Source organism: Drosophila persimilis, unplaced genomic scaffold (genome assembly GCF_003286085.1).
Source record: "Drosophila persimilis strain 14011-0111.01,24,50 unplaced genomic scaffold, DperRS2 tig00003933-arrow-pilon, whole genome shotgun sequence".
NCBI classification, from domain to species: Eukaryota; Metazoa; Arthropoda; class Insecta; order Diptera; family Drosophilidae; genus Drosophila; species Drosophila persimilis.
In genome coordinates, this window is record NW_020825706.1 from 4,106,040 (window position 1) to 4,178,128 (window position 72,089).

General features: G+C 47.3%; 1 pseudogene; it reads left to right on the forward strand.

Moving 5' to 3' along the window:
* Positions 1 to 15,298: 15,298 nt before the first annotated feature.
* Positions 15,299 to 45,889, forward strand: LOC6603617 (annotated as a pseudogene).
* The last annotated feature ends 26,200 nt before the right edge of the window (positions 45,890 to 72,089 follow it).

Below are 72,089 nucleotides of genomic sequence, written 5' to 3' on the forward strand. Positions count from 1 at the left end.
CTCTTCTGTGGAACATAGCAGTCAACAAGATTCTATGGGACCTGGAGGGGGGGGGGGGGGGGGGGGGGGGGGGGGGGGGGGGGGGGGGGGGACTGCAAAGTCGTGGCCTATGCGGATGACGTTGCGATTATATTCTCGGGGAAATACCCCCAAACACTGTGCGACTTAATGTCCACAAAGCTAGCGCAACTGTCGGATTGGACGGAATCGCGCGGTCTGGGAGTAAATCCCTCAAAAACGGAACTCGTATTATTCACAAATAAATACAAGGTCCCGCCCCTCAACCCTCCAATACTACAAGGATGCAGGCTCTCCTTTAGCGACAGTGCCAGTTACTTAGGGTTGGTAATTGACAAGAAGCTTAGCTGGAACCTGAATGTCAAAGACAGAGTGAAGAAGGCAATGACTGCACTCTATACATGCAAAAAAGCCATTAGGCTAAGATGAGGTATGATCCCAAGCATAGTCCAATGGATATATCAAGCTATAGTTAGACCAATACTACTCTACGGAGTTACGGTGTGGTGGCCGGCCCTATCAAAAAGGGCGATCACCAAGCAACTGGGCAAAGTCCAGCGGACTGCCGCCCTATGCATCTGCGGAGCTCTCCGCACCACCCCAAATGATGCGCTAAATGCCATCCTATGCCTACAGAGCCTTGAACTCACAGGAAAGGTGTTATGATCCGCCTCTTTGCCACCCTGGCCTATCGTTCCCAGCTAGCTCACGGGGAAGTCAGGGGGGTTTCCGACCCGATAAGTCAGGGGACGGATTGAACAAAACAAAAACAAAAAAACATACAAAAAAAACAAATCTAATTTATAGGACAGACTTGTCTTCGTTGGCACTTTCGTCAGCGGGGATAGTTGGTTTCGTTATCCCTAGCAGGGTCCCACCCCTCCATGAGCGCCACCTTCCATGAGCGCTCCCTTTTCATATTCAGGGTCCCACTCTTCTTCTCGCTCTCGTCCCACCCAACTACCGTTTTCTATTCACTCATGACTCTTTTCAAATTTTCATTTTTATATCCATTATATTTTCTTACTTATCTTCTTGAACATTAATTCATAATCTAGGTTTATATAAAGGAAACAAATACTAGCACTAAAAAAATACTAACAAAAAAAAATAAACCCTATTTCGGCCGAATTGGCAGCCCCCTTTGCTAGAAGTTGTTGCTTCCTGATGCTTGCTGATGTTTACGTTTAATCGTGGTGTTCTTTTTATATGATCGTGATATATTGTTTAATTGTGGGTCGGACGGGTGTAGATGTGTGAAATGTGGTGATGTTATGTGATGTGTTATGAATGAGGGTATACATGCGTGGGTTGGGTGTGATGTGTGTGGATGAAGGTGTGTGACATTGATTCGTGTGGGTTTATTTCTGCTTTGAAGTCTGGATTCTTTCCCCGGGGGGGTTGGTGTGTGGGGACAGAAGCGTGTCTCCAGTCGATGCTCCGCTGACGGTTCCTTGGTGCCGGTGCTCCGCTGACGGTTCCTTGGTGTCGGTGCTCCGCTGCCGGTTCTCGCACCAGTTTTCCGGCCTGGCCAGTACCGGGCTGCTGCTGCCGCGGTCCGCCGCTTCTGCTGATGTTGATGCCTGCCGCTGATGTCTTGGTGGGATCGTCGTCTCCACGATCATCAATTTTGTTTCCTTTTTTTTTTTTCAGGGCACGTGCGGCCTCCACTATTCTCCACCGGAAAACTCCCTTTTTTCTTTCTCTTCCTCCTCGCACCGTTTCCTTTTCTCCCACGCAACTCTGCCACTGCTTCCCAGGTTCCACTATAGATGCCGCTGTCTCTTTCATCTCCAGCCCTGATACTTATCGGCTCTCTCCAAAACCGCCCATAACACCACACTACCGTTTCCAGGATTACTCCGCCGAAACGGGAGTGCCAAACAGGCGGGCTTTTTCAATTAAGGGGCCCCAAACGTAGGCCATCGCCCACACCCTGAGATTGAGAGTCTCTGGCTCCATCGACTGAGATGCCCGGGCTACTGCTTCAGATCTTTTGCGTGAAACACCCCAATACGTGAGCCTTGCAACGTCTCCAGCTCATACAGACTGTTGCCCATACTTCGGATCACTCGGCACTTGACATATTTTGGGCTGAGCATTGCGTTGATGTTGTCTTTAAATTTGCTCAACACGAAATTCCGCTTATATACCTCCTGCCCCGGTGAGTACCTAATTTCTCGAGCTTTTCGATTGTACCTGTTCTTCGCTCTGTTGTAGGCTTCATGGGAGTTTCCTCGGACCTCATCTCGGACTATTTCCATCTTGTCACTCCTCGCCAAGGGTGACATTTGTGCATCATTTAGGGCGCCCAGTCTGCGTGCCAATTTATAATCTCGGCCGCTGGTAAACATGTGCTGCCCAAACAACACAAAGTATGGCGACGTCCCGATGCCCGTGTGTATAGCGCTCCTAGCCACGCACTGGATCTCCGTCAGCTTCTCGTCCCAGCGCGTGTGATCCTCACTAGCGTATGTCCTTATCGCCGCCAGTATTGTCTGGTTCACTCGTTCGGCCGCGTTCGCCTGTGGTGCATAGTTCCCCGACTTCAGGTGCGTTATGCTTCTCCTGTCCAGGAATTGCGAGAATTCAGCTGACACAAACTGCTTTCCATTATCGGTGTGTACTATTTCAGGCACGCCAAACTGCGCGAAGACCTCTGCGTGCAAGAATCGGATCACGGCCGACGACGTCGCCTTAGGCAAAGCCTTCAACCAGACATATCTGGACATGTGATCGAGGACTATTAGTATGACTACATTGCCACTTCGAGTCCTCGGATATGGACCCAGGAAATCCAGGTACAGTTTTTGAATCGGCCTCTCGGTTCTGGTTTCGGCCCCCATGAGTGGACGGTGAACCTGTGTTGAATGTTTTGTTTCTTTGCAGGTGTCACAATCAGCCACATATGCCTTCACCTGCACGGTCATCCGGGGCCAATAACAGAACTGTCGCAGCCGTCCTAGTGTCCTCGCGATTCCTCCATGCATTGCCGCATCGCTGTCGTGAGCCTGCTGGATCAGTGTGCTCGTCAGGGCTTCCGGGATCCATAGCTTCCACGAAAACTCCTCTAATTCCGGCCGGCCAAATTGTGTGCGCTTAAACAGCAGTCCTTCCTCCACCTTCAGGTCTGGGAACTCATCCTCATCGCTCTGGACCGACTCGATTTTCCTTCGGTATTCTTCATCCTCGAAGGCTGTGGTGTCGAACTCCAGGAAGTCGATAGCGTCAACGTCAAAGGGACGTTACAGCATATCGGCGACGATATTTTCCTTTCCTTTGCGGTGCTCAATTTCAAAGTCATAAGCCTGGAGAGCCAACGACCACCTGGCTAGCCTCCCATCCAGTGCTTTGAAGCGCATGAGCCACTGCAAACTCGCGTGATCTGTTATCACCGTGAATGGCATCAGTTCCACGTATGCACGGAATTTCTCAATGGCTCTTACCGCCGCCAGACACTCCTTCTCCGGTACGCTATAATTGAGCTGTGCCCCTCTTAGCTTCGCCGAAAAGAATGCGATCGGGTGCTCTGCTCCTTCATCATCCCTCTGGAAGAGAACTGCTCCAATCCCCACGTGACTCGCATCACACTAGATAAAGAAGTGCTTCTTAAAGTCTGGGTGATGTAGCACGGGGGCGCTGGTAAGTGCTTTTTTGAGCTCCTCGAACGATTTTCCTGCCTCCTCCGTCAGCTTAAATTGCCCTTTTCCTTTCAGACAGTCCGTCAGAGGAGCCGAGAGTGCTGAGAAATTTCGAATAAACCGCCGATACCAGCCAGCTGTCCCCAAAAATCTCCGGATTTGTCTCACGTACCTTGGCATTGGTATTTGTGTGATCGCCTGTACTTTCTCCGGATCTGTCCTCAGTGCGCCGTCGCCTACGATGTACCCTAAATACTTTAGATATTTATAGCCGAATTTCGATTTTTTTCTTCCAATTGTCAGGTTTGCCTCCTTGAGACACTTGGCCACTTCCTCTAACAGGTGTATATGCTCCTCAAACGTCCGGGAAATAACTAGTAGATCGTCTAAGTATACAAAGACATGGCTTCGGAGTCGTTGTGGAATTACTCGATCCATCAACCGACACAGCCGTTGGGCTGCATTGCACAACCCGAAGGGCATCGATTTAAATTGATAGAGTGGTCTGCCTGGCACCGTGAATGCTGTGTACGTCCGACTTTCAGGCTCCAGCTCTATCTGCCAAAATGCGTGCTTTAAATCGATGCTGCTGATGTACACCGTATCCTCTACGCGGCTCAGAATTGACTCGATGCTCTGCAGCGGGTAAGCATCCTTCACGGTTAATTTGTTTAGTTTCCGCGCATCCAGACACAATCGGTTCTTTCCCTGCTTCCGTACCAACGTCACGCGGTTGCTCCACGGGCTCTCGCTGGTTTCGATGACTCCGAGACGCAACATTTCGTCCACCTCAGCAAACAACAGCTCTTGCACCGCGGGAGATACCGGGTAGAATCGCTCCTTTACGGGTACGGCTCCCTCGATTAATTGAATTTCGTGCCTTTCGAGCGTCGTTCTTCCCAAACCATGCGTGTCGAATGCCCTGAAGTTGCTCTTCACCTGGTCCAGACGCGTCTGCTGCGTGTGTGTCAACTCGTGCTGTTCCGTTGGTCTACTCCTAGTCAGCCCCTCAGCATCAATTTCGGCTAATTCCTTGTGTCGTTCTAGACCTACTATATGCGGAGCCAGACCAAACTTCCGCCAGAAATCGACCCCTAGGTACAGCGGTTGCTTCAGCGAGGGACACAGGAACAACTCCATGGTCTGCTTCTGGCCTCCATACGTCATTACCGTCGACACATGTCCCAGTATTTTATGAGGAGTGCCGCCTGCTGTTTGTACTGAGAATTTCTTTATGTCTTGAAGTTTCAGCTCCAATTCTCCTATGAGTTCCAGGCCACCTTTACCCAGGAGGCTCACCGATGCCCCTGTATCCAGTAGTCCCATCAACGTCTTCGGGCCCATCTTTACTCGTGCGAATGGCCTGTCATCCTGACGAATTGCCGAGTGGACTGCTGCACACACCTGGAGCCGCCTCCTCTTGCGCCTCTGAAACCTGTCCCGAGCCCGCTGTGCTCTGACTGCTCTCGTTCGGATACTCTCCGCGACCTAATCCCCCATTATCCGATTCCTAGCCTGCTCGTACTGACGCTGCCTATCCTTTATCGGCTTGCGCTCGGACCATCTAGCTTCGGGTAATACAGCTTGGTTAACCTTATATATGGTAGTGTAAATATTCTTATTGCTACTTCTTTCCTTAGGGGTATCTAATTTAACGTTGGAGGACCTATCTACTGGCTGCTTCGCGGCGACGTGGAACTCGACTCCTCCAATTGCGTCGTGCTCCTTTTCGCGTTTCCCGGTCGACATTTAGGGCATTTAGGGAGGATGACCCCGGCCAGCCCGCACTTGTAGCAGAACAGGTTACGCACGGCCGACTCTCACTCAAAATATGTGTGACCCGGCTGAGCGCAATTCCAGCACCTCAGCTGGGTCCGATCGCCTCCGGGTTCCCTCGTCCTATGTACAGCATCCAATGCCTCGGTCTGTTCCTCCGGGTCGTGGGTGTTCGCATCCAATTCATGCACTTTGTGATCTTCCCTGCGCCTACTACCCCCAAGGTCTGGACCGCTCCTTGTCCATCGCGTCGTCAGCAGTTTCTCGGCGTCCGCACACTCTTCTCGCAGCTTCTGTAAGTTTGGTATCTGCATTGGATAAATCACCCTCGAAATGGCATCGCGAATATTGATCTTTATGATCTTTATTAGATCATAATCCGAGAACGTATTCAGCAACCTCGACCTCAACACCAACATCTCCTGGATGTACTGGTCTGCCGACTCCCCGTGGCGTTGTCGGCGTTCCCTGAGCTCTTGCTCTCGCTCGAACTCTGTCCGACGAACTTGAAATTGTTGCTGGAGACCATATCTCAAGTTCGGCCAGTCCGGCATTCCTACCGTCCGAACATGCATCCAATACCAATCCCTTGCGTGGCCACTGACTAATGTGTGAAAGGCTTTCAACACCTCCGCCCACGCTACCTGATACGACGTCTGTAGGTGCTCCACCCGGAATATGAATTCCGCCACGGGCATCCCCTTTGATCGCCGTCGAAGCTAAGTCCCCATCTTCGTATTTGCACTTGCTCCTGCCTAGCCTCTCCGGAACTCGGTCGATTCTGGTTAGGGTTTGCTCCTGCGCCCATCCCGTTGAACAGCCACTCCTCCACGGGTCTCTGATCGGCTTGGGTGCTCTGATCGGCCTCCAATGTTCGGTTGTCCACGAACAAGTGCGTTGGATGTGCTCGCTGGTTCGCGGGTGCTTCCTGTTGACCTCCTCCCAGACTGGTTGCATTCGATCCCCGTTTCCTTCCATTCGCATCACTCGCCGTTCGCTCCGCTTTTAACGAACCCACCACAGCGTTGATCTCTCGCATGAACTCTAGCATGTCCGCTTGCATTGACGATCTCAGCGCTTCCATTTGCTGCCCGAGCGACGCTCGGTAGGTCTCCTGTGCTTGGGCTAACGCTGCGTTCACGGCTGAGCTTAACTCGGACGGTAACACCAGGTCCTTACGGGTTCGCTGTTGACCTCCTACCGCTCCGGCCTCTGGGTTCTCCTGGTACGAACCCGCATGTACGTTTTCCGCCACTTGCGACGGCCCTTCCGGCCTACTGCCGGCTTTACCGTCCTGGGACCGAGTCGTCGGCATGTTGTACGGCTGGTACCTGCGCTGTGCCTCTGGGCTACGCCTTGTCTTTCCCGACCCTTTAAAAATCTCCGGGTCACTCATCAACCAATTTTCGTAACGTACTCCTTTCCTTTGTCTATTCTCTATTTACTTAACTATCTTGGTGATAAATAAATTGGATTGTTTATTATCCGACTACCCTACTCCTCTAAACACCTAGTTCCTGGCTAAATAATCCTTAATACCTTCAATCGTAACGAGAAAACAAATAAATAAATAGTGCAATAAATAAATAAGCGAATAATTAATTCAATGTTTAGATAACCAAATAAATAAATTCAAATACATAAATCGGTTAATTTAAATCAATAAATTGATAAATCTAAATATCTAAATTGATTTAATCAAATAAATAAACACCTACATCTACCATTAATCGCCTAATTAAATACAACACTAAATAACTAAATACTTCCTCTCCCAAACAAAAACTCTTTTTCCGATGACTTGCCTAATGCCTACTTCTAAAATTGCTTCCAAACAATGCTAGCGAGGATTGTTAGTCCTCAAAAAAAAGATGATTTCCCTTTGGGTTTTCTTGCTTCGGCTTTCCAATAGTCTGCTAAATCACTAACAAAAAAAAACATATAATTCCCAAACTGCTTCAGACAAAAATTCACCTTTAATTTGTTTGGTGGGACGAGAGACAACTGCATTTATTGTTTTGCAGGTGAGCGGACCCCCTTCTTTTCCCCTTGCTATATACCTTCGCTTCCTTTTTCTAAGTGCCAACTCCCTTTGCTGTTTCCTCACTCAGATCACCGTGGATCCCCCAGAATCGGACAACGACGTTAATGCCTCTGGACATAACCCGGACCACGACTCGACAGATCCCCCGGCACCTCTTCCTCTTTTCAGATCCGGACAGCGGGCTCCACGAGTCGGACAACGAGGCTACTACCACCTGGTAATACCTGGACCACAACTCGGGACCCACACTTCCTTCCCTTCTACCTCCGATACATAACTACCATGTCCATTTTCCTCACTTCTACTCCTCTCAGCGGCTACGACGGCTAGGATTTATTCCCGGCTCGCGGACCGGCTGAGTTTCGTTATACCAGGGTTCTATTTTACACCGGGTCTTTAAGACTCGTGTTTAAAATCGATCCCTTCTATTTTCATTTGGGCGCCATTTGTTATGATCCGCCTCTTTGCCACCCTGGCCTATCGTTCCCAGCTAGCTCACGGGGAAGTCAGGGGTGTTTCCGACCCGATAAGTCAGGGGACGGATTGAACAAAACAAAAACAAAAAAACATACAAAAAAAACATATCTAATTTATAGGACAGACTTGTCTTCGTTGGCACTTTCGTCAGCGGGGATAGTTGGTTTCGTTATCCCTAGCAGGGTCCCACCCCTCCATGAGCGCCACCTTCCATGAGCGCTCCCTTTTCATATTCAGGGTCCCACTCTTCTTCTCGCTCTCGTCCCACCCAACTACCGTTTTCTATTCACTCATGACTCTTTTCAAATTTTCATTTTTATATCCATTATATTTTCTTACTTATCTTCTTGAACATTAATTCATAATCTAGGTTTATATAAAGGAAACAAATACTAACACTAAAAAAATACTAACAAAAAAAAATAAACCCTATTTCGGCCGAATTGGCAGCCCCCTTTGCTAGAAGTTGTTGCTTCCTGATGCTTGCTGATGTTTACGTTTAATCGTGGTGTTCTTTTTATATGATCGTGATATATTGTTTAATTGTGGGTCGGACGGGTGTAGATGTGTGAAATGTGGTGATGTTATGTGATGTGTTATGAATGAGGGTATACATGTGTGGGTTGGGTGTGATGTGTGTGGATGAAGGTGTGTGACATTGATTCGTGTGGGTTTATTTCTGCTTTGAAGTCTGGATTCTTTCCCCGGGGGGGTTGGTGTGTGGGGACAGAAGCGTGTCTCCAGTCGATGCTCCGCTGACGGTTCCTTGGTGCCGGTGCTCCGCTGACGGTTCCTTGGTGTCGGTGCTCCGCTGCCGGTTCTCGCACCAGTTTTCCGGCCTGGCCAGTACCGGGCTGCTGCTGCCGCGGTCCGCCGCTTCTGCTGATGTTGATGCCTGCCGCTGATGTCTTGGTGGGATCGTCGTCTCCACGATCATCAATTTTGTTTCCTTTTTTTTTTTTCAGGGCACGTGCGGCCTCCACTATTCTCCACCGGAAAACTCCCTTTTTTCTTTCTCTTCCTCCTCGCACCGTTTCCTTTTCTCCCACGCAACTCTGCCACTGCTTCCCAGGATCCACTATAGATGCCGCTGTCTCTTTCATCTCCAGCCCTGATACTTATCGGCTCTCTCCAAAACCGCCCATAACAAAGGAACGGGCAGAAGCAGCAGCAATACGTCTAAGAGACTCAGATCAATGGGTGACACAGTGCATAGGTCACTCAGCCATATTAAATAGCAGTACCGTCCCCTCAAAAACAGACTACCAAGTTCCAAGAGAGTATACAGACACTCCTTTCGACACAATCATCCCTCATAGAGACGAATGGCTCGAGGGACTCCCAGGCCCTGATGGGGCCATAAACATCTTCACAGATGGATCAAAGCTGGACGACAGAGTCGGAGGGGGAATCTACTCTGAACAGCTAAACATAAGGCATTCCTTCAGACTCCCAGATCACTGCAGTGTCTTTCAAGCGGAAGTCATAGCAATCAGGGAGGCAATTGTGTCGTTCTAGACCTACTATATGCGGAGCCAGACCAAACTTCCGCCAGAAATCGACCCCTAGGTACAGCGGTTGCTTCAGCGAGGGACACAGGAACAACTCCATGGTCTGCTTCTGGCCTCCATACGTCATTACCGTCGACACATGTCCCAGTATTTTATGAGGAGTGCCGCCTGCTGTTTGTACTGAGAATTTCTTTATGTCTTGAAGTTTCAGCTCCAATTCTCCTATGAGTTCCAGGCCACCTTTACCCAGGAGGCTCACCGATGCCCCTGTATCCAGTAGTCCCATCAACGTCTTCGGGCCCATCTTTACTCGTGCGAATGGCCTGTCATCCTGACGAATTGCCGAGTGGACTGCTGCACACACCTGGAGCCGCCTCCTCTTGCGCCTCTGAAACCTGTCCCGAGCCCGCTGTGCTCTGACTGCTCTCGTTCGGATACTCTCCGCGACCTAATCCCCCATTATCCGATTCCTAGCCTGCTCGTACTGACGCTGCCTATCCTTTATCGGCTTGCGCTCGGACCATCTAGCTTCGGGTAATACAGCTTGGTTAACCTTATATATGGTAGTGTAAATATTCTTATTGCTACTTCTTTCCTTAGGGGTATCTAATTTAACGTTGGAGGACCTATCTACTGGCTGCTTCGCGGCGACGTGGAACTCGACTCCTCCAATTGCGTCGTGCTCCTTTTCGCGTTTCCCGGTCGACATTTAGGGCATTTAGGGAGGATGACCCCGGCCAGCCCGCACTTGTAGCAGAACAGGTTACGCACGGCCGACTCTCACTCAAAATATGTGTGACCCGGCTGAGCGCAATTCCAGCACCTCAGCTGGGTCCGATCGCCTCCGGGTTCCCTCGTCCTATGTACAGCATCCAATGCCTCGGTCTGTTCCTCCGGGTCGTGGGTGTTCGCATCCAATTCATGCACTTTGTGATCTTCCCTGCGCCTACTACCCCCAAGGTCTGGACCGCTCCTTGTCCATCGCGTCGTCAGCAGTTTCTCGGCGTCCGCACACTCTTCTCGCAGCTTCTGTAAGTTTGGTATCTGCATTGGATAAATCACCCTCGAAATGGCATCGCGAATATTGATCTTTATGATCTTTATTAGATCATAATCCGAGAACGTATTCAGCAACCTCGACCTCAACACCAACATCTCCTGGATGTACTGGTCTGCCGACTCCCCGTGGCGTTGTCGGCGTTCCCTGAGCTCTTGCTCTCGCTCGAACTCTGTCCGACGAACTTGAAATTGTTGCTGGAGACCATATCTCAAGTTCGGCCAGTCCGGCATTCCTACCGTCCGAACATGCATCCAATACCAATCCCTTGCGTGGCCACTGACTAATGTGTGAAAGGCTTTCAACACCTCCGCCCACGCTACCTGATACGACGTCTGTAGGTGCTCCACCCGGAATATGAATTCCGCCACGGGCATCCCCTTTGATCGCCGTCGAAGCTAAGTCCCCATCTTCGTATTTGCACTTGCTCCTGCCTAGCCTCTCCGGAACTCGGTCGATTCTGGTTAGGGTTTGCTCCTGCGCCCATCCCGTTGAACAGCCACTCCTCCACGGGTCTCTGATCGGCTTGGGTGCTCTGATCGGCCTCCAATGTTCGGTTGTCCACGAACAAGTGCGTTGGATGTGCTCGCTGGTTCGCGGGTGCTTCCTGTTGACCTCCTCCCAGACTGGTTGCATTCGATCCCCGTTTCCTTCCATTCGCATCACTCGCCGTTCGCTCCGCTTTTAACGAACCCACCACAGCGTTGATCTCTCGCATGAACTCTAGCATGTCCGCTTGCATTGACGATCTCAGCGCTTCCATTTGCTGCCCGAGCGACGCTCGGTAGGTCTCCTGTGCTTGGGCTAACGCTGCGTTCACGGCTGAGCTTAACTCGGACGGTAACACCAGGTCCTTACGGGTTCGCTGTTGACCTCCTACCGCTCCGGCCTCTGGGTTCTCCTGGTACGAACCCGCATGTACGTTTTCCGCCACTTGCGACGGCCCTTCCGGCCTACTGCCGGCTTTACCGTCCTGGGACCGAGTCGTCGGCATGTTGTACGGCTGGTACCTGCGCTGTGCCTCTGGGCTACGCCTTGTCTTTCCCGACCCTTTAAAAATCTCCGGGTCACTCATCAACCAATTTTCGTAACGTACTCCTTTCCTTTGTCTATTCTCTATTTACTTAACTATCTTGGTGATAAATAAATTGGATTGTTTATTATCCGACTACCCTACTCCTCTAAACACCTAGTTCCTGGCTAAATAATCCTTAATACCTTCAATCGTAACGAGAAAACAAATAAATAAATAGTGCAATAAATAAATAAGCGAATAATTAATTCAATGTTTAGATAACCAAATAAATAAATTCAAATACATAAATCGGTTAATTTAAATCAATAAATTGATAAATCTAAATATCTAAATTGATTTAATCAAATAAATAAACACCTACATCTACCATTAATCGCCTAATTAAATACAACACTAAATAACTAAATACTTCCTCTCCCAAACAAAAACTCTTTTTCCGATGACTTGCCTAATGCCTACTTCTAAAATTGCTTCCAAACAATGCTAGCGAGGATTGTTAGTCCTCAAAAAAAAAGATGATTTCCCTTTGGGTTTTCTTGCTTCGGCTTTCCAATAGTCTGCTAAATCACTAACAAAAAAAAACATATAATTCCCAAACTGCTTCAGACAAAAATTCACCTTTAATTTGTTTGGTGGGACGAGAGACAACTGCATTTATTGTTTTGCAGGTGAGCGGACCCCCTTCTTTTCCCCTTGCTATATACCTTCGCTTCCTTTTTCTAAGTGCCAACTCCCTTTGCTGTTTCCTCACTCAGATCACCGTGGATCCCCCAGAATCGGACAACGACGTTAATGCCTCTGGACATAACCCGGACCACGACTCGACAGATCCCCCGGCACCTCTTCCTCTTTTCAGATCCGGACAGCGGGCTCCACGAGTCGGACAACGAGGCTACTACCACCTGGTAATACCTGGACCACAACTCGGGACCCACACTTCCTTCCCTTCTACCTCCGATACATAACTACCATGTCCATTTTCCTCACTTCTACTCCTCTCAGCGGCTACGACGGCTAGGATTTATTCCCGGCTCGCGGACCGGCTGAGTTTCGTTATACCAGGGTTCTATTTTACACCGGGTCTTTAAGACTCGTGTTTAAAATCGACCAAATTTCATTTGGGCGCCATTTGTTATGATCCGCCTCTTTGCCACCCTGGCCTATCGTTCCCAGCTAGCTCACGGGGAAGTCAGGGGTGTTTCCGACCCGATAAGTCAGGGGACGGATTGAACAAAACAAAAACAAAAAAACATACAAAAAAAACATATCTAATTTATAGGACAGACTTGTCTTCGTTGGCACTTTCGTCAGCGGGGATAGTTGGTTTCGTTATCCCTAGCAGGGTCCCACCCCTCCATGAGCGCCACCTTCCATGAGCGCTCCCTTTTCATATTCAGGGTCCCACTCTTCTTCTCGCTCTCGTCCCACCCAACTACCGTTTTCTATTCACTCATGACTCTTTTCAAATTTTCATTTTTATATCCATTATATTTTCTTACTTATCTTCTTGAACATTAATTCATAATCTAGGTTTATATAAAGGAAACAAATACTAACACTAAAAAAATACTAACAAAAAAAAATAAACCCTATTTCGGCCGAATTGGCAGCCCCCTTTGCTAGAAGTTGTTGCTTCCTGATGCTTGCTGATGTTTACGTTTAATCGTGGTGTTCTTTTTATATGATCGTGGGTCGGACGGGTGTAGATGTGTGAAATGTGGTGATGTTATGTGATGTGTTATGAATGAGGGTATACATGTGTGGGTTGGGTGTGATGTGTGTGGATGAAGGTGTGTGACATTGATTCGTGTGGGTTTATTTCTGCTTTGAAGTCTGGATTCTTTCCCCGGGGGGGTTGGTGTGTGGGGACAGAAGCGTGTCTCCAGTCGATGCTCCGCTGACGGTTCCTTGGTGCCGGTGCTCCGCTGACGGTTCCTTGGTGTCGGTGCTCCGCTGCCGGTTCTCGCACCAGTTTTCCGGCCTGGCCAGTACCGGGCTGCTGCTGCCGCGGTCCGCCGCTTCTGCTGATGTTGATGCCTGCCGCTGATGTCTTGGTGGGATCGTCGTCTCCACGATCATCAATTTTGTTTCCTTTTTTTTTTTCAGGGCACGTGCGGCCTCCACTATTCTCCACCGGAAAACTCCCTTTTTTCTTTCTCTTCCTCCTCGCACCGTTTCCTTTTCTCCCACGCAACTCTGCCACTGCTTCCCAGGATCCACTATAGATGCCGCTGTCTCTTTCATCTCCAGCCCTGATACTTATCGGCTCTCTCCAAAACCGCCCATAACAAAGGAACGGGCAGAAGCAGCAGCAATACGTCTAAGAGACTCAGATCAATGGGTGACACAGTGCATAGGTCACTCAGCCATATTAAATAGCAGTACCGTCCCCTCAAAAACAGACTACCAAGTTCCAAGAGAGTATACAGACACTCCTTTCGACACAATCATCCCTCATAGAGACGAATGGCTCGAGGGACTCCCAGGCCCTGATGGGGCCATAAACATCTTCACAGATGGATCAAAGCTGGACGACAGAGTCGGAGGGGGAATCTACTCTGAACAGCTAAACATAAGGCATTCCTTCAGACTCCCAGATCACTGCAGTGTCTTTCAAGCGGAAGTCATAGCAATCAGGGAGGCACTAGATTGCCTACAAGCGGCTGCCGTCACGGCAACCAAGCTAAACATTTATAGCGACAGCCAGGCTGCGATCAAATCGCTAAGCGCGATTTCCTTGAACTCGGCCACCGTGGCAGACTGCCGCAAATCTCTGCACGAGATGGCTCAGCAATTTGCTATTAGCCTAATTTGGGTCCCGGGCCACCGGGACATCGAGGGCAACTGTATAGCGGACGAGCTGGCCAGATCTGGCACTACAATCCCCCTTCTCCAAGACAAGGAGGATATCTGTATGCCAATGGCCACCTGTAAGCTCATTATAAGGGAGCAATACAAACGACTAAAAAACGATATGTGGCAAACAGTGCCACGATGTCGCACAACTCGGCAAACATGGCCGACCATGGACATGAAGCGCACCTCCGAGCTCCTCAAGTTAAGCAGGAAAAGGTGCAGCGCAGTCACACGTTCCCTCACGGGACACTGGCTAATAGGCACCCACGCTAACAGGCTGGGGGCCCCACATAACGATTTTTTTCGCAGCTGTAGAGACGAGGAAGAGGAGGAGACAGTGGAACATCTGTTCTGCTCCTGCCCGGCTCTCAGCAGAAGAAGGCTACAGCACCTGGGCTCAGCCTTTCTACACGACATTTCAGAGATGTCCAAACTATGTCCCAGGAGGATAGCGAACTTTGTGAGAGCATCTGGATGGGATAATTGCTGACAGGAAGTCTCACAACGCAGGAAGGAAATGATCCTATGCGGTATCACAACGGGCCGAAACCGGCCTAAGTGTGACGGGCTCCGAGCGAGCCCGGCAGCCGCCTCAACCTAACCTAACCTAACAAATATACAAATACCCAAAAGACCACACATAAACATATAAACACACCAGCGCATATGTCATACGATCCACCACTTATATAAGTTAACACCCTAAGAGTTCAATACTCTTATTTGCAATTAAAACAGAAAAAAAGTATAAAAATTCTTGCCTAATAGTTGTTACCCAACTGTAATAACAATGTGTAAGAATTCTGTCACAATTTACACAAAAAGTAAAAACCATTTCATGCCTAAAACAAGAACCGAAACATTGTATTTCTGGAAGTGCTTATGCGTTCCACTTCAAGTCAGCACTTCACGAGAAAACCATCGGCCCCACCCCGTCTTCGACGTCGCGACTGCGATAATGCCGACAATGCAATTCTGATGATTCCGCTGTTCTTCATCGACCCAACATCGACCAGCAACATTGATTTCCTATTGCCGGTCAATAACTGCAACTCCGCCGCCGCCTACAACAATTCTGATGACCCCAACAATTCGGCCGCTGCCGAAGTTCCTCTGCCGCGATCATCGATAGGTTTCTTTAAGAATTATAAATCTAGATTTAAGCAGTCGCATTCTGATATTCAATAAAAGCACTTCGCTAAAAAGTGAACAGAATAAAAAATAATCTTTTATTTTGTCCTTCCAACGAGGATAAAATTAACTGGCGCCCGAGCAGGGACCTGACTAGTGAACAACACAACAAAAAGTTTAGTACGTTCGCGAAAACTGCAAAAACTTGCAGCCGTCGGTCTCAAACATAACTACCGGTTCGACTCACAATATTTCGTAATATTGTCCGGTGACTCCAATTCCTGAAAGTTCCTTACTCAGGAAACCCAACCAAAAGGGGCGAGTTCTAGGAACCTCAGTAAGGTGATACCATCATAAAAGGGACCAATTCCGGATCGCCCGTTGGAGGAGCCACATCCAACATGTTAAGAGAAGTAAAACAAAAAAAACAAAACAACGGAAAACATAAAAACAAAAAGAAAAAAAAAAAACATTAAGAAAAATTCACATAAGTGAAACACTTAAAAAAATAAAATTTCCGCGCGATAAAAAAAATATAAGACGGGAAACAAAAACCCCAAAGGGAAAAAGAAAATAAAAACCCAAACCTACGAAAGCTAAACCAAACAAAATACCTATTCACATATTTCAACGAGGGGGAACGTTGTGAGTTGCTGCGGACACCGCAACTCTACAGTTATACCCGATACTAAGTAAGTATGGCTCTCCTTCGGCAGACGCCGCTAATATTAAACGACAGGACAAAGAGTGCGTGCGAGAGAGACAGAAAATCAGTCTGAGCGTGACGTCGGGCGCTGCATAGCCACTGCAAATTGATTTTTTGCTTTTGGCTACAAAAATTATCTGCTCTGATCCAGATTCAGCAATCTGATAGATATGGTCATCTATGATTCAGCGTTTTTAGTTTTCTCGAATGTGCAATATTGTGGATGCAACAGATTTTCGTCCTTTGCGTGGGCGGAAGGGGGTAAGGCGAAATTTTGAGATGTACGTTTTATAGTGAGATCTAACAGAAGTGCGGATACCAAATTTGGTTACTCTAGCCTTAATAGTCTCTGAGATTTGGGGATGCTCCAGATTTTCGTCCTTTGCGGGGGCGGAAGGGGGTGTGGCGAAATTTGGACACGAAACGGTCAAGGTCCGATATCACAGGAGTGTGGATACCAAATTTGCTCTGGCTCTTATAGGTTCTGAGATCCTTGAACTCATATTTTTCAATTGGCAAAACCGACCATGAAACCTGTGTGTTAGAGAGAGACAGAGCGAGAAAGAATGAAATTGTTTTCTTGATTCTGGCTATAATAATTATACGATCTGGTTCAGATTTTGCACTCTAGAAGATATAGTCATCTTCTACGATTCTGCGTTTTTAGTTTTCTCGTATCTTCGAATTTGTGGATGCCACAGACTTTCGCCCTTTGTGGGGGCGGAAATGGGCGGGGTGAAGTTTTGAAATATTTTTGTAGCAGTGACATATCACAGAAGTCTGCACCAAAACATCGTTGCTCTAGCTCTTATAGCACTTTTACCACAAATCTAATATACCCCAATACCCATTTTGAGTATCGGATATAAAAACTCCTCACTACCCTACATAGAGTCTAGATTGTGGAGTGGACAGACCTTAAAAATCTTAGTAGATACCGGCTATAATAAAAGTTATATTCAACCCCTACATGTTAATAATCCAATTTTAAACCAAAAACCTTTTAACGCTATCACCGTTAGTGGCAGCATAAAAATAACACACCATAAAATTGCAAACATTTCAATATCCCTTATATTAATGTAACATTTTTTCTGTTACCCACATTAAAATCATATGACGCCATACTAGGAAATGACTATCTCAAAGAATTAGGGGCAGTCATCGACATAAAAAAAACGAACACTAACAATAAACAATGGTCAAGTTATTCCGATAAAGGAACAATTCCTGGAAGCAGTGAATGTCATATTTAATAGGACAGAACACCTAACAGAAACACAAAAACTAACCCTCGAAAATCTCTTTAAAACGCACTCTAATTTGTTCGCAGATCCAAACAGAAAACTTACTTACACCACAAACATTAAAGCAGATATCCGCACCACCTCGGATACTCCAGTTTATTCACGATGTTACCCCTTACCAGTGGGATCCAAAACAGAAGAAGAGAAACAAATAAAAGAACCACTAGATAACGGGATAATTAGACTATCTCGGTCCCCTTACGTATTCCCCCGTATGGCTGGTTCCGAAAAAATGGATGCCTCTCAAAAGAAAAAGTTCAGAGTAGTTATCGATTACAGGAAACTAAATCTAGTTATTGCTGCTGATAAATATTCCATTCAAAATATAAATGAAGTTTTAGCACAACTAGGAAACAACAAGTCCTTTTCAGTACTAGATCTTAAAAGTGGTTTCCATCAAATTCTGTAAAAAAAATCAGATATCGAAAAAACTGCATTCTCCATCAACAACGGTAAATACGAATTCATACGTCTCCCCTTTGGATTAAAAAATGCACCACCAATATTCCAGCGCACCCTTGATGATATCCTTCGACCACATATTGGTGAAATCTGCTATATTTATATTGACGACATAATTATTTTTGGGAACGATGAAGAAACACATGCTAACAATCTCGCGACCATATTCGATACCCTTGAACAAGTCAATATTAAATGCGGACTCGACAAATGCGAGTAAGATTTTTAGGATATATTATTTCCGATAGAGGCATAGAAACAAATCCTGCAAAGGTAGAAGCTATTGGCGCAGAAAGTCCACGGATGTTTCGTACTTTTTATGATTTTATTTTACTTAATTCTTTTCCAACCACTCCGTCTTGTCGATACAGCAAAAGTGCTCATTGAACCCAGCGCCGATCTCTAATTCTCTTCCGATCTAGTTCTCGCATAGTTCTAGTTCGCAGAACTAGAACTATCGGATGATAATTCATATCGATACTTATTCAGATACTTACGATACATTTGTAGATTAACACTAATAATTATAAGCTAGCAGCAAGGTAAATATAAATGTAGGGTTATAATACTAAAACAACCTAACAAAGCCATTTCCAAGTATCCTTGTCCGAAAACATTAAAGGATCTCAGATCCTTCCTAGGATTATCCGGTTACTATAGAAGATGGAAGGACTATGCAATGCTAGCTAAACCACTTACCTCATTATTAAGAGGGGAAGATGGTCGCATATTTAAAAACGAGGGGGAACGTTGTGAGTTGCTGCGGACACCGCAACTCTACAGTTATACCCGATACTAAGTCAGTATGGCTCTCCTCCGGCAGACGCCGCTTATATTAAACGACACGACAAAGAATGCGTGCGAGAGAGACAGAAAATCAGTCTGAGCGTGACGTCGGGCGCTGCATAGCCAATGCAAATTGATTTGTTCCTTTTGGCTACAAAAATCTATCTGATCTGATCTAAATTCAGCAACCGGATAGATATAGTCATTCTCTATGATTCTATTTAGTTTTCTCGAATCTGCAATATTGTGGATGCAACAGATTTTCGTCCTTTGTGGGGGCGGATGGGGGTGGGGCGAAATTCTGAGATATACGTTTGATAGTGACATCTTAAAGGAGTGTGTGTACCAAATTTGGTTACTCTAGCCTTAATAGTCTCTGAGATTTGTGGTTGCCTCAGATTTTCGTCCTTTGCGGGGGCGGAAGGGGGTGTGGCGAAATTTTGACACAAAACGGTCAAGGTCCGATATCACAGGAGTGTGGATACCAAATTTGGTTGCTCTAGCTCTTATGGGTTCTGAGATCCTTGAACTCATATTTTGCAATTGGCAAAACCGACCATGAAACCTGTGTGTTAGAGTGAGACAGAGCGAGAAAGAGTGAAATTGTTTTCGTGATTCTGGCTGTAATAATTATACGATTTGGTTGAGATTTTACATTCTAGAACATATAACCATCTTCTACGATTCTGCGTTTTTGGTTTTATCGTATCTTTAAAAATGTGGATGCCACAGATTTTCGTTCTTTGTGGGGCAGAAGTGGACGGGGCGAAGTTTTGAAATATTTTTGGAGCAGTGACATATCACAGAAGTCTGGATCCAAAACATCGTTGCTCTAGCTCTTATAGTCTTTGAGCATTAGGCGCTGAAGGGGACGGACAGACGGACAGACGGACAGACGGACGGACGGACAGACAGACATGGCTCAATCGACTCGGCTATTGATGCTGATCAAGAATATATATACTTTATGGGGTCGGAAACGATTCCGTCTGGACGTTACACACATACACTTTTACCACAAATCTAATATACCCCAATACTCATTTTGAGTATCGGGTATAACAACTCGAGCAAAAAAATCATTCACCTTAACCCAGAGGCAATGGCAGCTTTCAAAAAACTCAAGAACACACTCTGTTTGGAGGGGGGCGGATCGAGGTTCAATTTCCAGCGGCGAGGTGTAGGTTCCAGTTTATTCTCTGGGTATTAGCGCAGTATGTACCGGTTGCAGCGGGGGTGAAAACGTAACTACTACTTTTGGTGCTTTTTCTGCCGTGAGCGCCGTTTGGATCGTGGATTGTGGATCCGAGCGCCCCTCCGAGCGCGCGAGAGCGAGCCGGGCCCGAGCGCGCGGAGCCGGCATAGTGCGCGAAAACTGTATGCTGCTGGCCTGAACATCCTCCCCCCCCCCCTTGCAGAATTGCAAAGTATCATGGGGTGGCCTATGGCTGGGTGCACGCCCCCGACACGATCCATCCAAAAACGGTGCTCTGGGCCACCGGCAGGCCGTCCTCACGCGCAAGGAACCCGGGCTGGATCACCTTCGGGTATACATCTGCTCCCAAGATGATCGATAAACTGTTCATCGGCAAGCCTCAGGTCACCGAAACGCGCCCGGACGGAATCGCTCAGCTGTCGGGTAGGCGTGCGGATGCGCAAACGGGGCTGGACCTTGAGCATCGTCTCCAACTGGAAGTCGCCCATTTTGGCGCGGATCACCGCCGTACACACTTTCTAGTCCCCCACACAAGTGGTTGGCAACTTGAAGGCGCTGGCCAAGGATTCGTCAATACAGCTCACCGGCGTGCATGGGTCGATGAGCGCCGCCGTCTCGAAGTTTTTGGAACCCGTATCCAAGACCACCAGCGCCGTCGGGAGGATGATGAGGCTTCGATGTTGTAGAAGTGAGTCGACGGATGGTGCCGGGGTCCCTGCCACGGGGCGGCTCACGGGGAGACGAGGGCGGCGGTCGGCGTGGGCCGACGTGGATGGCGACGATGCAGCCGAGGCTGTGCGGGCTGGACGCCGAGGTCGGCGTTCGACGTGGGGCGCTGTAGATGGCGTCGATGTTCCTGAGGCCGAGCGGGCTGGACGCCGAGGACGGCGTCTGACGTGGGGCGCTGTAGGTGGCGACGATGCTCCTGAGGCCGAGCGGACTGGACGACGAGACGAGGGTATGTGGAGTAGAGTGTGGTGGTTTTTGTCACACACCCGGCACAGCCCGCCACTGCGGCAATCCTGGCCGGAGTGTTGGTGGGCCAGGCAGTTCCCGCAATATTTGTTAACGAGGACAGCTCGGAGTCTCTTCTCAGGGCTCAGGCGAAGGAAATGGTGACAGGTCCGCAGCGGATGAACTCCTCGGCAGACCCGGCAACTCGTGATCACTCGATCACGACGGCTCTCCGTGGTGCGGTTGGCGCGGATCCGTGGGGCCATGTCTGGATGAGGATGGAACTAGGATGGAATAGAGAAGTCGAAGAAGTATTAGTGCGGAGCTGTGAATGGGACAAGTGCACATTCACGTTATTGTTGGATGGAACTACGGGGTTCTACTGGCAGGAGAACGACCTTTACAACCGGTCTCTTGAGGGTACCGCGGGCAGTAAGGATATCCACCACACGGACCCTGTCGTCGGCACCGGGATACACGGAAGTTATCCTTCCGAGCGGCCATTCGTTGGACGGCAGGTTATCCTCTTTGATGACCACCATATCGCCAATCTGCAGATTTGGCGTCGGCGTCTGCCACTTAGTCCGCTTGTGGAGCTCCTTGAGGTATTCCTCCTTCCACCTTTGACAGAACTGTTGGTTGAGGGCCTTCAAATGCTGCCACCGATTGATGATCGAATTAAGGTTCCCCTTTATTTCGGGCTCGGCCGTATTCATTAAGGGTCCCCCAATAAGGAAGTGCCCGGGAGTGAGGGCTAGCAGCTCCGTCGGATTATCGGACATCGGTGAGAGCGGCCTGGAATTGAGGAACGCTTCAATCTTCGCGAGCAGCGTAGTAAGCTCCTCAAACGTATACCTCCGAGTGGACGTGGCCTTGTAGAAGAGAGTTTTGAAACTCTTCACTCCGGCTTCCCATAGACCTCCCATATGTGGAGCTCCTGGTGGGATGAAGCGCCACGACACCCGCTGATGGCTATACGCATCAGTCACCGAGTCCTTAAACGCGTCAAGGAAGTCACTGGAAAGCAGGGTTGCTGCACCAACGAAAGTTTTTCCATTATCTGAATGGATACGCTGTGGACATCCGCGCCTTGCGACGAACCGAGCGAAAGCGGCGAGAAATTTTTCGGTGGTGAGGTCGGACGTGGGTTCTAAATGTATCGCCTTTGTGGAAAAGCACACGAATACGCACACATACCCCTTCGTGATCAGACATGCTCTCCCTGTATAGTTCCGTATTTCGAAAGGACCCGCGTAATCAATCCCTGTATGCGTAAACGGTCTGGAAAAGGACGACCGCTCGGTTGGAAGATCCCCATTTGGGTTTGCAACCTCCTTTTGTGAATCACGCAGACCTTGCAGGAATTCACAACCCCCTTCATAAGCCTTTGAACCTTTGGAATCCAATACTTTGATCGAATGAGGCGCACCATTGGTTGCCGCCATGAAGAGTTATCCGGTGTGTAAATTGCGCGAGAAGGCGAGACAATCGACAATTGTATGGGAGAATGATTGGATGTCGTTCGTCGTATCTGCGATACGGCCGCATGCTCTGATCAACCCATGGCGGTCTAGGAAAGGGTTCATGTTCAGGATAGAACTTGACCGTGGCGTTGGCCGCTTACCGCTTAGGCAGCGGTACTCCTCGGGGTATTCTCTACGCTGCGTCTCTAGGATAAGAGTTTTTTCAGCTTCGGTAATCTCGCCGCTCGTAAGATGGCCCTTTTGCGCGGTGGCTAACTTCTGGCAGCGCTTGGTAAAGCGCAGGATATATGCTCGGACTCGTAGAGCTCTCTCCAGACTGGAGAATCGTTCGAGGAAGTCTTCGGCTGGGTCGAGTGCGAAATGGGCCTTTACAGTTCACTGCTCTAAGGTCATAACGGGGGAGTTACTAACTGGTGCCGGCCATTGATCTCGGCCGCTCTGCAGCCAAGTTGGTCCGTGCCACCAGAGTTGGATATCTACCAACTCCTGTAATGGCACGCCTCTGCTGGCTAAATCCGCGGGGTTCTGTTCGGATGGAACGCGGCACCACTTCTCAATATCGGTCGCTTGAGATATCCTAGTCACTCGGTTGGCCACGAACGTGCTCCAGTGACACGCGGGCTTTGCCAGCCAGGCGGGGACTATGGTGGAATCGGATCGTAGCTGCTGTTGGCATATTCGGCAGGATAGCCGCCGCCATTTCGGACAAAAGCACTGCCCCGCAAAGCTCTAACCGGGGGAGCGACACGGTTTTCACGGGTGCGACTCGCGTTTTCGCTATGAGAAGCTGCACCTCGACCAAACGGTCAACCTCAATGCGCACGTAGATGGCGGCACCGTAAGCCTTCTCGGATGCATCGCAGAACCCATGATGTTCGACTTTTATCGCTGGCCGGGAGCCGACCCATCTTGGAATATGGATTTGGTCGAGAGCGGAGCAGCTCCGCAGGAAACTTTGCCAGCGCTGGCGCATCTCGCTTGGAAGCTCATCGTCCCATCCCAGGTCCTGCCACCAGATTTCTTGCATGAAGATCTTGGACCGGACAATGAATGGGGCCAACCACCCCGCGGGGTCGAACAGCCTTGCGATCTGGGACAGAACTGCTCGCTTGGTGTATGACGACTCAGGCGCTAACTCGGGAGGGACAAAAAAAACCTCGTCTGATGTCGCTTTCCAGCGAATCCCGAGAGTCATAGCCGTGCTCTCTCCCTCCATCTCCAGAAAATCGGTGTGGAGAAGATGAGCACTCGGAATTCCTGCCAGAATATCTTTGTGGTTTGAAGTCCACTTCCGCAGCGGAAACCCTGCAGAGCTAAGTGCGGCCTGCAACTCGCGGATCGTTAGTCGAGCCTCCTCGGTAGAATCCGCTCCGTCTAGGACATCGTCGACATACATGAATGACCGAATGCGACTTGCTTTCGGAAATCTGGACTGGACGTCGCTTGCTAGCTGTTGCAACACTCGGATGGCAAGAAAAGGAGCGCAATTGACTCCGAAGGTTACGGTCTTAAGTTCATAGTCGCGGATATGTCCCTCCTTGTTTCGAAATAATATTCGCTGGAAAGAGGTGTGTTTCGGGTCAACCCAAATTTGGCGATACATTTTGGTGATGTCCGCGTTGAAAACGTACCGGAAATAACGCCACTTTAGGATCTGGAGGGTCAAGTCCGATTGGAGGACCGGGCCGGCGTGCAGAAGATCATTCAAACTCACACCGTTGGTCGACGGGCTGGATGCGTTAAATACCACGCGGACCTTCGTGGTAGTGCTCTCAGGCTTGAAGACAGCGTGGTGCGGAAGGTAGTAGGTTGACGACCCATGAGTCGGAGGAACTTGTGTCATGTGTTGAAGCTCTAGGTATTCTTGGATCACGGTGTCGTACTGCTCTTGTAGGGGACTGTTTCTTTTCAAGCGATTTTTGTTTCTTAGGAACTGGGCCAGCGCGGTTGCCCTTGAATACCCCAGATCTGATCCGAGATGATCTGGGTCGCGAAACGGTAACGTGACGACGTATTTCCCGCTTGGCGTTCTTGACGTAGTTCGGAGGAAATTTCTTTCGCAGTACGAATCCGACTCGCTTTCTATTTTAGTAGGAATGTCCTCCACCTCCCAAAACTTTGTGAGGAGTTTGTCTAACGGAGTCTCTAGCTCGGTGGAAATTTGCGTGGAGAAGGATGCGACCCTGCCTTGTACCGTGTTTGGCACTGGGCCTGTAAGAACCCATCCGAAAATGGTTTCCTGTCCGAGGAGAGATCCACAGATGTTCGTCTGTGAGCCGCTCAATAGGATGGATGAAAGGATGTCGGCACCAATCAGGACATCTATTTGTGAGCTTTCGTAAAATGTCGGGTCTGCCCATGGCAGGAATGGAAGGGAAGGAAGGCTGCCTGATAGTTCCGGCAGGACATAGGCTGTGGCGTCCAAGTGTAAGCCCGGCTTAGTCGGGGAGCGGATGGAAATATGGCAGAGCTTCTTGGACTGAGCGGAAATTGTCTGATTGAGGCCCGAGACCTGTGCCTGGGCGAGTCGGAATGGCAACTTAATGATCTGGAAGAGACGTTCCGTAATGAACGTCGCCTCGAAACCCGGGTCGATTAGAGCGCGGGCGCGAAAATTTGTCCCCAAGTGGCAAATATTAATAATAGCTGTGCCCAGGAGTACCGCCCTTTTGCCGGAGGCGAAATAGTTCTGAACGCTAGGCTGATCTTCGGCAGGAGTCGGAAGTGGTACGGAATTGGGCACGGATTGGCTGGAAACTGGAGTGCCACGGTGCAGCAGCGTATGATGCCGGTCTCCACACGTGTTGCAGTTGTGGGCGCTTTGGCATTCACGAATCTGGTGACCTCTTGCGAAACAGTTTAAGTAAAGCATTTTTTGCTTAATATAGCTGGAGCGAGCATCAGGTCTCATCTGAAGGAATTGAGGGCATACCCGGATCGGATGGTTCTTCTTGGAGCAAAGATCACACGTTCTCCGCTTCGGATCCACAGTTGTTCCGAACGAGTGAACCCGCCTTGCAACAGGGCTCCCTTGGGAACGGAATGGGTTGGGATTGCCCTTTGAACTCTCTGACATGGGTAGACTCGCCCTGAAGTGGGCCTGAGTCTCCATGCCTGGATGGCCGTCCTCGGTCACCTCGAGAGAAAGGTACCGCTCCGCCAGGAACTTGTCCATAGCGTGCCAGGTGGGAATTTCGGACTTGTGTGTCACGGACTGCTCCCAAAGCTCCAAAGTCGCTTTCGGCAACTTTGCGTAGACCGCGTAGCAGTCATCCCCTGGACGTCACACAGGCCTCGAACTCCGCGTCCACCTTCGCCCACAGGCTTCGGAGTTGATCTCGATGGACTTGGGAGAGCGAGCGGGTTGGTGTGCTAGCATCAGGAGCGCTGAGCTTCTGGTCGAAGCGTGTCAGTTTGCTTGCAGCCAAGGAAAACTTAGACCGTGCGGAACTGGCGGCCGATTGGGCCATAGTGCTCGGAACCGTGCGAGGGTCGACCGAGGGGAGTAACAAGGCCTCAAAGGCATGTGGTGTGTGAGCCCTGGACGTGGTCGGACCTCGCTCAGCTGGGGCCAAACGGGAAGGTGTGGGCGTAGTGATTGAGCCGTTGGAGCTGGGTGGATGGGTCAAACTCAGCGAACTCACCTGCTTAAACTTCTCACCAGTGGGCATGGTTGGCTGATGGATTTGCGATAACGCGTATCAGAGTCGCAAAGCAGGTGAGCGGAAATGGAGTTTTGAACGACGAACCGTGGATATGTGGCCTTGGCGGAGTTTATCGCGAGTATTTATATAGTAGCAGTCGGGCACCGTTGCCGGAATATATAAATATAAAATACTACGATCAAATAAAAAAAAATGGCCAACCAAGAGCGACTAATGAGCAATGATATTGATGCACCAGGTACCCCTATATAGAGTCGGTTACAAAACGAATGTTGAGAACAATATACCCAGAAGTGCAGGGTAGCGCGTCACTTGGCGTTCCGTTACGGTCAAGCGCGGCACCGAAAAATATTCTCCCACCAACAACAACGCAAGAAAACGGTGGAGAAGCGAAAGCGAAATGGAAAACGAAACGAATGCACCGCTGCTGCTGCTTGTATGTGTGTGCGTATGGATGTAAGTGCTATGTACCGTGGCTTGGGTTGACGACCCACCCTTTTGACGAGATGTAAAACAACGGTTTAAACGGTGGATAACCGTTTTATATACAATATGTATAATTTAAAATGTAAGATAAATATGTATGTTGTGCCGAATGTATGGATCGTGTCTTATTTTTGTTGGCAATATCATTAGTTAAATACGGAGACGCAGTGATTTATTTTATTTATTCATAAAACCGAAAAACTATGGAACGTTGAGCAAGAAAAAAAAAGACAACAAAGTAATTGCAAGAATATGAATTTATGATTGTTGTCAGCCGCTTGGATTGGGTTGCGATGTTTGTGTGCTTGTATGCATGTGCATATGTCAGCAACCAAAGCTCAGCGGGTAGCTGGGAGAGGTAGGAATATATATACTGGATCGGAGGTTGACCGCAGGAGCTTGCTCGGATCAAATTAAACCTTTGGAGAAGTAGGTGGCCACAACCGTCGGCAGAACCGTGGCAGAACGAAGTATGGTTTAATTTGGAACTAGAGCGAGAAATGAATACATATGTATGTACATATGCCACGGGAACTCGGACTGGGATGGAAAACTCGCACAAAATCACTGCACTGGTGTTGGGCTTACTTATCTTGAATTTGGAGCGATCCGCCGATGCTGGCTGGGGTAGGCTTCTACTTATGGGGAAAGCGAAGATCCGGCTCGAAGGACCAATGTTTGGAGGGGGGCGGATCGAGGTTCAATTTCAAACGGCGAGGTTTAGGTTCCAGCACTAACCATACAGTATATAGATGTGCCAGTTCATACAACGAAAGTGTCACACACCGGCTTGCGCTATCCGTACCCCAGAGTGACGTCATCATGAGAGAGAGAGCGCAGAGAGAACATCTTTGCATGTGTTAGTACACACGCAATATGTTTCGACAAAAATATGTGATTGTATGTTTTTTCAGATTTTTTGAACTCTCTCAGGTCTGATCTGTTTTGCCACCAGCATGTTTTAGTGTATGGGTGCACATGCATTCTCACGTACTTTGCGTGTGTGTGTTTACTATTGCTGGCCGCTAGAACTGAAATTTGAGTTTGGTTCTTGTTTCGGGTCTTTTGATGGACTGACCTACCGCCACAAAATAAATGAAGAATGGGCAGGGGGTGGGGGTATGGTACACTAGGGCGCGGGAAACAAAATAAAAGCTGTTATTTGTTTGATTTATACCACAAAATATAAAATATTACAATAATATAATTACACATTTATTTCCTTATTTTAAACAGGTTGATTATAAATTATAAAAATTAAGCAAACGCCGTCGGTTCTCGACTATATATAATAATATAATTGCACATTTATTTCCTTATCTTAAGCAGGTTGATTATAAATTATACAAATTATGCAAACGCCGTCGGTTCTCGACGTTTTTGTTTATTATAACTAAAACAATGATGTATCTAAATATACAATATAAGAAAATATATATATATACTTAAATAAATATGCATAAATATAAATGGAATTGGTTTTACATATATTTCAAATCAATTGTCAATCGCGCGCTTTCCGACGGGAATCTGCAAAGTACAAATTTAGATGTATATACTGTATGGTTAGTGGTTCCAGTTTATTCTCTGGGTATTCGCGCGGTATGTACCGGTTGCAGCGGGGGTGAAAACGTAACTACTACCTATGGTGCTTTTTCTGCCGTGAGCGCCGTGTGGATCGTGGATTGTGGATCCGAGCGCCCCTCCGAGCGCGCGAGAGCGAGCCGGGCCCGAGGCGCGCGGAGCCGGCACAGTGCGCGGAAACTGTATGCTGCTGGCCTGAACACCCTCATTTTGACAGAAGTCATTTTACAATACCCAGATTTCAATAAAGAGTTTCAACTCACAACAGATGCCTCAAATTTCGCATTAGGAGCAGTTCTTGCTCAAAATGACAAACCAATATCCTTCATTTCCCAAACCCTTTCGAAAGCAGAAGAAAATTATGCAGCAAACGAAAAGGAAATGCTAGCAATAATATGGTCATTGAAGTCTTTGAGAAATTATCTCTATGGGGGAGCAAAGGTTAAAATTTAAACCGACCATCAACCCTTAACCCATTCTATGAGCGATTGGAATGGCAACGCGAGAATAAAACGATGGAGAACATTTTTGGAACAGTACGACTATCAGCTAATCTACAAACCAGGAAAAGCCAATGTAGTAGCTGCCTCTTTGTCCAGAATCAAGGAGATAAACTCCATCTCGACACAACATAGTAGCCAAAGTTCCTCCGAAAGGTTAATTCATAGTATGGAAATACCAATAAATGCTTTTAAAAACCAAATCTTTATTATTCCAGGAAACGAAAATAATTACAAATTTAGTATCCCATTTCCAAGATTTCCTCGACACGAAAGTACACAAAACACATGCACCGAAGCTGATTTATTACAAATATTAAAAAAATACCTTAACCCCTAAGTTATCAATGGAATTCAAACAACCGAACACATTATGGGACAAATCCAAGATATATACCCATTAAATTTCTTCCAATACAAAGTTAGATTCACACAAAGTAGATTAGAAGACTTAAGTAAGGAAGGCCAACAAGAAGAAAAGATCTTAAAAGTTCACAATAGAGCCCACAGGAGTGCCGTAGAAAATCAAAAACAACTCATCAAAAAATTTTATTTTCCAAAAATGAAACAGAAAATTTCCACTATAGTAAAGCAGTGCCAGATTTGAGAGGAAGTAAAATACGACAGACACCCCACTAATCCCGAAATCGTGGAAACACCAATATTACAATATCCAGGTCACACTATTCACGTTGATATTTATTCCACAGAAAGAAATTTAGTTTTGACAGCAATAAACAAATTTTCCATATTATCCCAAGGAAGAATCATCAAATCCAAATCCATCGAAGATATAAAACCATGCCTGCATGATATTCTGTTTTATTTCGGCGTACCAAAAAATGTAGTAATTGATAACGAAAAATCCTTAAGTTCAGCTTCCATAACGTTTATGATGAAAGACCAATTGGGAATTCAGATATTTACAGCCCCACCCTACAAAAGCTCAGTAAACGGACAAGTAGAAAGATTCCATTCAACCCTCTCAGAAATAATGCGGTGTTTAAAAAGTAAAGGAATCTATAGCACATTTCAAGAATTACTAAATCGAGCTATTTACGAATACAATTTCTCGGTACACTCAGTAACAAACAGAAACCCGTTAGAAGTGTTCTTTGGTAGGAACGCCAAAACAAATCCTGATCAATACGAAATAAGTCGACAAAATAATATTGACAAACTTAAAAATAAAGAGGACTTCGATTTAAAAAATCACAACAAGAAAAAAAAACCGATAATACAATACTCGCCAGGTCAAGAAATATTCGTATGTCAACCCAAACGTCGGTGGAAAGCGTGACTGCTACCACCGGCGGGCACGGGGAGGAGCAATCCTCTCTGCGTGTCGCCAGCGGTCACACCTCGGGCATGGCGGGAGCAGGTCATGTCAGTTGTAATACTACTGCCACCAAAACGACGCGTTGCAGGGTGAGCCGCGCATCGACAACGGCCGATGCAGACTCGGACCTGGAGACCTAGCAAGACCGAAGAGGAAAGCCTTCTCCGCTCGCCGGAACCAGGTACCAGCTCCCTGCGTAGGGAAGGGCCGAAGCGTTCCAGGGAGGGGATGAAGGCAAAAGCTCAGTATAAGGCGGCCCTCAAGTTACTGAGCCGGCTCCGGGGCAAGGCGGATATCTCCCAAGAGGAGAAGTCCAAGCTAGCCTGGGCTGAGTAACGGGTACAGGAGGGCCGCGAACACTACGCGCAGTTGCCCCAGATGAAGGCAACAAACGGTGGATTCGCCAACAAGGTGGGGGAGATGTTGGCCACCAAGAGGCAAAGCTCGATCGTAGCGATTAGAACGGGAAGATGACGGCGGCGCAGTGGAAGTTAGTCCACGCGCAGCTCGTCGAGACACTGTTCTCGCGAATGGAGGAGGACCCTAGCGCTCCCATGCCCACGTTCGATGGAGCGGGATGGCTGAACGGGGTCAAAATCCTCAAGTTCAACGACGACCCAACGCGGCAGTGGCTGGTGCAGAAGGTGCCCCTACTGGAAGCTCTGTGGGAGGGGACCAAGCTGGAGGTGGTAGACAGGGAGCTGATTCCGTCCATACCAAAGGCGAAGGTGCTCTTCCCCATTGCTGTCCAGGGAGAGCGAGCACTGAAGCTGCTGCAGAGGCAAAATCCGGACGTGCCAACGGGTGACTGGAAGGTTCTGCATGCCGGTAGCCCACTACCCAACGAGGGGGGCCAGCACGTGGTCCTCCAGATCAGCAAGGAGGCGGAGGACATCCTGTATCCCAAGTTCGGGAAGATGGCGTGGGGCGTAGGTAGCGTATACCTACGGCTGAAAAAGCGCCACCCCGAGGATAAAGATGCGCACACCCTCCAGGCAGGCGAGGTCGAGAAGGACCTAGGTTTGGAGTCCATAGTGGAGGCCGCCCAGGGTCTGGGCGCTGGACGACTCGGAGGAGGAGGAGGACGGTGACGGTGACCTGACAATCATAGTCAACCCGTCGTGCGAGGTTGAGTTAGCCACCCATGACACTAAGGGTGCTGCAACTCAAGCTCCATAAAAGCAAGGTAGCGTCGGCGGAGCTCCGCAGACGCCAACGCCCATCACAATGTGTGGGGAAGCCCTGACACCAACGATAGAGGTGAGTCACTCCTAGACTTTATCTTATTCACTAACTTAGATGTAGCAAACGTGGGGCAGGAACACACTTTCGTGGGTCCCACCTCGTCAAACGTGCTAGACCTAACTCTTGTCACGGGAAAGAGTACCTTGGTATCTGACTGGAGAGTCCTCGAAAGACCATCCTTCTCAGACCATAAGTACGTTCAGTTCAAGTGCGAATTCAAACACTCTTCGAAGATAACAGTCTATAAAAACCCCCGAAACACAAACTGGGTAAAGTTTAAAAAGACTGTTACTTCGAAGCTCGCGAATCCGGGCTCAGTGAAATCCGCGGAGGATATATAGAAGTCCCTAAAGACCCTATCCAACGAGTTACTGAACGCCTACCATGCATCGTACAAACCCTCGAGAACGAAGTGGAGGTCCAAGCCACTCTGGTGGAACCGAGATCTCTCTCTCCAAAGGAACAACCTCAAGGAATTCTTCAAGATCGCCAAACAAGCGAACGAAGAGATTGTCAATGAGGAATATAAAATCCTACTTAGGAGCTACAAGAAGGAAATACGTAAGGCACAAAGGAACTCGTGGAGAAACTTCTGCTCCAACATTGAGAAAGTGCCCGAAACCGCTAGGATCCGGAAGCTGCACTCAAAGCAGCCCACAGTACAGAGCCAACTAAAACTAGACAACGGACAGTGGACAGAGGGCAGTAAAGAAGCCCTAACAGCACTAATGGAGGCGCACTTCCCTGGATGCACCGAGGTCACTGACGCCAAGGAGCATCAGGACCTAGCAACTGAGGAACAGCACCCCCCAATAGGTCTGTTAACCACTAAGAGAATCCACTGGGCCATAGACTCCTTCGCGGCCATAAAAGCACCAGGACTGGACGGGATATTCCCAGCCATGATGCAGTTGACCAAAGAGGTTATTACCCCATGGCTCTTCGCAATATACTCAGCATGCCTAAGTACGGGCTATATCCCCATCCAATGGAGAACCTCGAGAGTTGTCTTCCCCCCTAAGGCAGGAAAGTGCAGCCACGTGAGTCCCAAGGATTACAGACTGATAAGCCTTACCTCCTTTCTACTAAAAACACTAGAAAAGCTGTTGGATTTACACATCAGGAACTATAATGTTACGGCTACGGGCTGGTTAAATCTTGTTGGCAATGCAGCCTCAGCAGGAAAGGGAATCGGGGTTAGTGCACTATACTGCGCTCTGGGCTCAGCTCGCCGGATGGGGTCGGGGTCTTTCCTATCCCTATACTTCCTTGTTCTCGCCATATTATAAAAATTTAAGTGCACTTACACAGAATCTACTTTGATCAAAACACAAATGTAATCAATCCCCGGTCGGCATAGATGGCAAGAAGGAATCCGGTAGTCGCGTATTTAATTTAGTGATCCTAGGTGTAGGAGATCACTAGTTCCTCTATACCCTCCCTACCTTCGGCAATGCGTGGAACGATGTTGGCATGGCCCCTAACGTAACTACCGCTGCATTATTACACTCGATGTATCATTGGCATTATGTACTCAGACAGAATGGTTGTTATTTATTCCAAATTCATGTTAATTCAAAATAGTTATATTTATCAAGATTCAAAAGATTCATATATAACAAAAGGTTCATTAACTTAAGAATATAAAATACAATTCATAGCAAAACTGAGCCTTTTTACTCACGAAGGTCAACATTTCCATTCAATACAAAACTAATGATCATTACCAAATTCAAACACTTTCCTTGACGAGCTCGTTGCTGTGGAACAACATTAATTATATAAAAATAGTAAAGAATTAAAGAATGATATTTTGGCCGACATTGCCAGAGTTAATCAAGGCTTAACATTGAGTTAATTAGGAAAGGAACTTAAGACATAAGATAAAGAAATTAATTCTATAGGAAAGATATTCCTTAATATAAATGTATATGTTTATATGATTTTACATTTAAAGTCAAATTTAATTGAAGTGCAAACACAAGAATGCAAGCAAAAGAAAAAAACAAGACAAAGCAAAGAGAATGTCGATGATCAAATTAATGCACGTTTATATGTGTGTGCATACGCACGCATATGTCCGAATTCTCTTCGAACGAAAGCTCGCTCTTGGCGTGTGAGTTATCACGCTCTCCCTTTCATTACGCTGCACCGCTGCTATACCCTGATATTTCGCGGGTATGTTCGTACTCACGAATCGATGATCACATGTTGTCCACGACACAGGTCACCCTAGATTCCGATTCCTGATCTTGTATTCACATCTTTTGCACAATTTTAGCTGACATAAATTTCCACTTTTATTCCTAGGCGTTGTCGATTCCGCATCAAGGATGTTGAGTTGCATCTCGCAAGATACGATTAGAGGGCATTCAAAAGTCGATGCAGATCGTCCGTACAACGGAAACGCTGGTAATTCGAAGCGGCCAAAAATAAGACACTGGAGGTTGCGTGGGGGGTTTAGGCGTGAGAGTGCCAAAGCACGGCAGACCTCCAGTGACCAAGAGATTCTGTAATAGATTCGGAATTCAGTGAATGTACCAAACCTGCTTTCCTCTATAATCACCTTCTTTTTCTCTACGTAGCACTTTGCACTTTCACCACACAATATAGCTTGATCTTGCTTTTTAGTCGATTCTCCGCCGACTTGCAGTTATGTAATTTGGTATGTATTATGTAATACAGGGACACGTGGACTTCCACTAGAGTTTGGCACTATTGGCACAGGCACAACCGAAGTGTTTTGGGAGAAAAATGGAATTGATCCGCGTGTTCACCGTCGCTGTCGGCTTAAGCGGCATAGACGAGCTTTAACGGGACCCTTCCATAGAATTCGGTCTCGAGAGACGAAAAAGAACATTCGAGCAATTAAAGCTCCAACTTCGAAGTAGCTGTTTTTAAAGCCTTGGTGTTCGAACTAATCAAGTTGGCGCGTGATTTGAATCTGCTTTATATCTGGGAAATTATTAGGGAATTTAATCTGGGTTTGCTTCACTGGCCACTACAGAACGAGGTAGGGGGACTGATGTCAAAAAACCAACACGCCTACACCAAGGGGAAATCAGTGGAGACGGCACTACACTCGCTAGTAGCCACCATCGAGAGCGCCCTTCACAACAAAAAGTATGCTTTGGGAGCATTTGTGGACATCTCAGGAGCATTCAACAACGTGGCAACAACCGCAATAACAAGTCGCCTAGAAGCGAATAACATACACCCTGCAATCAACGTCTGGATCGAAAACCTCGTCAGTTGTAGACGGGTGCAATCGGAGTGGGGCACCGCTTCCATGGTAAAGGGGGCACACAGAGGCACACCTCAAGGTGGAGTCCTGTCGCCACTACTGTGGAATCTGGTGGTCGACGACCTCATTAAGAGATTTGACAGAAAGGCCCCAAAAATAACAGCTTATGCATGTATGTCCATCGCCCCTCAGTTCCATAATGGAACGTACACTCAGGGAGATACGTGAGTGGGCGGAAGAGGTAGGACTCAGTATCAACGCGGACAAGGTCCGTCTTGTCATCCTCTCTACCAAGAGGTACAAGGACCCCCCCGAAAATTGACCAAACTAGGCTGACTCCAAAATCACAGGTGAAATACCTAGGCACAGTACTGGACAGCAAGCTGGCATGGAGGCCCAATGTAGTGGAAAGGGTGAAGAAGGCTACCATTGCGCTTTATGCATCCAAGAAGATGCTCAGCAGCACATGGGGGCTGTCACCTGCTCTAATGCACTGGATCGGTGGTGCGACCAGCTCTGCTGTATGGAGCCTTAGTGTGGTGGCAGGCTATTGAAAAGAAGACATACCATAGGTTAGGTTAGGTTCAGGCGGTAGCCTGGGAGAGTGATGAAACCCTCCCAAGCTCACTTGGACCTGTAGAAGGTCCGTTGTGGTGCCGCATGGGCGTGTGCCCCTTCCCAGTGCCTAGAAACCGTGGAGAAACAGGCTGTTGCAAATTAAGGGCAGTCCCATCCGGAGGCTTGGATGAATCTGGACAAGGTCCCCGGTTTGATTTCGGACAGGTCCGAAATGTCTGTGAGGAAAGCAGCCCCGAGAAAACGAAGACGACGATTTCCAAGGGCTGGGCAGTGGCAGAAGAAGTGGGGGACCGATTCCTCTTCTTCCTCGTCGCGACAACTCCTGCAGAAGTCGTTATGAGGGATTGACAGTCTAGAGGCATGAGTGCCAATCTGCCAGTGTCCCGTAATGGCTCGAGTAACTGCAGAGCACTCTGCTGAGCCTATACAGCTCGGCTGAGCGCTTCTTCGATCGATATGGCCATATCAATCTTGAGATTTTACAGGAAGCTGTTTGCTGCCATCTCCTATTGGCATTTTTCTCAAACAATTCGTGCGTGAGGAGCCTGCACGTAGCCAGAGGCATCGCTACCTGCTCCCTCTCCATAAGGAGAGGAATTGTAGTACCCTGAAGACATACCATAAGCTTATGAAAAAGACTCAGCGACAGGCTCTGCTCTGTATTACAGGGGCGCTGAGGTCAACCCCAACAAAAGCACTCGAAACTATACTCGGAATCGACCCCCTGGACATTCACGCTCGCCTGATTGCGGGAAAGGCAGCACAACGCCTTATAGCATCAGGAAACCTATCCATACAAGGATACGGGCACAGTTCAATTGGCAGGGACATGACCAGATCAACTGATTATATGACCCCCCAAACTTGCCTTGACGTCAAAACAACCACATCTTTGGGACCTGAAGACTGGAAGGGACCAAACTGAGCACCTCAATATATACACAGACGGCCCCAAGATGGAGGGAGGAGTAGGAGCGGGCCTATACTGTACAGACCCTGAGATAAGGCTGTCGTATAAGCTACCGGACCAATGCAGCATATTCCAGTCAGAAGTTTTTGCCATCGGGAAGGCAGCGGAGGTCGCTCTCCTAACAGAACGAGCATGCAGTCGTCCGCGGTCAGCTCCAGAGTGTCTTGGCGAGCAGGGAGGCATTAGACATCCTAAGCACGACAAAGACAGTGCGGATCTATTGGGTTCCTAGCCACCAGGGCATCGAAGGAAACGAAGCGGCGGACTTACTAGCTAAGGAAGGCGTCGGGCTGGAAAATAGGAGAACCGAGAACGTGCCTGTCTCACTTAGAACGCTGCAATGCGATCTAGAGAAGCAGGCTAGAACACAGACTGATAACAGGTGGAACAGTACCACCACCTGCAAAACCTCGAAGATAATGTGCAAGGAACGCAACGAGAAACTTAGCCACTACCTACTGCACCCACCACGAAAAGACTGTAGATTGCTAGTGGGAATACTTACAGGTCACTGTCTGGCTGCTGCACATGCAGCTAAGCTAGGCATCACCAACAGAGACAGTTGTAGGAAATGTGATGAACCTGGTGCTATCGAAACCTTGGAACATCTCATCTGCTACTGTCCGGCTCTCTCAAGGGCAAGGAGGAGATACCTGGGCGCCCCAGTGCTGGCATCACTGGAAGATGCCTCCAAAAGGACGCCACAGGAACTGCTGGCCTACGCTAAAAACAACTCGATTCTCGGGGACTTTAAAACCACCTAAACACTTCCGCGACGGTTCAAAATATGATCCAAAATAATCTTAATGATATCATTTGAAATTATAGTAAGCAAATAGTAATAAATACACAATTTGAGAAACGAATAAACATACTTACAGAAATAAATAATAGACTCTTGACAACAATAAAGAAAGACAATGCGAAATAGCCATCAGTTTAGAAATTCAGGCCCGACTTATAAAAGAAGAGCTAATTAATGTAAAATATGCAATTCAATGGGCAAAAATAAATATAGTAAACACATTCTTTCTTAACGAAAATGAATTAGAGACAATTAAAGAAAACTTTAAAGAATTACTAACCCCACTCAATTCAGTAGAAGAAATGCTTGAATTTGCAGACGTCTCAATTTTATATAATAAAAACACACTACTCTATATTATTAAGATCCCTAACTTAGAAAAAGAAACCTATAAAGATATCATCATTCGACCTGTCGTCCGAAGAAACCTCATTGTTAATTTACCTTTCCAAGAAATATTTATTAACGAATTGAACACTTATGGAATTAATAAACCATGTAAAGACTACAATAACGTAAAAATTTGCACAACAAATAATGTAATCATCTTAAACCACGATAACTGTATTAGCAGATTAATGATAGGGAAAGATTCCTCGTGTAACTACAGCAATGCAGAACACATCGAACCTATAGAAGAAATAGATTTCGACTCACTCCTCCTAAATAACTTCAACGGAACAATAACATGGCAAGACGGCTATGAAAAACTAAAGGGCACGTACTTACTAAAGTCCTGGAACGATACGATAAGCATTAACGAAAAGAAATTTACAAACATTCACAAAACTATAACCAAACCAAAAACTCGAATGGTAAAAGTAGGCCCATTGCAATGGTGAAAATGGATTGTGTTATCGAAAAGTTAGAAGGAGCAAGGGTATTTACCACATTGGATCTGTCGAACGGGTATTTTCACGGGCCTGTCGAGGGACAGTCACAGAAGTACACTTCATTCGTTTTCAGTTTTCCCGTATCTTCGAATTTGTGGATGCCACAGACTTTCACCCTTTGTGGGGGCGGAAATGGGCGGGGTGAAGTTTTGAAATATTTTTGTAGCAGTGACATATCACAGAAGTCTGGATCCAAAACATCGTTGCTCTAGCTCTTATAGTCTTTGAGCACTAGGCGCTGCCTTCAGCGGGAATGGACAGACGGACGGACGGACGGTCAGACGGACGGACGGACAGACAGACAGGGCTAAATCGACTCGGCTATTGATGCTGATCAAGAATACATATACTTTATGGGGTCGGACGTTACACACATCCACTTTTACCACAAATCTAATATACCCCAATACCCATTTTGAATATCGGATATAAAAACTCCTCACTACCCTACATAGAGTGTAGATTGTGGAGTGGACAGACCTAAAAAATCTTAGTAGATACCGGCTCTAATAAAAGTTATATTCAACCCCAACATGTTAATAGCCCAATTTTAAACCAAAAACCTTTTAACGCTATCACCGTTAGTGGCAGCATAAAAATAACACACCATAAAATTGCAAACCTTTTCAATATCCCTTATATTAATGTAACATTTTTTCTGTTACCCACCTTAAAATCATTTGACGCCATACTAGGAAATGACTATCTCAAAGAATTAGGGGCAGTCATCGACATAAAAAAAACGAACACTAACAATAAACAATGGTCAAGTTATTCCGATAAAGGAACAATTCCTGGAAGCAGTGAATGTCATATTTAATAGGACAGAACACCTAACAGAAACACAAAAACTAACCCTCGAAAATCTCTTTAAAACGCACTCTAATTTGTTCGCAGATCCAAACAGAAAACTTACTTACACCACAAACATTAAAGCAGATATCCGCACCACCTCTGATACTCCAGTTTATTCACGATGTTACCCCTTACCAGTGGGATCCAAAACAGAAGAAGAGAAACAAATAAAAGAACCACTAGATGACGGGATAATTAGACTATCTCGGTCCCCTTACGTATTCCCCCGTATGGCTGGTTCCGAAAAAATGGATGCCTCTCAAAAGAAAAAATTCAGAGTAGTTATCGATTACAGGAAACTAAATCTAGTTATTGCTGCTGATAAATATTCCATTCAAAATATAAATGAAGTTTTAGCACAACTAGGAAACAACAAGTCCTTTTCAGTACTAGATCTTAAAAGTGGTTTCCATCAAATTCTGTAAAAAAAATCAGATATCGAAAAAACTGCATTCTCCATCAACAACGGTAAATACGAATTCATACGTCTCCCCTTTGGATTAAAAAATGCACCACCAATATTCCAACGCACCCTTGATGATATCCTTCGACCACATATTGGTGAAATCTGCTATATTTATATTGACGACATAATTATTTTTGGGAACGATGAAGAAACACATGCTAACAATCTTGCGACCATATTCGATACCCTTGAACAAGCCAATATTAAATGCCAACTCGACAAATGCGAGTAGAATATTTAGGATTTATTATTTCCGATAGAGGCATAGAAACAAATCCTGCAAAGGTAGAAGCCATTTCTAAGTATCCTTGTCCGAAAACATTAAAGAATCTCAGATCCTTCCTAGGATTATCCGGTTACTATAGAAGATTCATAAAGGACTATGCAATGCTAGCTAAACCACTTACCTCATTATTAAGAGGGGAAGATGGTCGCATATGCAAAAACAACTCGAACAAAAAAAAACATTCACCTTAACCCAGAGGCAATGGCAGCTTTCAAAAAACTCAAGAACACCCTCATTTCGACAGAAGTCATTTTACAATACATATTTCATAAAGAGTTTCAACTCACAACAGATGCCTCAAATTTCGCATTAGGAGCAGTTCTTGCTCAAAATGACAAACCAATATCCTTCATTTCCCAAACCCTTTCGAAAGCCGAAGAAAATTATGCAGCAAACGAAAAAGAAATGATAGCAATAATATGGTCATTGAAGTCTTTGAGAAATTATCTCTATGGGGGAGCAAAGGTTAAAATTTAAACCGACCATCAACCCTTAACCCATTCTATGAGCGATTGGAATGGCAACGCGAGAATAAAACGATGGAGAACATTTTTGGAACAGTACGACTATTAGCTAATCTACAAACCAGGAAAAGCTGTAATATTCGACGCTTGTCGTGCCTTCTTGTATTTTAATTATCCACGGCTAACTCCCAAAATTACAGCCTAAAACTAGGCCGTAAAAAAATTCGAGTTGAAGATCTTTTGAGCTTTGATAAAGCTTATCAACAGCTGTTTTGCGACCAAGCGGCAACGCTTTGATATGCAATTTTTCTGCCGTGCACTATTTCATTAAATATTGCTGTGTCTGGATTCTGTATAACAGAAGAAGACCATAGAAAGTGTGGAAAAAACGTGGGTTGCTGTACTTAGTAGTCCCAGCCTCTTTCTTTTTCTCCTCGTGACCGTCAGAGTGACCGGCAGTGGAAAAAGAAGTCTTGTAGAGCTGATCCAGTTCTCTTAACCAAGGTCAAGCCAAAGTCAAAGCCTAGTGCAAGTGCCAAGTGCGGCTCAAAGTGATCATTTAATTTGAGTGGACGCGCCAGTTATATATTGCCAATACTGGGGCAGCCGTTCGACCATTTGGAAAACGAGCGCCCACAGTTTACTAAAATTTTTCGAAACAGTGGTGCAATTCTGTTGAGGATTAGCACCACTAGTATCTACGTATTGAAACGCTGGTCTAGAAGTTACGGATTGGTTATTCCCGGAGACCTCTATTGGCCACGTGCCCGTACCACCGGTTAAACCCCCACCGTTTGACATTCGGATGAGGCGGTAGCCGAGGGCATGGAATGCTCCTCCAGTAAACCCGATCGGTGGGCTCTGCAAGCGTCGCCTGGATCCGTTCGACCCATGGGGATGATCTGACTGACTCTTCAAATACACCAGTCGCCCCACGAGCCATCAAGTGTGCGGGTGTACCTAACCTCACGCCGCAGATGGACCGCGGTCATTGACCCTTGGCATCGGAAGCAGTTACCTGCGCCCGGTACAATCGTGTGCCACCTTCAGACCTCGAGTAGGAACTCGGTCTCCAGCCGGGAAGCATCGACCCCGCCTCGGATTTAGTTATATTTTCTATCTTTCTTTCGAAATTAGACCCGATATGCGAAACCCTGTTTTTTTATCCGCTTTCTGTTTAACTACGTTCTTTTGATACGGCCAAAATTTGCAACAGCCAATTAAATCCGGTATAAACAAAAAGGGAATTCCTGTCCATGGGCTAAGTCGAACTTGAACAAATGAGTAGTGTATTAATACCGATTATTTTTACAGTTTTTGATTTTGGTTGCCACGCATTCATCTCATCATCTGCAGATACTCATCACAATCACACACATCATCATACTCCTCCACCCATCAAATCATCTCATCCAACACACAACGAAAGATCTTTCTGCGTGGGAGTCAAAGCTATTAATCGTATAGTAAGTGATTATCCTGAACCAAGTAAGCCATCTGAAAAGAATGAATGTGCGGTAACTATTCGTTGGTCTTCAACCATGATCACGGTGTTATACACGTATTACTCATGCCTTTAAGCGATTTTCCATATACCCGATTTTTGTCTGGTTTTGGCACTGACCAAGTTAACGTAATGAAGTTTGAAGTTTCCTTGTTCCTATGATGAACACATAACCTAGCTCGTGCATTTATATATACCTACTACTAATCCTTTTTATAGCTTTAAGATCATTATACCCTACCTCGCCCCTATGATATTCTTTCCCCAGTATATGCTGTATAGTAATACCCTATAAATGTAAGACAATATCGAATAGCAGGCTTATATTAGGGACTAGATTCTATTAGCGTTAGGTTTTATAGGAATTTAAATGAAGAACTGTGGATTGCTTAAATAAAGTTAGTTTGGAAATGAACCAAGGCTAAATATCTTATATCGGAACCATGCAACTTCGTCTGACGGAGATGTGACCCACCGCAGTCTTTGTTGGAGGGATCCTTGCTGTTTATAGGTGGCTCTGAAGGATCATGGTAGGGTGGGCGTTCTCGCCAATGGGCGATACCGCAGACGACAAAGATCTGACCGGTGATCTTCTTCGTTTACGTATCCATGCTGATCTGTCCCTTTGACCCCTGTATTCCGTTTCCTAGTATCCTTTCCCTACTCGTACGCGATTTTTTTTTTATACCCGATACTCAAAATGAGTATTGGGGTATATTCGATTTGTGGTAAAAGTGGATGTGTGTAACGTCCAAAAGGAATCGTTTCCGACCCCATAAAGTATATATATTCTTGATCTGCATCAATAGCCGAGTCTATTGAGCCCTGTCTGTCTGTCCGTCCGTCCGTCTGACCGTCCGTCCGTCTGTCCGTCCCCTTCAGCGCCTTGTGCTCGAAGACTATAAGAGCTAGCGCAACGATGTTTTGGATCCAGACTTCTGTGATATGTCACTGCTACAAAAATATTTTAAAACTTCGCCCCGCCCACTTCCGCCGCCACAATGAACAAAAATCTGTGGCATCCACAAATTCGAAGATACGAGAAAACTAAAAACGCAGAATCGTAGAAGATGACTATATCTTCTAGAGTGCAAAATCTGAACCAGATGATCGTATAATTATTATAGCCAGAATCAAGAAAACAATTTCATTCTTTCTCGCTCTGTCTCTCTCTAACACACAGGTTTCATGGTCGGTTTTGCCAATTGAAAAATATGAGTTCAAGGATCTCAGAACCTATAAGAGCCAGAGCAACCAAATTTGGTATCCACACTCCTGTGATATCGGACCTTGACCGTTTCGTGTCCAAATTTCGCCACACCCCCTTCCGCCCCCGCAAAGGACGAAAATCTGGAGCATCCCCAAATCTCAGAGACTATTAAGGCTAGAGTAACCAAATTTGGTATCCGCACTTCTGTTAGATCTCACTATAAAACGTACATCTCAAAATTTCGCCCCACCCCCTTCCGCCCACGCAAAGGACGAAAATTTGTTGCATCCACAATATTGCACATTCGAGAAAACTAAAAACGCTGAATCATAGATAATGACCATATCTATAAGATTGCTGAATCTGGATCAGAGCAGATAATTTTTGTAGCCAAAAGCAAGAAATCAATTTGCATTGGCTACGCAGCGCGTGACGTCACGCTCAGACTGATTTTCTGTCTCTCTCGCACGCACTCTTTGTCCTGTCGTTTAATATTAGCGGCGTCTGCCGAAGGAGAGCCATACTGACTTAGTATCGGGTATAACTGTAGAGTTGCGGTGTCCGCAGCAACTCACAACGTTCCGCCTCGTTTCTATTACATTTTGAGTTTTTGGGCGTCATTTTCCTGCTTGGAAATGCGGACGATTCATATAATTGACGTTTCTAGTATGGAGACTTGGATCTATCTCCATTGGTTCTGGTTTTGGAATTGGCTTTGGTGCGATCGGACGATTCGGAATTACATTCTGAGGGAATTTTGACGGGGGTAATTCTGTGTAACTTGAGGTGTTTGGTAATTATAGTTTTGTCTGGGAGGAATCGAAGGTTTATTCTGATTATACTGGTGGTACTGGAGAGGTTGCCTAAAATTGTTATAATTGATATTTGATCGGGGTGCTGGAATTGGTTTTTGGTTTGAGCCCCTATATCCAATAGTGGGTGGTTTGGCGTTAGCATAATTAGAACGATAGTTTCGGTTTTCTAATTTTAAACAAAGATGTAGAGCTGTTGGGAGGTCTGCTGGTTCTTTCATACCAAGGAGTCGAGGAAGATCTCCTCGTAGTCCTCTGATAAAAGTATCTAATGCTTTGTCGCGGTATAGTTTGGGCATTAATTGTTCTGCTTCCCTTCCCTATTCCATGCAACCTATTTTATTTAGAATCAGTGACATTTGTTGATAAGCAACTTGATGATAATCTTCCACTGACTGTTGATTTCCCTGCACCAGCATGGTCATTTGGTACTCTAATGTACTCACGTCTCTCTTATCACCATGGTGTAGAGTCAAACATTTGAAAATAGCGTTCCAATTCACAGGAATGTTGTATGATTCCAATGCCGTATCGGCATTTCCGACAATCTTGTTTCGAATGACTTGAAGGATCCCAACGTACTTTCGGGTTCCTACTGTGTCTGCAAAGTCCTCTAGAATCCTTTCTACTCCCTTCTTCCAAGAACTAAATTCGGATCGGCTTCCCGAAAATTCCCGAATGCTTTTCACGAAGTCTGGGATTTTGTCATAGTCAGGTGCACTGTGAGGAAGTGCAGGGTCTATTTCTTGATCAACTGCGTTGAGGAAGTCAGTGTTAGGGTTAAGTAAGGCTCGTTCGAAAAAAGTGTTCACTAAATTAGTTACCAAGGATGTAATTTCTTGCCTACCCATATTTGTACCCGCATTGGGGTCTTGAACCAGAACGGCAGGTCTGATTACATTATTAGGATTTGCCATTATGTGAAAGTATTAAGTATTTATAAGATATGAATATTGTTTTTATACCCGATACTCGAAATGAGTATTGGGGTATTAAAAGTGGATGTGTGTAACGTGCAGAAGGAATCGTTTCCATGGGGTAGGAAGTATATATATTCTTGATCAGCATCAATAGCCGAGTCGATTGAGCCATGTACTGACTATGCATCGGGTATAAACGTAGAGTTGCGGTGTCCGCAGCAACTCACAACGTTCCCCCTCGTTATATATAAATTCTTATCTCGATCATTTGCCAGAGCTCTAAATGGGTAGTAAAATATCCTCCATGCCCACACCCCGCCGACCAGAGACAAAAGCCGAAGCCAACGCGTACTTCCTACTCCCGTTTAGTTATCATCAGCTCCTATAACCTGTACGCTGTATGCTACAATTAAAGACAAATTTTAAATGGCAATGGGTTCGAAAAGTCTGTCCCGATTTTATGGCAGGGTTTTAAGAACGTTTTAAGAATGATAAATATAAAAATTTGGCGCCCAACGTGGGGCTTTTCTTCGGCATGCCCCGACCAAGAAAATTTTTATAAAGTCCACCAATGCGAGCCGCATCTCAATGCAGTGTCATAAGACTTATTCCTTTATCCATTAATTCCCAAGAGATGTGCATGGTCGTGCATTGTCTGGGGGATTGACCTCGAGTAGCTGGATTGCGTAGCAGTTTCTAATTAGGTTTCTGGTTATGTTTGTGGCCCTCATTAGCGGCTCGCTCCTCTCCAGCTTTGTCTATGCCGTTCGATGCTTGTCTTGACCACACTCTTCTTAATTTTTTATTTGCCCGAGAGCCTGAGCATGCGGCAGGATGATGAAGATGTCCCAGAGAAACAAAAGGATGCGGCTGTGACCATCACCATCTCTGACCAGCAGCTGAACGTATCCGAGAAGGCTGATAAGCCACCCGAGAAACCCCAGGACCAAGGGGAGAGTGAACCTGGTTTATTCAGTCTGAAACACGTCAAGGATATGTTCAGTACCTGCTTCAAGCGGAGGGAGAATAATGCGCATACCATCATTTGGCTGGTGACGTTGGCTGGCTGTGTCTCCATCTTTGTGGGCGGTAAGTGTTTCCCTGGCATCTGACTACGAGATCTACGAGAATGATTGATACGGTGTCTCCTCAGATGGCGTTGTGACTGTGATGTATCTGTATGTGCGTCAACAGTTTCACCTGACTGTTCGCGAGTAAACCATCTTTGAGACAGTCAGTCAATCGGTGCCTCTGATAGGAGTTCTCTTAGGCTTTCTGATTTTTAAAAAGGTATAGGTTTCGCCCAGGAAAGCCCCTTGGTATTGAGTACTTGCACTCTTCTTCCAGATCTTTGGTCTATCTGTGGTTGCATTGATCCTCAGCAGTCTGGCCAAGGGCTTTGCTTTCCTGCCCTGGCACTTATATCTGTCGGTGGTTCTCGGAGTCTTTCGCTCCATTCAGGGCCCCATGTGTCGCACCATAATCTCCAATATAGTTCCAGCCTCTGACACGGGTATGAAAAACGTACCCTCATTCCAAGTTAACTAGAAAATCTTGCATTGCAGGTAAACTTTTGGCAATTGGCAACATTGTTCAATAGGTGAACAATCAATATCAAACAAATAATATCAACAGAGTCAGTGGGGGACACATTCGTATTAGACGAAGGGTGCATGGTTTCCGAATTTTGTGGATACAGAGTAGATATATCGATCTTTAAAAGTTAATAATCAAGAGTAGAACAGAAAATCATATATTAGTAAAATTAGGATAGGATGTCATTAAATTAGAGTTTTGACGAGATTGATCCAAACGACCATTCCGATACTATCTGCTGTATTTGCGTAAGACAGGTAGAATATCGGACACAGCTTTTAAGAACAAGTTGTAACCACGTATTTCATTTAGTTTGTTTTAATACGAGAAGAGGTGAAAAGACCGTGTGACCGGCGTGCAACAAGCCCCTACAATCATCCGCTCTTAGCTTAGCGGAGGAATTAGCCGTAGCGCAGGCGTCCACCTCGAATGTAGAGTCTTCTCAGCTTCTAATGAGAACCAGATCACAGCGTGTGACAGCAGCTCCAGCTGCGAATACTGAAAATTTACCTTCTGTTGGTCCAACTGAAGTCAGCGATCCAGCGAATGAAGCAAGCCCAGGCTTGGCTCAAATGGCACAGGCGTTGACGGACGCTATGGGTCAAATCGGGTTGTTGTTTCAAGCCATGACTCAAATGACTCAGACTATGGAAATAGGATTCCAACGTTTGGCAAGTCCAACGGTACAGCCGCCGAATGACCAAGCTGCTGGATCTTCACAGCCTAGTGGAGAAAACCAACCTTCGAACAGTTGTTCCAAATACCAACTCGAGATGAGGTCGATGAAACCGAACAGCTAGATATCGCTGCAGTAACCCTTTCCTGTTGGAACAGTGGTTGTCAGGGGCATCGGTATCAAGACTGTGTAGGTGATCGCACCGTCTTTTGTTACGGCTGTGGCAAACGGGATACGTATAAACCGTCGTGCTCTAGGGGCAACGATCCAAAAAACTCGTCAAGCCGTGCACAACCGACAGGTGCACGCAAACCAAATAGTTCGAAAGCAACGAACAAAAACTCCCAGAAATTCTGTCACACACTTGTATTTTAACCCCAAGTAGGGAAAGAATTCAACTACCGACTCGATCTCGAAAGCGATTGCTCCAATTTCAGCAAACTGTCAAAAACGAGCGCTCTAACGTATTGGCGTCTGTCGTTAATACGTCCAAGAACTGGCGACCCTATGCGGAAGTCACCGTACTGGGAAGGACGCTCAGTGGACTGATGGATACCGGCGCATCCATAAGTTGCATAGGTGGGATGTTTGCGGCCGACCTTGTTCAGAATCCGAACCCGATCAAGCCTGTGAGAGCAGCAGTACGGACGGCGGATGGGCAGAGCCAGCCAATAATTGGCAAGGTCACCTCCGAAGTGGGTTTTCAAGGCCAGAAGAAAGTATTGAAATTGTTTGTAGTCCCATCCTTGGCGCAAGACCTATATCTAATCATAGACTTTTGGTCTCGTTTTAATTTGTTACCTGCTTTTCTAGCCCATAAATCATCCAGTCCAGAGTTGTCAGGCTTAACATTCGATAGTACGTTACATGTGTGTTTTTCGAAGCAGCAGCAAGCTCAGTTAGCAGATACGGTCAACTTATTTCCCTCCTTTGCGAAGCAAGGTCTGGGAAAAACGGGCTGGCTGTCGCACGAAATTGAAGTGGGCAACGCTAAGGCAATGAAACAACGACATTATGCCGTGTCTCCAGCAGTAGAAAGGCTGAAGTACGTAGAGGTAGACCGAATGTTAGCTCTTGGAGTTATCGAAGGATCATATAGCGCATGGTCGTCACCCGTGGTCCTCGTTCGTAAGCCTGGAAAGGTGCGATTATGCATCGACAGTCGGAAACTTAACGAAGTCACTGTTAAGAACGCTTATCCCATGCCATTGATCGATGGCATTCTCAGTCGGCTTCCTCGAGCTGAGTTCATCTCAAACATCGATTTGAAGGATGCCTATTGGCAAATTCCAATTGTCCAAATTTTGCCTAAAGGAGGTCAAATATCTAGGCCATGTTATAGGCAACGGAACTATCCAGACAGATGGGGAGAAGGTCCAAGCGATTCAAGAGTTTCCGGTCCCCCGATCCATGAAACAAGTCCGCAGGTTCTTGGGTCTCACTGGTTGGTACCACAAATTCATAAAAAATTATGCGGGTATCGCAGCGCCCATCTCAGATACACTTAAGAGCAAGCGAACATTTGAATGGACCGATGAAGCACAGAACGCGTTCGATTCCTTAAAATCACAGATGTATAACGCTCCTGTGTTGCACAGTCCCGATTTTACCATTCACTTTGCAATCCATTGTGATGCGAGTCACACAGGAGTGGGTGGTGTTCTGATGCAATTAGATGAAGATGGCAACGAGGTACCCATCGCATTTATGTCGCGCAAATTGAACCAATGCCAACGTAATTATTCCGTAACCGAAAAAGAGTGTTTGGCAGCGTTAATGTGTATCAAGAAATTTAGAGCATATGTAGAAGGACATCAGTTTTCCATCATTACCGATCATGCCTCTTTAAAATGGCTGATGTCACAGACAGACCTAAACTCGAGACTAGCTCGATGGGCACTGAAACTGCAGGGCTTCACCTTTAAGATTTGCCATAGAAAGGGTAGTCAGAACATCGTTCCGGATGCCTTATCACGAGTGCATACCGAAGACTTATCGTATATTGGCATTGATAGTCTAGTAGACCTTCAATCTAAAGCGTTTAAATCAACCGATTATCAGGAACTCATTGCGAAAATTCAAGCTAATCCAGATCGTTTATCTGATGTAAAAGTAATGGATAATCTTCTTTATCGTCGAGCTGAACACGCCACTGGTGAACAAATTAGTGACGAAATGTACTGGAAACTGTGGGTTCCCAGAGATCTGGTGACAGAAGTGCTTAAACAAGGCCACGAACATGCCTTAGCTTCTCACAGTGGGATCAATAAGACGCTAGAACGAGCTCGACGCTTCTATTAATGGCCAAATTTAGTGGGCGATGTAAAAGCGTTTATAAACAACTGCGAAGTGTGCAAATGTTGTAAGCACCCCAATCATCCTCTACGTCCGCCAATGGGCAAGCCAGGGGAGACCTTTCGTCTATTTCAAAAACTTTACGTCGATTTTCTAGGTCCGTACCCCCGAAGTCGATCCGGGAATTTTGTAGTACTCGATCATTTTTCTAAATTTGCTTTCCTAAAAGTGGTAAAGAAATTTACTGCGGCACCTACGTATCGGAAAGCCCGCATTAAGCATTAAGGAACAGCTACTACGAGCTGGACATCTTATCTCTGCTAACAAAATACATCTCTCCGCTGGCGGAAAACTTATCTGCGGTGGCGGAAAATGTATCCCCGCTGATGAATAACGTTTCTCCGCTGGCAGAAAACTTATCACTTATGCCGGACAACTTATCTCTGTTGACAAAATACATCTCTCCGCTGCACTATGGTCCAGAATTCGTTTTTTTTGGCATAAAGTCGAAATTTTTATGTGAATGGATTACGTTTTTTCTTGCAAATTCTCAAAGTAAATTCATCATACATATTAAAAATGAAAAAAAAAAATTATTTAGCTTCCCTGAAGATTTTAGCGAGCTTTTGAAAGTGAACAATCGATCAGCTGATTGTGGGAAAAAAATTGGCGCCAAATTACTTGTTTACATTTTTACGTGGCGATCGAGTAAATTTGCTCAAATAAATTCGGCTAAAAATGGAAAATGAAGATAAAGGTTTGTAGTATCTAATGTATTTAGTTATTTTATGTGTAGTCCCAAGATTTAAGTGTTGTGCAATGTCCAATTTATGTGTATTTTTGTAGAAAATTTAACTGCGTCCCCTGTGTTTCGTAGAATATAACAAATGAACTGAGTTCTGCTGAGAAAAACTAACTATGTGAGTTTGTACCTACAAATGCTGTAATTGACTGGAAAGTAACAACTTTGGCCCGTTTTGGCCCCTTTTCTTTAAATTTGTTAATATTCAGGAAAGTTCGAGTTTTTGCATAGCGATCTCATCGATATTGGGCGCAACAACAATCGACAAAAAAAATCTTTCTCACATTGGATTTACAGTAAAATCAATAACAACCATTTGGAAAATGAAGAAAAAGAGAAATAGATAAAAAAATCAGTAATTTTGAATCCTTCATTAAAAGAAACCTTCTGAAGTGCAACAAAATGATGGAACGGTTTATGACCACCCATGCTAAATGGATGGCTTCTAAAATAACAATTATTGTTGATGAAAATTGTAAGACACCAAAGAAAATGGGACGTCCAACATTACATTATACAAATGCAGGGACAAGATTAAAAAGGAAATTGGCGTCTGATCTTGCAAATGATAATAATAATAACACGAATCTTCTTATGCATGCTGCGGCAGTTTCTGCTAAGAAAGACAATTAGAACACCTGAATACCCGACTGAATCGAAAAAGCATCTTCAATTGCAAAAGCCCATTCCACTTTCACCAGCTGAAGCTTTAGCTTACCTCCTGGAAAATTCACTCAACAAACAGCAGTATACAAACACTAGGCTTTTAAATAAAAGGCATAACTGCGACATTTATCCTAGCTATAATAAAGTAATGGAAAATTAGTGTGTAATAAATTTCCATAGTTTATATATAAATATAGATAATTTGAAATAAGATATTATATATAATGATTTAACAACAAAATGTAATAAATTTGAAGTATGTAATTTAAACAGACATCTTATCTCCGCTGTCTCCGCTATCTCCGCATCTTATCTCTTCTGACAAAATACGTCTCCCTGCTGGCGGAAAACTTATTTCCGGTGGCGGGAAATCTATATCCGCTGACAGACATCTTATCTCCGCTGGAAGATATTTTATCTCCGCTGACGAACAACGTTCCGCCGCTGGCAGAACACTTATCTCCAGAGGGGAAAATTTATTCTCCCTGCCGGACAGCTTATCTCTTCTGACGAAATACGTCTCTCCGCTGCGGGAAAACTTATCTCCGGTTGCGGGAAATCTATATTCGCTTGCGGAAAACTTGTCTCCGCTGACAGACATTTACTTCCGGCGGTGAGGAATTTATATCCCTTGCCGGACGACTTATCTCCGCTGACGAACTACGTTTCTCCGCCGGCAGAAAACGAATCTCCGCTGGCAGAAAATTTACCTCCGGCGGCGGGAAATTTATATCCCCTGCCGGACATCTTATCTCTGCTGACGAAATACTTCTCTCCGCTGGAAGTAAACGAATCTCCGCTAGCGGGATATTTATATCCCCTGCCGGACAACTTATCTCTGCTAACGAAATACGTCTCTCCACTGTCGGAAAACTTATTTCCGGTGCCGGGAAATTTATATCCGCTGGCGGACAACTTATCTCCGCTGGCAGACAATTTATCTCCGCTGACGAACTGTGAACCTCCGCTGGCAGAAATCTTATCTCCGGCGACGGGAAATTTATATCCCCTGACGGACAATTTATCCCCGCTGACGAACTACGTTTCTCCGCTGGCAGAAAATGTATCTCTGCTGGCAGAAAATTTACCTCCGGCGGCGAGGAATTTATATCCCCTGCCGAACATCTAATCTCTGCTGGCTTTACATCCGCTGGGGGAAATCTTTTTTTCGGTGACAGACATCTTATCTCCGCTGCCGGACAACTTATCTCTGCTGACAAAATACGTCTCTCCGCTGTCGGAGAACTTATCTCCGGTGGCGAGAAATTTATATCCCCTTCCGGACAACTTATCTCCGCTGACGAAATACGTTTCGAAACTTATCTCCGCTGGCAGAACATTTACTTCCGGCGGCGAGGAATTTATATCCCCTGCAGGACAACTTATCTCTGCTGACAAAATACGTCTCTTCGCTGGCAGAAAACTTATCTCCGGCGGCTGGAAATTTATATCCCCTGCCGGACAACTTATCTCTGCTGACGAAATACGTCTCTCCGCTGGCGGAAAACTTATCTCCGGTTGCGGGAAATCTATATTCGCTGGCGGAAAATTTGTCTCCGCTGACAGACGTTTTATCTCCGCTGGCCGACAATTTATCCCCGCTGACAAACTACGTTTCTCCGCTGACGAAATACGTTTCTCCGCTGGCGGAAAACTTATTTCCGGTGGCGGGAAATAAATAGCCCCTGCCGGACAACTTATCTCTTCTGACGAAATACGTCTCTCCGCTGGCAGTAAACGAATCTCCGGTGGCGGGATATTTATATCCCCTGCCGGACAACTTATCTCTGCTAACGAAATACGTTTCTCCGCTGGCGGAAAACTTATTTCCGGTGGCGGGAAATATATATCCCTTGCCGGACAACTTATCTCTGCTGACGAAATACGTTTCTCCGCTGGCAGTAAACGAATCTCCGGTGGCGGGATATTTATATCCCCTGCCGGACAACTTATCTCTGCTAACGAAATACGTTTCTCCGCTGGCGGACAACTTATCTCCGCTGGCAGACAATTTATCTCCGCTGACGAACTGCAGAAGTCTTATCTCCGGCGACGGGAAATTGATATCCCCTGACGGACAATTTATCCCCGCTGACGAACTACGCTTCTCCGCTGGCAGAAAATTTATCTCTGCTGGCAGAAAATTTACCTCTGCTGGCAGAAAATTTACCTCCGGCGGCGAGGAATTTATATCCCCTGCCGAACATCTAACCTTTGCTGGCTTTATATCCGCTGGCGCAAAACTTTTCTTCGGTGACAGACATCTTATCTCCGCTGCCGGACAACTTATCTCTGCTGACAAAATACGTCTCTCCGCTGTCGGAAAACTTATCTCCGGTGTCGGGAAATTTATATCCGCTGGCGGAAAACTTTTCTCCAGAGGGGGAGATTTATATCCCCTGCCGGACAACTTATCTCCGCTACCAACTACGTTTCTCCGCCGGCAGAAAACTTGTCTCCGCTGGCAGAACATTTACTTCCGGTGGCGGGAAATTTATATCCCCTGCCGGACATCTTATCTCTGCTAACGAAATACGTCTCTCTGCTGGCGGAAAACTTATTTCCGGTGGCGGGAAATCTATATCCCCTGCCAGACAACTTATCTGTGCTGACGAAATACGTCTCTCCGCTGGCGGAAAACTTATTTCCGGTGGCGGGAAATATATATACCCTGCCGGACAACTTATCTCTGCTGACGAAATACGTCTCTCCGCTGGCGGAAAACTTATTTCCGGTGCCGGGAAATCTATATCCGCTGGAGGACAACTTATCTCCGCTGGCAGACAATTTATCTCCGCTGACAAACTGCGAACCTCCGCTGGCAGAAATCTTATCTCCGGCGGCGAGGAATTTATATCCCCTGCCGAACATCTAATCTCTGCTGGCTTTATATCCGCTGGCGGAAAACTTTTCTTCGGTGACAGACATCTTATCTCCGCTGCCGGACAACTTATCTCTGCTGACAAAATACGTCTCTCCGCTGTCGGAAAACTTATCTCCGGTGGCGGGAAATTTATAACCGCTGGCGGAAAAGTTTTCTCCAGAGGGGGAAATTTATATCCCCTGCCGGACAACTTATCTCCGCTGACGAACAACGTTTCGCCGCCGGCAGAAAACTTATCTCCGCTGGCCGAACATTTACTTCCGGCGGCGGGAAATTTATATCCCCTGCCAGACAACTTATCTCTGCTAACGAAATACGTCTCTCTGCTGGCGGAAAACTTATTTCCGGTGGCGGGAAATATATATCCCCTGCCGGACAACTTATCTCTGCTAACGAAATACGTCTCTCCGCTGGCGGAAAACTTATCTCCGGTGTCGGGAAATTTATATCCGCTGGCGGAAAACTTTTCTCCAGAGGGGGAGATTTATATCCCCTGCCGGACAACTTATCTCCGCTACGAACTACGTTCCTCCGCCGGCAGAAAACTTGTCTCCGCTGGCAGAACATTTACTTCCGGTGGCGGGAAATTTATATCCCCTGCCGGACATCTTATCTCTGCTAACGAAATACGTCTCTCTGCTGGCGGAAAACTTATTTCCGGTGGCGGGAAATCTATATCCCCTGCCAGACAACTTATCTGTGCTGACGAAATACGTCTCTCCGCTGGCGGAAAACTTATTTCCGGTGCCGGGAAATCTATATCCGCTGGCGGACAACTTATCTCCGCTGGCAGACAATTTATCTCCGCTGACAAACTGCGAACCTCCGCTGGCAGACATCTTATCTCCGGCGACGGGAAACTTATATTCCCTGACGGACAATTTATCCCCGCTGACGAACTACGTTTCTCCGCTGGCAGAAAAATTATCTCTGCTGACAGAAAATTGACCTCCGGCGGCGAGGAATTTATATCCCCTGCCGAACATCTAATCTCTGCTGGCTTTATATCCGCTGGCGGAAAACTTTTCACCGCTGGCAGACTTCATTTCTCCGCTGCCAGACAACTTATTTCTGCTGACGAAATACTTCTCTCCGCCGGCGGAAAACTCATTTCCGGTGGCGGGAAATCTATATCCCCTTCCGGACAACTGATCTCCGCTGTCGAAATACGTTTCTCCGCCGGCAGAAACTTATCTCCGCTGGCAGAACATTTACTTCCGGCGGCGAGGAATTTATATCCCCTGCAGGACAACTTATCTCTGCTGATAAAATACGTCTCTCCGCTGGCAGAAAACTTATCTCCGGCGGCGGGAAATTTATATCCCCTGCCGGACAACTTATCTCTGCTGACGAAATACGTCACTCCGCTGGCGGAAAACTTATTTCCGGTGCCGGGAAATCTATATCCACTGGCGGACAACTTATCTCCGCTGGCAGAGAATTTATCTCCGCTGACGAACTACGATTCTCCGCTGGCAGAAATTTTATCTCCGGCGGCGGGATATTTATATCCCCTGCCGGACAACTTATCTCTGCTGACGAAATACATCTCTCCGCTGGCGGACAACTTATCTCCGCTGGCAGACAATTTATCTCCGCTGACGAACTGCAGAAGTCTTATCTCCGGCGACGGGAAATTGATATCCCCTGACGGACAATTTATCCCCGCTGACGAACTACGCTTCTCCGCTGGCAGAAAATTTATCTCTGCTGGCAGAAAATTTACCTCTGCTGGCAGAAAATTTACCTCCGGCGGCGAGGAATTTATATCCCCTGCCGAACATCTAACCTTTGCTGGCTTTATATCCGCTGGCGCAAAACTTTTCTTCGGTGACAGACGTCTTATCTCCGCTGCCGAACAACTTATCTCTGCTGACAAAATACGTTTCTCCGCTGGCGGAAAACTTATTTCCGGTGGCGGGAAATATATATACCCTGCCGGACAACTTATCTCTGCTGACGAAATACGTCTCTCTGCTGGCGGAACACTTATTTCCGGTGCCGGGAAATCTATATCCGCTGGCGGACAACTTATCTCCACTGGCAGACAATTTATCTCCGCTGACAAACTGTGAACCTCCGCTGGCAGAAATCTTATCTCCGGCGACGGGAAATTTATATTCCCTGACGGACAATTTATCCCCGCTGACGAACTACGTTTCTCCGCTGGCAGAAAATTTATCTCTGCTGGCAGAAAATTGACCCCCGGCGGCGAGGAATTTATATCCCCTGCCGAACATCTAATCTCTGCTGGCTTTATATCCGCTGGCGGAAAACTTTTCACCGCTGGCAGACTTCATTTCTCCGCTGGCTTTATATCCGCTGGCGGAAAACTTTTCTCCGCTGCCGGACAACTTATCTCTGCTGACAAAATAGGTCTCTCCGCTGTCGGAAAACTTATCTCCGGTGGCGAGAAATTTATATCCGCCGCCGGAAAACTTTTCTCCAGATGGGGAAATTTATATCCCCTGCCGGACAACTTATCTCTGCTGACGAAATACGTCTCTCCGCTGGCGGAAAACTTATTTCCGGTGGCGGGAAATATATATCCCCTGCCGGACAACTTATCTCTGCTGGCTTTATATCCGCTGGCGGAAAACCTTTCTCCGCTGCCGGACAACTTATTTCTGCTGACAAAATACGTCCCTCCGCTGTCGGAAAACTTATCTCCGGTGGCGGGAAATTTATATGCGCTGGCGGAAAAGTTTTCTCCAGATGGGGAAATTTATATCCCCTGCCGGACAACGTATCTCCGCTGACGAACTACGTTTCTCCGCCGGCAGAAAACGAATCTCCGCTGGCAGAAAATTTACCTCCGGCGGCGGGAAATTTATATCCCCTGCCGGACAACTTATCTCCGCTGACGAACAACGTTTCTCCGCCGCCAGAAATTTATCTCCGCTGGCTTTATATCCACTGGCGGAAAACTTTTCACCGCTGACAGACTTCTTATCTCCCCTGCCGGACAACTTATCTCTGCTCACGAAATACGTCTCTTCGGTGGCGGAAAACTTATTTCCGGTGCTGGGAAATCTATATCCGCTGGCGGACAACTTATCTCCGCTGGCAGACAATTTATCTCCGCTGACAAACTGCGAACCTCCGCTGGCAGAAATCTTATCTACGGCGACGGGAAATTTATATCCCCTGACGGACAATTTATCCCCGCTGACGAACTACGTTTCTCCGCTGTCAGAAAATGTATCTCTGCTGGCAGAAAATTTACCTCCGGCGGCGAGGAATTTATATCGCCTGCCGGACAACTTATCTCCGCTGACGAGCTACGTTTCTCCTCCGGCAGAAAACTTATTTCCGGTGGCGGGAAATATATATCCCCTGCCGGACAACTTATCTCTGCTAACGAAATACGTCTCTCCGCTGGCGGAAAACTTATCTCCGGTGTCGGGAAATTTATATCCGCTGGCGGAAAACTTTTCTCCAGAGGGGGAGATTTATATCCCCTGCCGGACAACTTATCTCCGCTACCAACTACGTTTCTCCGCCGGCAGAAAACTTGTCTCCGCTGGCAGAACATTTACTTCCGGCGGCGAGGAATTTATATCCCCTGCCGGACATCTTATCTCTGCTGGCTTTATATCCGCTGGCGGAAAACTTTTCTCCGCTGCCGGACAACTTATCTCTGCGGACAAAATACGTCTCTCCGCTGTCGGAAAACTTATCTCCGGTGGCGGGAAATTTATATCCGCTGGCGGAAAACTTTTCTTCAGAGGGGGAAATTTATATCGCCTGCCGGACAACTTATCTCCGCTGACGAACTACGTTTCTCCGCCGGCAGAAAACGAATCTCCGCTGGCAGAAAATTTACCTCCGGCGGCGGGAAATTTAAATCCCCTGCCGGACATCTTATCTCTGCTGACGAAATACGTCTCTCCGCTGGTAGTAAACGAATCTCCGGTGGGGGGATATTTATATCCCCTGCGCGGACAACTTATCTCTGCTAACGAGATACGTCTCTCCGCTGGCGGAAATTTTATTTCCGGTGCCGGGAAATTTATGTCCCCTGGCGGACAACTTATCTCCGCTGGCAGACAATTTATCTCCGCTGACGAACTGTGAACCTCCGCTGGCAGAAATCTTATCTCCGTCGACGAGAAATTTATATCCCCTGACGGACAATTTATCCCCGCTGACGAACTACGTTTCTCCGCTAGCAGAAAATTTATCTCTGCTGGCAGAACATTTACTTCCGGCGGCGAGGAATTTATATCCCCTGCAGGACAACTTATCTCTGCTGACAAAATACGTCTCTTCGCTGGCAGAAAACTTATCTCCGGCGGCTGGAAATTTATATCCCCTGCCGGACAACTTATCTCTGCAGACGAAATACGTCTCTCCGCTGGCGGAAAACTTATCTCCGGTTGCAGGAAATCTATATTCGCTGGCGGAAAACTTGTCTCCGCTGACAGACGTTTTATCTCCGCTGGCCGACAATTTATCCCCGCTGACAAACTACGTTTCTCCGCTGACAAAATACGTTTCTCCGCTGGCGGAAAACTTATTTCCGGTGGCGGGAAATAAATAGCCCCTGCCGGACAACTTATCTCTTCTGACGAAATACGTCTCTCCGCTGGCAGTAAACGAATCTCCGGTAGCGGGATATTTATATCCCCTGCCGGACAACTTATCTCTGCTAACGAAATACGTTTCTCCGCTGGCGGAAAACTTATTTCCGGCTGCGGGAAATATATCTCCCTTGCCGGACAACTTATCTCTGCTGACGAAATACGTCCCTCCGTTGTCGGAAAACTTATCTCCGGTGGTGGGAAATTTATATCCGCTGGCGGAAAACTTTTCTCCGCTGACAGACTTCTTATCTCCGCTGCCAGACAACTTATCTCTGCTGACGAAATACGTCTCTCCGCTGGCGGAAAACTTATCTCCGGTGTCGGGAAATTTATATCCGCTGGCGAAAAACTTTTCTCCAGAGGGGGAGATTTATATCCCCTGCCGGAACACTTACCTCCGCTGACGAAACTTATCTCCGCTAGCAGAACATTTACTCCCGGTGGCGGGAAATATATATCCCCTGCCGGACAACTTATCTCTGCTGACGAAATACGTCTCTCCGCTGGCAGAAAGCTTATCTCCGGCGGCGGGAAATTGATATTCTGTCCAACAGGTTATGGGCCCAGGTTCGGATTTTGTAAATTAAAAGTAAAGTGATTGTTTTAGTAACGAACTATTAACATCGTCGTTACTCAGAAACTAAACGATAATCAGCAATGAGCGGGATGTATCAAATAGACAAATTAGAGGAGGGAAATTATGAATCCTGGTGTATTCAAATGCGGTCTGTGTTGGTGCACGCTGAATTGTGGAGTGTGGCATCTGGTGACCTGCTACCAACGAATGTTCCCGAAGGTGTGAATTGGCAGGCCAAGGATGAAAAGGCGCTGGCCATGATCACATTGAGTGTGAAAAATTCACAGGATACATTAAAAATTGCAGTAAGTTGTCCGAAGCATGGAACAAATTAAAAAGTGTTCATCAACCAAGTGGACCTTTACGAAGGGTTCAACTGTACAAGAAATTGCTAAGCAAGCGCATGGACCAAAGGCAAAGCATTTCAAGCGACATTAATGAGTTCGTGGATATTCTTGATGGCCTTGGGTCAGTAGGAATCGAGCTAAATGATGAACTGCGCTCAATTGTTTTGTTGTCAAGCCCTCCAGAACAATTCGAAAATTTCGTTGTCGCCATAGAGACGTGCGACAGTCTGCCGACTTTCGATGTTCTATGCGTAAAACAGAAGGAAGAAGGCGAACTAAAGGGAAACACAGAAGATTAAAAGGAATACGCAAAGGCATTTACCGCAGTACATAAGCCGGCCGCGCACAGAGCGCAAAGAAGGGAAACAATACAATGATATGTTTCCAGTGTGGTGAGCGCGGGCATATGAAGGCTCAGTGTAAGAAGGAGAGCGCAAATGTGGAAAGGGCAGCGAGAGTGGAGAACAAACAGTGCAGTCTATTAAATGCGTTCGACGCAGATAATTTGAAAAAGAGTATGTGGTGTTTGGATAGTGGTGCCACAAGCCACATGTGTTGTGAGAAACAATTATTCACAAAGTTCGAGAAACACACAGAAATGATTGGTCTGGCTGACTCCGGTTTCCTAAAAGCTGAAGGAAAAGGGGAAGTAGAGCTGAAGACTGAAGAGATATGCACGCTGCTGTTAAAGAATGTTCTCTATGTGCCCGAAATGAATGGAAATTATTTCTCGGTGAGCAGCGCTGTACAGAATAAATGTTTCGTCACTTTTGGACAAGAATATGCACGAGTTATCCAAAATGACGAATGCATTGTAAAGGCGAACAGAGTTGGAAACTTGTATATGTTTCGAGGAAAACAAAACAACTGTTTTGCGGCGGTTAAGGCTGATGGTGCCCTGTGGCACAAACGGTACGGCCACTTGAACATCAGCAGTATGAAAGATTTGATCAGCAAAGGAATGGTGCGCGGCATTGAAAATATGGTTTTCCCGGCGAATATGAATTACAAAACATGTATGGTCAGCAAGATTAATGCGCAACCATTTCCTGTTGCAACCACCAGTAGAGCTCAAGATATATTGGAACTAGTTCATGCAGATGTGTGCGGGCCCTTTGGCACATAGTCGCTTGCTGGATCAAAGTATTTTCTAACCTTCATCGATGACAAATCAAGGCGTATATTTGTGTATTTCCTGCGGACAAAGGATGAAGTCTTCCAGAAGTTCGTCGAGTTCAAAACCCTGGTTGAACGGCGAATGGGAAAAAGTCGCAAATGTATCCGGAGCGACAATGGCGGTGAATTTGTCAACAAATCGTTTGATGAATTTCTGAAAACTAATGGGATTGAGAGGCAGCTGACAGTGGCGACAGTGACAGCAAAACGGCGCTGCTGGGAGGCAAACTGCACTCTGGTGGAAATGTCAAGATGTATGCTGGTCCAGTCAGGATTAGGCGAATCCTTGTGGGCTGAGGCAGTCAACGCAGCTGTGTATGTACGGAATCGATCACCGACCAAGGCGCTGACCAGTATGACGCCTATGGAAGCGTGGACTGGTAAGAAACCTTTTGTTGGTCATCTAAAGGTTTTTGGCTCCGTTGCAGTAGCTTTGGACAAGGGTCCAAGGAAGAGTAAACTTCAACCAAAAGGCAAAGAATATCGCATGATTGGATATTCAGTAGCGGCTAAGGGCTATGACTGTATGACCCTGTGTCTCATCAGGTGATTGAGAGGCGAGATGTTCATTTTGACGAGATCCAAGACGACAAGGATACAGTCACATTCGAACTTCCGAAGGCAGAAGTTAGCATGCAGTCAGGCGGCGATACAGATGACATTGACAGCAGCGGTGGAGACAGCAGCCATGGTGCAAGCGTTGACGGGGAGAATCCCGGTAGCAGCGGTACTGATGGGAACGAGAACGCAACAGAAAAGGTTGAGTCAGATGAGCCAGCTCCTCGCGTTGGACCTGGCAGACCAAGGCTGATTCGGACCGGCAAACCTGGCCGTCCGAGAAAGGAGTACAACATTCTTGGTGCTCTGGTTGCCAGCGACGTAAAGATTCCAGTATCCTACGAGGAGGCGTTGAACAGTATTCATGCATCACATTGGTCCGAAGCGATGCAACGCGAATATGAGGCATTAATGGCAAACGAGACATGGCAGTTGGCAGACTTACCGGCAGGACAACGAGCAGTTGGATGCAAATGGGTATATAGCCTGAAACGCGACAAAGATGGTCAAATCGAACGTTTCAAGGCGCGGCTACAAAAGGTTGTACATGAAGCAACCACAAGGGTACATTGATCGAGCTTATCCAGCGAAGGCTATGCTGCTTAAAAAGGCAATATATGCATTGAAGCAGTCAGGAAGGGAATGGAATTCGAAGCGGAATGGCGTCCTGACTAATCTGGGTTTTGTTTCCTGTGACAACGAGCCGTGTCTCTACCAGCAGAGAGGGAAAGGTTAGGTTAGGTTAGGTTAACCCGGACGGCCCTCAGCGGGGCCGCGCATAGGCCAATATGGCCCTTAGTTATCCGGATGGGGGGGGGGGGGGGTGTATGAACCGTCGCGGGAGTGTTAATGTGGTTTTAAAAAGTCCCCGAGAATCGAGGTGTTTTTAGCATAGGCCAGCAGTTCCTGAGGCGTCCTTTTGGAGGCATCTTCCAGTGATGCCAGCACTGGGGCGCCCAGGTATCTCCTCCTTGCCCTTGAGAGAGCCGGACAGTTGCAGATGAGATGTTCCAGGGTTTCGATAGCCCCAGGTTCCTCACATTTCCTGCAACTGTCTCTGTTGGTGATGCCTAGCTTTGCTGCATGTGCAGCAGCCAGACAGTGACCTGTTAGTATTCCCACCATCAGTCTGCAGTCCTTTCGTGGTAGGTGCAGTATGTAGTGGCTAAGTTTCTCGTTGCGCTCCTTGCACATTATCTTCGAGGTTCTGCAGGTGGTGGTACTCCTCCACCTGCTATCAGTCTGTGCTCTAGCCTGCTTCTCTAGATCGCCTTGCAGCGTTCTGAGGGAGACAGGCACGTTCTCGGTGCTCCTATTCTCCAGCCCGACGCCTTCCTTAGCTAGTACGTCCGCCGCTTCGTTTCCTTCGATGCCCTGGTGGCTGGGAACCCAATAGATCCGCACTGTCTTTGTCGTGCTTAGGATGTCTAATGCCTCCCTGCTCGCCAAGACACTTCTGGAACTGACCACGGACGACTGCATGGATCTTATCGCCGCTTGGCTGTCGACGAATAGGTTGACCGCATCGTGTGCTCGTTCTGTGAGGAGAGCGACCTCCGCTGCATTCCCGATGGCAAAAACTTCTGCCTGGAATATGCTGCATGGGTCGGGTAGCTTATACGACAGCCTTATCTCGGGGTCTGTGCAGTATAGGCCCGCTCCTACTCCTCCGTCCATCTTGGAGCCGTCTGTGTATATATTGAGGTGCTCAGTTTGGTCCCTTCCAATCTTCCAGTCTTCAGGTCCCAGAGATGTGGTTGTTTTGACGTCAAGGCAAGTTTGGGGGGTCATGTAGTCGGTTGATCTGGTCATATCCCTGCCGATTGAACTATGCCCGTATCCTTGTGGCGATAGATTTCCTGATGCTATGAGGCGTTGTGCTGCCTTTCCCGCAATCAGGCGAGCGTGAATGTCCAGGGGGTCGATTCCGAGTATGGTTTCGAGTGCTTTTGTTGGGGTTGACCTCAGCGCCCCTGTAATACAGAGCAGAGCCTGTCGCTGAGTCTTCTCCATAAGCTTATGGTATGTCTTCTTTTCAGTAGCCTGCCACCACACTAAGGCTCCATACAGCAGAGTAGGTTGCACCACCGAGATGTAGATCCAGTGCATTAGAGCAGGTGACAGGCCCCATGTGCTGCTGAGCATCTTCTTGGATGCATAAAGCGCAATGGTAGCCTTCTTCACCCTTTCCACTACATTGGGCCTCCATGCCAGCTTGCTGTCCAGTACTGTGCCTAGGTATTTCACCTGTGATTTTGGGGTCAGCCTAGTTTGGTCAATTTTCGGGGGGGTCCATATCGGTACCTTGTACCTCTTGGTAAAGAGGATGAGGTCCGTCTTGTCCGCGTTGATACTGAGTCCTACCTCTTCCGCCCACTCACGTATCTCCCTGAGTGTACGTTCCATTAAGGAGCTGAGGGTCGATGGACATACACCCGTAATAAGTATGCTTATGTCATCTGCATAAGCTGTTATCTTTGGGGCCTTCCTTTCAAATCTCTTGATGAGGTCGTCGACCACCAGATTCCACAGTAGTGGCGACAGGACTCCACCCTGAGGTGTGCCTCTGTGTGCCCCCTTTACCATGGAAGCAGTGCCCCACTCCGATTGCACCCGTCTGCAACTTAGGAGGTTTTTGATCCAGACGTTGATTGCAGGGTGTATGTTATTCGCTTCTAGGCGACTTGTTATTGCGGTTGTGGCCACGTTGTTGAATGCTCCTGAGATGTCCACAAATGCTCCCAAAGCATACTTTTTGTTGTGAAGGGCGCTCTCGATGGTGGCTACTAGCGAGTGTAGTGCCGTCTCCACTGATTTCCCTTTAGTGTAGGCGTGTTGGTTTGTTGACATCAGTCCCTCTACCTCATTCCTGATGTGCAAATCCAACAGCTTTTCTAGTGTTTTTAGTAGAAAGGAGGTAAGGCTTATCGGTCTGTAATCCTTGGGACTCACGTGGCTGCACTTTCCTGCCTTAGGGAGGAAGACAACCCTCGAGGTTCTCCATTGGATGGGGATATAGCCCGTACTTAGGCATGCTGAGTATATTGCGAGGAGCCATGGGGTAATAACCTCTTTGGTCAACTGCATCATGGCTGGGAATATCCCGTCCAGTCCTGGTGCTTTTATGCCCGCGAAGGAGTCTATGGCCCAGTGGATTCTCTTAGTGGTTAACAGACCTATTGGGGGGTGCTGTTCCTCGGTTGCTAGGTCCTGATGCTCCTTGGCGTCAGTGACCTCGGTGCATCCAGGGAAGTGCGCCTCCATTAGTGCTGTTAGGGCTTCTTTGCTGCCCTCTGTCCACTGTCCGTTGTCTAGTTTTAGTTGGCTCTGTACTGTGGGCTGCTTTGAAAGCAGCTTCCGAAGCCTGGCGGTTTCGGGCACTTTCTCGATGTTGGAGCAGAAGTTTCTCCACGAGTTCCTTTGTGCCTTACGTATTTCCTTCTTGTAGCTCCTAAGTAGGATTTTATATTCCTCATTGACAATCTCCTCGTTCGCTTGTTTGGCGATCTTGAAGAATTCCTTCTGGTTGTTCCTTTGGAGAGAGAGATCTCGGTTCCACCAGAGTGGCTTGGACCTCCTCTTCGTTCTCGAGGGTTTGCACGATGCATGGTAGGCGTTCAGTAGCTCGTTGGATAGGGTCTTTAAGGACTTCTCTATATCCTCCGCGGATTTCCCTGAGCCCGGATTCGCGAGCTTCGAAGTAACTGTCTTTTTAAACATTGCCCAGTTTGTGTTCCGGGGGTTTCTATAGACTGTTGTCTTCGAAGGGTGTTTGAATTCGCACTTGAACTGAACGTACTTATGGTCTGAGAAGGATGGTCTATCGAGGACCCTCCAGCTAGATACCGTAGTACTGTTTCCCATTGCAAGTGTTAGGTCTAGCACGTTAGATGAGGTCGGACCTACGAAGGTGTGCTCCTCCCCAACGTTTGCTATATATAGATTAGTTGCTAGTATAAAGTCTAAGAGTGACTCACCTCTGTCATTGATGTCGGTGCTTCCCCACACATTGTGGTGGGCGTTGGCGTCCGTTCCGATGACGAGTTGATAGTTTTTGGTGCCGGCTTCTGTCACCAGGCTCCTGAGTTCGTCGGGTGGTGCGGGTCTGTCGTGAGCCATGTAGCAGGAAGCCACCAGAAGGCGCTTTTCCTCACTTTCCAGCATCACAACCGTCAGGTCATCCGTGCTGTAATGAGACATAAGGTAAGCATGGATTCCCTTTCGTACGAGTACGACGGTTCTGCTCCTGCTTACCGATGTTGAGTAGAACAGGTTATGATTTGAGGACTTTAGTCCGGCCACTGAATTGCCTGTCGCAATCCAGGGCTCCTGGACTAGAGCTATGTCGGCGAGCCCTTGCTCCATGGCGATGAGGAGCTCCGCCGACGCTACCTTGCTTTTATGCAAGTTGAGCTGCAGCACACTCAGCATGGGTGGCTGGCTCGCTTGCACCTGACGGGTTGACTACCAGCGTCAGGTCACCGTCTTCCTCTTCTTCGTCTTCTAGCGCAAGACCCTGGGCGGCCTCCACGATGGACTCGAGACCTAGGTCCTTTTCCACCTCGCCTGCCTGCAGGGTATGCGCGTCCTTGTCCTCAGGGTGGCGCTTTTTGAGGCGCAGGTAGACGCTACCCATGCCCCACGCCATCTTCCCGAACTTGGGGTATAGCAGATCCTCTGCTTCCTTGTTTATTTGGAGGATCACACACTGGCCCCCCTCGTTGGGTAGTGGGCTACCAATGTGTAGGATCCTCCAATCGGCCGTTGGCACGTCCGCGTTGTGCCGCTGAAGGAGCTTCAGCGCTCGGTCCCCCTGGATTGTGATGGGGAAGAGTACCTTCGCCTTAGGCTTGGACGGGATGAGCTCCCGGTCCACAACCTCCAGCTTGGCCCCCTCCCACATCGCCTCCAGTTGGCAGACCGTACGCGTCAGCCACCTTAGGGTTGGGTCATCATTGCACTTCAGGATCTTAACCCCATTTAGCCACCCAGCACCATCGAACGTGGGCATTGGGGCCGCGGGGTCTTCCTCCATCTGTGCAAAGAGTGCGTCGACAAGACGCGCGTGCACCAGCTTCCACTGTGCCGCAGACATCTTGCCGTTTTCTTCGCTGCGGTCAATGAGTGCCACGATCAGGTGTCGTTTGGTCACCTCGCTGACCTTCGCTTTCGGCTTCGTTGGCTTCTTGGCCGCTTTCGGTGGAGGGGCTGCACTCTTGGGCCCGCGTTGCCGCTTGCTCGCTGGAATGTCCTTAATGGCACTCTCAGTCGAGCGTTGCCTCTTGGTGGCCATCATCTCCTCCACCTTATTGGCATATTCGCCATTCGACGCCCTCATCTGTGGCATCTGGGCATAGTGTAGCCGACCCTCCTCTACTCTCTGCTCGGCCCAGGCTAGCTTGACCTTCTCCTCCTGGGAGATGTCTGCTTTGCCTTGCAGCCGGCTTTTTATGTTGAGGGCCGCTTTGTATTGCGCTTTGGCCTTCATCCCCTCCTTGGAACGCTTCGGCCCATCCCTACGCAGGGAGCTGGTGCCTGGTTCCGGCGAGCGGAGAAGGCTCTCTTCGTCCGTCCTGCTTAAAGAGAGCACGCTCTCCAGATCCGAGTCTGTATCGACTACGGCATCTGTGCGGCTCAACTTGCAGGCCACGGAGTGAGTTGTTTTTGTTGTTGTTATTGTGGCAGTAGCTTTACAACTGACCTGGCCTGCTCCCGCCAAGTCTGAGGTGTGACCGCTGGCGACACGCAGAGAGGACTGCTCCTCCCCGTGCCCGCCGGTGGTAGCAGTCACGCTTTCCACCGACGTTTGGGTTGACATCCCAACCCGTGCTTGCTCCTTCTTCGACTCCATAGTTGGCCCGAGGGTCCATACTGGTTAATATTTTTCGGGGGGACCACCCCCTAGCGTTTTAGGCCTGACCGCCAGGCACCTCTAGCCATGGCCCTGGTTCGGTTCCCCCGACTTTGAATCGGGAAGACGCCGGACCATAGCCTTAGCTAGACACTGCATTACCCCGGACAGAGCAAGCGACAGTGCATTACCCTTGTCCGGGGTAATGCAGTGTCCATTGCCCAGCCGGCACGCTCGTGGAGGGTTCAGCTAGAGGATTTTCGCCAGCCGAGGGAAAGGTAACTTATCGTTAATCTTGGTATACATATGTTGACGATTTACTTATAGCATGCCAGTCCAAAGAGGACATGCTCGGTATCAAATCGGCTATTTCAAATGCGTTCGAATGTATCGACAAAGGTGTTCCAGAGCTGTTTTTAAGAATGGAGGTGCACCGTGAAGGTGAGCTTAAGCCTATCACCATAAGCCAATCGCAATACATCAAGGAACTATTGCAGGCTCACGACATGGACAAATGTAGACCAGTGGCTACTCCGTTGGATGCGGGGTTCCAGGTGGATTGTACTAATGAGCAGTGTCAAAAGGTTGATCCTGTCATGTATCAATCCATGATTGTATCAAATCTATATCCGCTGGCGGTCAACTTTTCTCCGCTGGCAGACAATTTATTTCCGCTGATGAACTGCGAACCTCCGCTGGCAGAAGTCTTATCTCCGGCGACGGGAAATTTATATCCGCTGGCGGAAAACTTTTCTCGAGAGGGGGAGATTTATATCCCCTGCCGGACAACTTATCTCCGCTGACGAACTACGTTTCTCCGCCGGCAGAAAACTTATCTCCGCTGGCAGAACATTTACTTCCGGTGGCGGGAAATCTATATCCCCTGCCAGACAACTTATCTCTGCTGACGAAATACGTCTCTCCGCTGGCAGAAAACTTATCTCCGGTGGCGGGAAATATATATCCCCTGCCGGACAACTTATCTGTGCTGACGAAATACGTATCTCCGCTGGCAGAAAACTTATCTCCAGTGACGGGAAATCTATATCCCCTGCCAGACAACTTATCTCTGCTGACGAAATACATCTCTCCGCTGGCGGAAAACTTATTTCCGGCGGCGGGAAATATATTTCCCCTGCCTGACAACTTATCTCTGCTGACAAAATACATCTCTTCGCTGGCGGAAAACTTATCTCCGCCGGCGGGAAATTTATATCCCCTGCCGGACAACATATCTGTGCTGACGAAATACATCTCTCCGCTGGCAGAAAACTTATCTCCGGTGGCGGGAAATCTATATCCCCTGCCAGACAACTTATCTCTGATGACGAAATACGTCTCTCCGCTGGCAGAAAACTTATCTCCGGCGGCGGGAAATTTATATCCCCTGCCGGACAACGTATCTGTGCTGACGAAATAAATCTCTCCGCTGGCAGAAAACTTATCTCCGGTGGCGGTAAATCTATATCCCCTGCCAGACAACATATCTCTGATGACGAAATACGTCTCTCCGCTGGCAGAACATTTACCTCCGGCGGCGGGAAATTAATATCCCCTGCCGGACAACTTATCTCTGCTAACGAAATACGTCTCTCCGCTGGCGGAAAACTTATTTCCGGTGCCGGGAAATCTATATCCCCTGCCGGACAACTTATCTCTGCTGACGAACTACGATTCCCCGCTTGCAGAAATCTTATCTCCGGCGGCGGGAAATTTATATCCCCTGACGGCCAATTTTTCCTCGCTGACGAATTACGGTTCTCCACCGGCAGAAATCTTATCTCCTCTGGCAGAACATTTACCTCCGGCAGCGGGAAATTTATATTCCCTGCCGGACAACTTATCTCTGCTGACGAAATACGTCTCTCCGCTGGCGTAAAACTTATCTCCGATTGCGGGAAATCTATATTCTCTGGCGGAAAACTTGTCTCGCTGACAGACATTTTATCTCCGCTAGCAGATAATTTATCTCCGCTGAGGAACTACAATCCTCTGCTGGCAGAACACTTATCTCCAGAAGGGAAAATTTATGTCCCCTGCCGGACAACTTATCTCTGCTGACGAAATACGTCTCTCCGCTGGCGGAAAACTTATTTCCGGTGCCGGGAAATATATATCCCCTGCCGGACAACTTATCTCTGCTGACGAAATACGTCTCTCCGCTGGCAGAACATTTACTTCCGGTGGCGGGAAATCTATATCCCCTGCCAGACAACTTATCTCTGCTGACGAAATACGTCTCTCCGCTGGCGGAAAACTTATTTCCGGTGCCGGGAAATTTATATCCCCGCCGGACAACTTATCTCTTTTGACGAAATACATCTCTCCGCTGGCGGAAAACTTATCTGCGGTGGCGGGAAATTTATATCCGCTGGCGGAAAACTTTTCTCTGCTGACGAAATACATCTCTCCAGACAACGCTGCCGGAAAACTTTTCTCCAGAGGGGGGAATTTATATCCCTTGCCGGACAACTTATCTCCGCTGACGAAATATGTTTCTCCACCGGCAGAAAACTTATCTCCGCTGGCAGAACATATACCTCCGGCAGCGGGAAATTTATATCCCCTGCCGGCAAACTTATCTCAGCTGACGAAATATATCTCTCCGCTGCCGAAAAACTTATATCCGGTGGCGGGAAATATAAATCCCCTGCCGGACATCTTATCACTGCTGACGAAATACGTCTCTCCGCTGACGGAAAACTTATTTCCGGTGCCGGGAAATATATATCCCCTGCCGGACAACTTATCTCTGCTGACGAAATACGTCTCTACGCTGGCAGAAATCTTATCTCCGGCGAAGGGAAATTTATATCCCCTGGCCGACAACTTATCTCTGCTGACGAAATACGTCTCTCCGCTGGCGGAAAACTAATTTCCGGTGACGGGTAATCTATATCCCCTGCCAGACAACTTATCTCTGATGACGAAATACGTCTCTCCGCTGGCAGAAAACTTATCTCCGGTGGCGGGAAATCTATATCCCCTGTGGGACAACTTATCTCTGCTGACGAAATACGTCTATCCGCTGGCAGAACATTTACCTCCGGCGGCGGGAAATTAATATCCCCTGCCGGACAACTTATCTCTGCTGACGATATACGTCTCTCCGCTGGCAGAACATTTACCTCCGCTGGCTCGAAATCTATATCCCCTGCCAGACAATTTATCTCTGCTGACGAAATACGTCTCTCCGCTGGCAGAAAACTTATCTCCGGCGGCGGGAAATATATATTCCCTGCCGGACAACTCAGCTCTGCTGACGAAATACGTCTTTCCGCTGGCAGAAAACTTATCTCCAGCGAAGGGAAATTTATATCCCCGCCGGACAACTTATCTCTGCTGACAAAATACATCTCTTCGCTGTCGGAAAACTTATCTGCGGTGGCGGGAAATTTATATCCGCTGGGGTAACTTTTCTCCGCTAACAGACATCTTATCTCCGATGCCGAACAACTTATCCCTGCTGACATAATACGCCTTTCCGCTGGTGGAAAACTTATCTCCGGTGGCGGGAAATTTATATCCGCTGCCGGAAAACTTTTCTCAAGAGGGGGGAATTTATATCCCCTGCTAGACAACTTATCTCCGCTGACGAACTACATTTCTCCGCCGGCAGAAAACTTATCTCCGCACGCAGAAAAATTACCTCCGGCGGCGGGAAATTTAAATCCCCTGCCGGACAACTTATCTCTGCTGGCTTTATATCCGCTGGCGGAAAACTTTTCTCCCCTGCCGGACAACTTTTCTCTGCTGACGAAATACGTCTCTCCGCTGGCGTAAAACTTATATCCGGTGGCGGAAAATATAAATCCGCTGCCGGACAACTCAGCTCTGCTGACGAAATACGTCTTTCCGCTGGCAGAAAACTTATCTCCAGCGAAGGGAAATTTATATTTCCTGCCCGACAACTTATCTCTGCCGGCGAAATACGTCTCTCCGCTGGCGGAAAACTAATTTCCGGTGGTGGGAAATCTATATCCCCTGCCAGACAACTTATCTCTGCTGACGAAATACGTCTCTCCGCTGGCAGAAAACTTATCTCCGGTGGCGGGAAATATATATCCCCTGCCGGACAACTTATCTGTGCTGACGAAATACATCTCTCCGCTGGCGGAAAACTTATTTCCGGTGGCGGGAAATATATATCGCCTGCCGGACAACTTATCTCTGCTGACGAAATACGTCTCTCCGCTGGCAGAACATATACCTCCGGTGGCGCGAAATCTATATCCCCTGCCAGACAACTTATCTCTGCTGACGAAATACGTCTCTCCGCTGGCAGAAAACTTATCTCCGGTGGCGGGAAATTTATATTTCCTGCCCGACAACTTATCTCTGCCGGCGAAATACGTCTCTCCGCTGGCGGAAAACTAATTTCCGGTGGTGGGAAATCTATATCCCCTGCCAGACAACTTATCTCTGCTGACGAAATACGTCTCTCCGCTGGCAGAACATATACCTCCGGTGGCGCGAAATCTATATCCCCTGCCAGACAACTTATCTCTGCTGACGAAATACGTCTCTCCGCTGGCGGAAAACTGATTTCCGATGCCGGGAAATCTATTTCCCCTGCCGGACAACTTATCTCTGCTGACGAACTACGATTGTCCGCTTGCAGAAATCTTATCTATATTCGCTGGCGGAAAACTTGTCTCCGCTGACAGACATTTTATCTCCGCTGGCAGATAATTTATCTCCGCTGACGAACTACGTTTCTCCCCTGCAGAAAACTTATCTCCGCTGGCAGAACATTTACTTCCGGCGGCGAGGAATTTATATCCCCTGCCTGACAACTTATCTCTGCTAACGAAATACGCCTCTCCGCTGGCAGAAAACTTATCTCCGGCGGCGGGAAATTTATATCCCCTGTCGGACAACTTATCTCTGCTGACGAAATACGTCTATCCGCTGGCAGAATATTTACCTCCGGCGGCGGGAAAGTAATATCCCCTGCCGGACAACTTATCTCTGCTGACGAAATACGTCTCTCCGCTGGCAGAACATTTACCTCCGCTGGCGCGAAATCTATGTATATCCCCTGCCAGACAATTTATCTCTGCTGACGAAATACGTCTATCCGCTTACAGAAAACTTATCTCCGGCGGCGTGAAATTTATATCCCCGGCCTGACAACTTATCTCTGCTAACGAAATACGCCTCTCCGCTGGCGGAAATCTTATTTCCGGTGGCGGGAAATATATATCCCCTGCCGGACAACTTATCTCTGCTTACGAAATACGTCTCTCCACTGGTGGAAAACTTATTTCCGGTGCCGGGAAATCTATATCCGCTGGCGGACAATTTATCTCCGCTGACGAAATACGTCTCTACGCTGGCAGAAAACTTATCTCCGGCGACGGGAAATCTATATCCCCTGCCGGACAGCTTATCTCTGCTAACGAAATACGTCTCTCCGCTGGCGGAAAACTTATTTCCGGTGGCGGGAAATTTATATCCCCGGCCTGACAACTTATCTCTGCTAACGAAATACGTCTATCTATATCCCCTGCCAGACAACTTATCTCTGCTGACGAAAAGTTCTCCGCTGGCGGAAAACTTATTTCCGGTGGCGGGAAATATATATCCCCTGCCGGACAACTTCTCTCTGCTGACGAAATACGTCTATCTATATCCCCTGCCAGACAACTTATCTCTGCTGACGAAATACGTCTCTCCGCTTGCAGAAAACTTATCTCCGGCGGCGAGAAATGTATATCCCCGGCCTGACAACTTATCTCCGCTAACGAAATACGTCTCTCCGCTGGCAGAAAACATATCTCTAC